General features: G+C 39.7%; 1 long non-coding RNA gene across 1 annotated transcript; it reads right to left on the reverse strand.

The window, feature by feature from the left end:
- Positions 1–25,700: 25,700 nt before the first annotated feature.
- Positions 25,701–38,044, reverse strand: LOC109251367 (uncharacterized). Its single transcript, XR_002073489.2, has 4 exons — positions 37,645–38,044; positions 34,143–34,298; positions 26,739–29,678; positions 25,701–26,195 (listed from the first exon to the last, which is right to left on the reverse strand). It is a non-coding gene; the product is annotated as an uncharacterized LOC109251367 (long non-coding RNA).
- Positions 38,045–72,089: the final 34,045 nt, after the last annotated feature.

Here is a 72,089-nt window from a genome sequence, read left to right on the forward strand (position 1 = left end):
ACACATGTACACATAATTCTAAGGAGTTCCGTTCTATATAGGAATATCTATTATTTCCAGCTAATGTTAAGAATTCTATGTCCTTACTGAAATAAGAGATTCTTTAAAAAAATAAATAAATAAATAAATGTTTAATTGTTTTTGAGAGAGTAAGAGAGCACAAGCAGAGGAGGGACAGAGAGAGAGGGAGACACAGAATCTGAAGCTGGCTCCAGGCTCCGAGCTGTCAGCACAGAGCCCGATGCAGGGCTCAAGCTCGCAAACTCCCAAACTGTGAGATCATGACCTGAGCCAAAGTCGGACGCTCAACCAAAGGAGACACCCAGACGCCCTCCAATTAAGAGATTCTTAATAAGACAATGCCAAATTAAGAAGGAAATGTAAATCTAAGGAGTCAATGGGGTAAACACTGAGCAGAGGTTTTGAGTACTGTGGCTCAGGTTCTAATACCACCCTTAAGAAACGTTCTCATATTTACAGAAATCATCATATTTATATATAAGAAGTTTCATTTAGTGTAACATGAAAATATTAGCATCCCTCTCCACTCGTGTGAACAATAGCTAAAGTCTAATCTAAATAACAAAACTGTTTTTTATTGATTTTGTTCTAAGTGTGAGGCATTGCACTAAGAACTTCATAGATGTTTATCTTATATATTCTCTTAACCTACAAATTAGTAGTTAATCCCAATCCCCTTTTTCAAATGAGGATACCAAGGATCAGAGAGGATAAGTAACCTGTCCAAGTTTGTACAGCGAGAATTTGGAAGATCATTTTTGAAACTATTTCTGCCTAAATGAAAAATGTGTTACCAGCTTTGTGAGTCTTCTAGTTCCCTTAATATCTCTTTCTTAGGATATCTCATTAAAGACAGAGAGAGATGAAACCAACACTTCTAGAGTCTCCATTGGATGCTTTAGATTCTTTTTCTGTTTTTTTTAATTTAATCCCCACAATAATTTTGTGAGAAAATTGTATTATTTCTGATTTACAGCTGAAAAAAATAATAAATCTGTTAGGCTTAGGTGCTGACTAAACGCACTTTGTCCGAGATAATTTTCCATGTGGTTTGAATGGGACCTTGCTTGACTCCAAATCTCTCGTTTATTCTATTAAATATTGTTTCATTATGTTAAGAAGGGTGTCACAAAATTTTAAGGACATGTAATTTCCCAGGCCAAGGTGCTAACATGGGACTTTACTGAATGAATAATTTATTTTCTCGCTGTACCACAACACACACTTTTCCCCTCCTGCCTCTAAAATCTGGGGACAAATGAACAATCTTAATAGAAAATGCCCTCAGGAATCAGCACAAAAACTCCTATTTAAGAACTGTCCGAGTTTGAAGATGGTGGCAGGCTGGCAGAATGCGATTCTTTGAAAAATCTCATCTCAGAGTCTCAGAAATTCTTCCCAACTTTGAAACCTTCAAGAGAAGGCGCTCTGAAGCAGAGCTTTTCAATTGTGGCAGGATGGTTACTTCCCCGTCATCAGACCCCTTCCAAAATGAAGGGCTTTACAGGTGTAATGAAGTTTTCTCTCAGTCTTGCCGCTGTAGACTTCAGCACAGACTTGAAGATAATTAGTGGACCACCCTAGCAGTGATGTGCTCCTTTCTGCCAGCAAAGCTCTTCAGAGGCAATCATTTGCCTCTCCTCAGGAACATCAGACTCTTCAACTGAATAATGACATGGCTGGAAATACATGGGTCTGAGGTAGGTCAGTAAGAACGGGATCCTTGAAACCTGTAATCCCATTTTACTGCTTAGAAAGCAAAAGGTCCGGAAGAGTGATGACACCATGAGCACCGAGAGCCTCTCCTCACAACAAAAGCACAGGGGTGGAAACGCAGGTCTCATTCGACAAGATCCCTCTGGCTGTGAACCCTCTTCTGCTCCCTTTACCCCATTGGCAAATATATCCTACTGTCCTATGCTCCTCCTTGCTAGCGGCCCGTGCTTTGGAATTCTGGAAATCACTTTCCTCCTTAATATGAGACACCTAGACTGTTAGATAAAGCTATCCTTTTATCCACTTTGCTCTATGTAGTAATTATTAAAACAACCCACGTTTACTGTAGAAAATCCTGAAAATATTACCACAAGTATATAGACGATAAAAATTGCCTTACATGGTAAAAGTCAGAGAGTAACTCTCTCAGAAAGGGTATAGAGGAATGCAGGGGGTTATATTGACTAAAAGAGACACAATGGAGACTTCCAGGTAGCTCAACCTGTAGGTTGTCGTCCCTATGACGACATAGGGAACACATGTTTAAAAAATTAATTAAATTATATAGTTTAAACACTTTACACTGTACCTCAATAAATACTGAGCTTTTAAAATCATTCATCACCTCAAAACTCAGTGCTACCTTTACATTTTGGAATATTTCCTTCATATCTGTCTGTGTGTGTGTGTGTGTGTGTGTGTGTGTGTATGACATATAGCATGCACTCATGCACTTGGTCTGGAATTCTTCTATTTTTACCTAAAATATATCTGTATACTCAATAACTTTCAACTTGCAAATATTCATAGATAAAACAAAGCTCTGTGCAGAATGAATGGATACCACCTCTGCTCTCACTGAGAGCTATTAGCTCTCTTGCGTCATGATTCTATTCAAGAAGGCCTTTTTTTTTGTTTTCTTTTCCTTTTCCTTTTTCTTTTCTTTCTTTTTTTCTATTCCTTTCCTTTCTCTCTTTTTCTTTTTCTATTTCGTTGTCTCCCTTTCTTTCTTTCTTTCTTTCCTTCCATTTTCCTTCCTTCCTTCCTTCCTTCCTTCCTTCCTTCCTTCCTTCCTCCTTTCCTTTCCTTTCCTTTCCTTTCCTTTCCTTTCCTTTCCTTTCCTTTCCTTTCTTTTCCTTTCTTTCTTTTCCTTTCCTTCTTTTTTTTTAGCCTGCAGGAGTTCTGCTACGGTTGTGTTTCTTTCTGAGGTATTCTACAAAGCTTATGATTCCATTTTCTCCAATAATTCAAAAGCCACTGAGAGTGTTGAAATTATCAGCAGGATGAGGCAAATGATGTGGGTGGAAGGAAAAGAAGAGAAGCCCATGGAAGCGGAGCCTGACTCACGCAGAGATGGTTGGCTGGACTTCACTTTCTCAGGACTCAGACTTGGGGTTCAGCCAAGTTGAACCTAATTTCCCTGCACAGCAGGGCTCCAGGTGACATCTGGACTGCATGAGCAATTAACTTTTCTCCTTAGCCTATAACTTTATATAGAAATCCCCAAACCAGTAACCTAAAAAAGAATCTGATTTTGCAAGAGCATCCAGATTTTGTGGCAGAATGGACTTTATTTTGAAATTGACATTGATTTATCCAGTGATCTCCAACACTGGATTCTTAGCAAGTGGGAACATTCCATAGTCATCGCATCACCCACATGTCCATTCTAATCATGCCTCTCCCTAGTGGATATTTGTGTCCAGTCCAGTTCTCTAGATGCAGCCTTGGAGACATGAGCTCGTGTGCTAGCAGTTTATCAAGGAAGCTTCCAGGAGAATCCTGTAATGGCATGGGGAAACAGGACAGGGAAAGGAAGAGTCTAAAAGAGAGTGTGACTTCAGGCAAAGTCCCAGTCAAACTGAGACTATAGGAACTCTGGAGACCAACTTACGTCTCACCATTGTCTGGCCTCAAGGCACAAGAGTTAGGCTTTTGCACAACTGCGGGAGTCAGTCCTAGCGTGGGGGTCTTCCCTAGAGATTATCCTCTCCCAAGCACCTCCAGATTTCCATGCAAAGTGGAAAAGTGGCACCATTAGCCTAAGGCACAAACTCTGAAGGGAGCTGTAGGAGCCCCTCCTCCCCCATACTGGAAGCAAAGGCACACAGAAGCTGGAGGAAGGATGCTGAGTAAAAGGGATCCTGGGGATATGGGTGAGCATGAAGGGTCTGCTACAGTGACCACGATACTTCCTTGTTTTAACTCTGTGTCACAACTCGCCCCAGAGGACGAAGGACCTAACCTCACTTCAGTGACCACAAATGTCTCTTTTGTTTTCTCATTTTCAGTGACCAAGTAACATCATTTCTGTGAATGATTTTGCCTCTACATTGAAGATGTTTGCTGTTCTTAAAAGCCTTAATCTCTACAGAGCAACCTGGAGGAGTCTTGAGCAGTTAAGTTTTATTATTCTCCTTTTACCACTGAAAGAAGTCAAGTCTCACATATGAAAACCTGCTACAAAGTCCATCCTTGTTCCTTCCTTGTGTTCTCAGTCTGTGTGTTGAAAAGAGACATCTAAGGTGCCTGGGGATGCCCCCTACACAGTGCCAGCTGGGTTCTGTACCCTTCCTGGAGGCACCATTCATTCACCCAGACTACGCGGTGCGTGGCCCTCCCTCAAGGTGTCTAACTCCACACATTTACCCCCCATTCCGAAAGTGCCAGCGTCAATATTGAAGTTTCTTTGGGAAGAAGAAAGGTGAACTTTCGGTTCTTTGGTGTTACTTAGATCTTTCAAGCCATGCAACATCTTGATCGAAACTTCAATTGTTTTCGCCTATTTCCCTAATCTGAAAACCTCAGACCTCCCTCTTCAAATATTACGGTTTGGCCTCCTAAAGGGACTATATTCTTGTTACAAAATCATCGTATCTTCTCTGACTCTCCATTAAGAAGGTACAGTAAAACTTTGCATTGTGAGTAACTTGTTCTGCGAGTATTCCCCAAGATGAGCAAACATTTCTAATAAATTGTAACTTGATAAACAAGCAATGTCTTGCAATATGACTAGTAGGTGATGCCGAACATCGCATGATCCCAACTGAGCCAATGGTTCTCTGTTTCTCACTGTGGGATTGTGGGTGATCCTCAATCCAATGTCACATTTCTGCAAAATCCTCGAAAGGAGGCAAAGGCAAGTATCATTGGATAGTTTCCTGTTTGCATGAAAAGAAAAAGATTCCATTGAGCCAATAGACAGTGGTGATTCCCTTGGTGATAGTGAAAGCCGTCCTACTCAAATAACCCTCCTCGTCTTGCCCTCTCACACTAGCCATAAAGGTTTTGAAAGGTAAGTGCAGGTTAATTTGTTTGTCTTTATATTTTGTATTTTCTTTATTATTTTGTATTATATTTCAGTATTGTAATCATTTTTATATGAATACTTTTAGGCTGTGGAATGAATTGTCTGAATTTCCATTATTTCGTGTGGGGAAACTCACTTTGACATACGAGTGCTTTGGATTACAAGCATGTTTCTGGAACAAGCTATGCTCGCAAACCAAGGTTTTATGTTATTTTGAGTTTCATATCATAAAAACATTTTGGATGTTTTTTCACATATTTTGTATATTCTAAAACTACAAACTTTTACCCCTGAAATACGTATATGTATCCTCTCCTAATATTTCTGAGACTTGATGGAGTAGACAGATCCTGTTTTCTATCCCAGGATATACTCTAAGAGTTCTTTTAGTAACTGTCTTTTGTGAGTCATAATGAGAGAAAATTAGGCAGTATGATGATCCATGTGTATATACAAAATCCAAAATTTGATGATTTTGGAGATGTCTTCAAAAACCATGCTATGTGCTGCAAAATACTCAGGGCTTTATTCTCTTAACATCGGAGAGCCCCTTGCAAGGCCAGGTCTGCCACAGTGTGTGATGGCCTTTCGCAGCGACTTAAGTTTTTGTATCTCAGTTTCCTTATCTGTAGAATAGGAAAAGAATTTCTACTTCTCAGAACCCATGTGACCATGTTTGTAAAAGCACTCCATTAAGAAGGTACAGTAAAACTTTGCATTGTGAGTAACTTGTTCTGCGAATGCTGTAATGCACTGCCCGTATATAAAAATCATCGGCCACCACGTATATGTACACAGAAACATTTGTACGTATGTTCACATGGACTAGTGCTCTAGAAGGCACGTTGCACTAGGAAGCAGGGATGCTGCGCTCTGGTGCCAGCTCTGCTCCTTATAAGCAGCTTGCCATGAACACACATAAGCCCTTTTCCATCTGTGGATTGCAATTTCCTCACCTATACTGTAACATGGTTGGATGAGCTTACCACGAGGTTTCTTCGTGACCTAAAAACTTTTTCTAAGGTTTCCATAAATCCAAGTGTCCATTCTCTCCCAAGTATATCCTTCAACCTCAAACAAACAACGGATGATAAGTACACCTAAATAAAGGCTCTGTTTCCTTGTTCTATGGCGACTGATCATAAAATATAGATCTATTTCCTCATAGATGACCAGGAGCAATCCAGAGTATGTGATTCCAGAGTCTTGTAATCTTTGCAATGTTGCTAAGGTGCAGATACCACATAAAAACGTTAAAGCAATTCAATAGAGACAGATTTAACTAAGATGCATCATTGCTACTGGCAATATCTTATTATTAATTCGAGGAAGGACGCTTACCTAGACACAGATATGTTTGGCATCAGCGACAACATTGAACTATTATAAATTTTAGTAGGTCACTAGATATGCATTTACATTTACATGTCCAGGGCAAGAAATAGTTCACAGCATGCCAGATAAACATTTATTGTAAATTTTTATTTACTTTATTGTCCACCCTCTGTTTTGAGCTCCTTGAGGGCCAGTACCATGTCTCTCGTGTCTGTAAGACATTTATTTACCGCTTACTAAGGCTATATACATATAGTAACTTATTTTACCTGTGCAACACAGAAAAGAAGTACAAAGAAGGCAATTAGGCTTGTACGGATGCTCCACTGTGCGGATGCCAGGATCTGGGAGCATTCTATCTTTCTACTTTACCATCCTGGTGTGTGACTTCCAGCCTCCAGACCATCCCAGGGTTCAGTATGGCTGCTGGAGCTCCAGCTATTACGTTCTTGTTCCAGAACGAAAGAGAAAAGAAGAAGGGAAAGGGGATACAACTCTCAACTGTGTCAGAAACTTTAAAGAACCTTTTTCAGAAGTTAGGAAGGAACACTTAGGCTAACATCTTATTGGTGAGAACTTAGTTACAAGGACACTGAGAAACACATGTATTCCTGGAGACCGTGTGCTGGCTTAAAAAAATTGAGAGCCTGTAGCCAAAGAAGAGAAGAATGATATTTAATAGGCAACTGATGTCAATGTCGTCTCCATGTTACAGATGCAGACATTAAGGTTTGTTGTGGTTAAAAAGTTGTGCATAATCATAAGATGTTACAGCCAGTGATCCAGTTATTCCTAAGCCAAAGCACTTTTCACATTGTAACACACTGTCATCAACGTTACCTTGCAAACAGTTGCCAGGTAGTAGATATTCAATACCCATTTGTGCAGTGAGGTAGCAATGAGCGCCTTGGACCACCAGCAGCAAAATGGTGAAAAGCACCGTCTCGTGAGCTGTTCTTGTCAAACTCCAATGTGCACATGACCTCCGCATCTCTTTAAAATGAAGATTCCGATTCAGTAGAAATGGGGTAAGTCTGAGAGCCTGTATTTCTAACAAGCTTGTAGGTAATAGCTAAGCTGCTGGTCCATGGAACACTCTGAGAAACAACTTGCACTATCCAGTATACTTGAAATGTGGCTACTCTGAATTGACCCATACTGTGCAGTAAATGTACAATCCACAGGGGATTTCAAATAGTATGAAAAAAAGAATACAAAATATCTCATTAATATTTTTATAGCATTTTGGTTATACTGGATTAAATAAGATATGCTATTAAAATTAAATTAATTTCACTTATTTCTTTTTTACTTTTTTAAATTTATTTTTTATATTTTATTTATTTTTGATAGAGAGAGACCGAGCACAAGTGGGGGAGGGGCAGAGAGGGAGACACAGAATCCGCAGCAGGCTCCAGGCTCCCAGCTGTCAGCACAGAGCCCCACGCGGGGCTCAAACACACAAACTGCGAGATCATGACCTGAGCCGAAGTCGGACGCCTAACTGACTGAGCCACCCAGGCGCCCCTCTTTTTACTTTTTAAATGTAAAATTACATATGTGGCTCGTATTCTATTTTTATTGGAGAGTGCTGGTCTAGGTTGAGTAATGCTACTTTGTTCAGATTCTGAATCCCTATTTACTGGCAAAAAGATTGTGATCAGATCAAATTCGCCGAGTTCAGTTTTCCCTTGCAAACGGGGAATAATAAAAGTTTTTTCTTCCTAGAGTTACCATGATGACTCTTGGAAGTTGAGCTATAGCATTGGCATTTCAACAAGGACCACCAAACAAAAATCATTTGAAGCTTCGTATTTTTAAATTATGCCAAATAAAGTAATTAGGCACTTTAGTAATCTTTGTTGCCATTTTTTTAAACAGTTTATTTATTTATGAAGAGAGTAGGAGTGCAAGTGTGAGCCGTAGAGGGGCAGGGGGAGGAGAGAGAGAATCCCAAGCACTGTCGGCAGAGAGCTGGACTTGGAGCTTGATCCCATGAACCAGGAGATCATGACCTGAGCTGAAAACAAGAGTCGGACACTTAACCAACTAAGCCACCCAGGTGCCCCGTGTTGCCAATTATTTTTAAAGTAGTTTTGGTTATACACATCACAGAAACTTTGCCGTGCTCATTCTCCTTATTTCCTGAATTCGATAAAATTGATGAGGTTCCCAGTGAACACAGAGATACTAAGTCACGTTCAATCATCAGCGCTGGACATGACTAGAGCACCTACATATCCAGGCCGGGGATCAGCTGAGCCATGCCACTATTGCTTAGACAGAACTACATTTTACTGTACGTTCCCACGGCAATTTATGTTAAAAAAAAAAAAAAAAACAAAACTGATCTCTTCCAAGCTCCATGTGTTCACCAGGCGACCTCTTTTCACAAAACCCAGCATCTGGATGAAGTCAGTAGAAGTCCATTTGCTGAGTGGACAATTCGCCTAAAGCCAGTTAGTAGAAAAGAGAATTCGCCAAATGGCTGATACATCGAATTTACTTAGACTTTTCAACTATTTAGCCGTGGCTCATGGGTTTTGTTTTTGTCCTCGTTACAGCATTTTAAGGAATGCTTAACTTGTTTTTGTCACAGTCACCACTGCTCTCGCTGGAGCCAAAGGGCAAAGAGAGGAAGAACCCAAAGAAACAGGGGAGGAATGAGAACTGGGAAAAGGAAGGCACGGGGCAGAAGAGAAACACTGCAGACGTAAGAGGGACATATTATCAGACTATATTCTCAAATATGAAGCATTCCTATGAATATATTTTTCAAGAATATATCCTTACTCATACAAGCAGACAATGGTAATCGTTCCTGATATTCAAGAAAATATTCCAGAATGTGTATCTTTTTTGAGTATGTGAAGAATCCCTACCAATATAATCTCCTCGTGCATAATGATATATGCGTAGCCATTTTCATATTCAATAATTACCCAGGTGAAATATCTTCCTTATGTCTCCCGTCTCCATGTCTCTGTCTCTGTCTCTCTCATTCTCCAGCTAGTAGCAGCAGAAAGCAGGGCAGAAACATATTGAAGATGTCTTAGCCCACCGTTACGAAGGCAAAAATGAAAAGTAGTCCATCAAAAATAGCTTTAGAAAATGGAAGTTTTGTGGATCGGTCACACTGAATGCATTTGACTTGGGCATTCAGTGAATCGGCTTCTGGAAGTTGGCTGGCATCTGGAAGTACGAAGAAAGTTGACAAGGGGTAAGCCGAGAGGGAAGATGGACTCCCCAAAAATGAAAGATGATAGTGCATATTCTGCCTCCCACTTTCATAAGAAAAGGGTTTAGGCAAATAATTATCAGACATGCAAAAGGCCCAGGCTGTAGTGTAGGATCTAAAGCAGTGCCAACAAATGTTCTGCATTCAGCCATCACCCTGAACCCTGCCCGGCCCTTCACCCACCCATCACTTATCAGCCATGCTCCTCCCTTCCCACTTAAGTGGATGTGATGTGAGAACCTTCTCACACCCTCCTTAGTCACTGCACTTTTTCTTATTATTCAATAAGAAACCTAATTGCCATCTTGAGTCTCCCAACTATTAAGCACGTAAGTGTAAAGAGAGGTGTACTTTCCCAAAATAGATCAGAAAAGGAATGTAGCACTATTTTAGTGAGAGAGCTTATCAAAGACCAGCAGAGTGTGCCTAGACCTAGACTGAAGGTCTTCACGAATGCAAGAATGTGTCCTGGCACAGGGGTGCAGAGAGATCGGAAAGGAAACGCTGTCAATGCTCATTTAAATCAAGAATGCCCCTTCTCTGTGTCTCCACCTGTGTGGTCCTGGATGCAGATACACTCATCCTGTGAGATGGGAACCTTGGGTCATCATAACCTGCCTCATGTAAAAGTTACATACTGGATTTGATTGCCTCTACCCTTTAATGTTTGCACAACAAAGCTTCTAAATAAAATTGAACTCACGTGAGTTACAAGTTATAAATTTCTCAGCCTCTTAGCAGATATGTTTTTTTTTTCCTATAAATTCTGCCTTATGATCATTATCAGGATAATCAGAGCCACCAATTTTACTCCATTTTATCTGCTGTATGCATGTGTGTATACATTAGGCTATTAGGTCTTTACAACTATGTTGTGAGATGGATTTTGGATCCTCGTTTACAAGAGAAATAACCAAATCTCCAACATGTAAGGAATACGCTCAGGATATCACAGCTGGACGAAAAACTTGGGTGAATACGTTTGACTCCAAAGTCCCTGGGGTCCAACTTTTCCATGCTAGTGTCTTCTAAGAGTCACTAACAAGTCACTCTTGGGAGGGACAGATCAGTTATCTAAGCCTGATTCCACATTAGGGAAAATCCACACTTTGTCAGGCAATCTTGTCCGAATAATAATATCTCCATCACATTACCTACTTGCAATGTCCTGGTTTTCTTATCATTTTGAAAGGTAAATTATTGTGAGTAATAACAGCTATTTATGTGTGCTCTCTTTTTCTCATAGTTGATATATATTTAGATTATTAAAGCAAAAAACAGCTGGCATCGTTTTTGTTTGTTTGTTTACAAAACACCCATTAACTTCTCACAAAGTAAGAGCACTCTTTTGTTTTATTATTCCTTTAATGTTTATTTTTATTTCAAACACAGAGAGACAGAGAGAGCACAAGCAGGGGAGTGGCAGAGAGGGCTGGAGACAGAATCTGAAGCAGGCTGCAGGCTCTGAGCATGGAGCCCGACACGGGGCTCGAACCCACGAACCATGAGATCATGACCTGAGCTGAAGTCGGACACTTAACTGACTAAGCCACCCAGGCGCCCCTAAAGTAAGAGCACTCTTAAGTAAATGCATGAGATATGATAACAAAGTGACCTAGACTCCAGTGATCAATCCTTTGGGTCAGGATCAGCTTTTGGCTGAGGTAAGGAGTTATGCCTTGCCAACCACCAAAAGAAGTAACAAAAATAAAAGCAACCAAAAACTGACTAGCACAGGAGTCCAGCCAACAGTGAAAAACAGAAATTCTAGAGCTGACAAAAATAAACATCAAGATGAAAGTCAAAAGCAAAAAAAAAAAAAAAACCCTCAAAACCAAACAAAATAAAATTAGAGTCAAAGCAAAAATAGTACCAGGATTAATATATCGGGATAACCTTAAAAATGCTCAATCATCAAAGCTTCCTTCTTTTCCCTTGTGATATAAATATTTGTCTCTCATAATTTGTGAACCCTTGAGTTAAAACTTGGATCCCTTGGAAGGTAGTGAGGACGGACCAAGGGTTTACCCCTTTCTCAGCGAAGAGAGTAGAAGGTTTCACAATGGGAACCTTGATAGGTACATATGATAATTCTCAGAATATTGAATTTATCAGGACATCCTGTTCTTTGGTAAAATAAGGCTTTCCTGACACAAATATTCTTGACCTTGGGAAAGTATTTATGATTGTTATGTGCAAAAGGATGTGTTTTTGTGTTTGCATCTGTGAAATGAGAGCAACGAATGATGCTAGGAAATTGTGGGAACATAATTCATTGGTGGGAGTGCTTCCAATATTTTTAAAGGCTCAAATTGGCATTAGAGGATAACATGAGAATTTACCTTAACACCACTTAAGTCTTAACAAAGGAAGAATGACAACTCACTTAGGAAAAAGGAGTTTCTTTCAGAACACAGGAAACTGAGTCAGAGAAAAATCTGTGCCTCAGATTCCAAGTTTCAGTTTTTTGTTTTTTTTGTGGGTTTTTTTTTTTTTTTTTTTTTTTTGCGAATGAGATCATTAGGAAGTAAGAGCATGTGAATGGCAAACTTTCATTTGAAGGAAAGGTAATGATAAGATGGGTAAAGGCATATAATTCAACCAACAGTCCCATTTGGTATTGAAGTATCAAAAAAAAAAAAAAAAAAGGAGGGCAAAACAAATAAAAATAAGCAAGCAAAATATCCAGCAAACAGACAGACAAAAACCAGAACACCGTAGAAAGGAATGGTTCTAAACATAATAGTAGGATCAAAATAATCCCCAAGACAGTCCTTGGCAGGCAATGAAGAAACAGGACCACGGTGGTAGGTGAGGAATCTGAGGCCTAAAAGGTCATATCTACAAGGGCATCAGCCAAATGTGAGCCTCCCTTGGTCCACATTGACCATAACTTCTTTTGACTTGGAAATGGGAAATTAATGTCTAAGGTGCATTAGTTTGTATAAACTCTAAACTCTTGCTAAACAAAAACCCTCACCTGGTGCCATTGGAAAGATGGTTAGTTCAGTGAAAAACAAAATGGCATTTGCTTTATAATGATTCTGTTTTACAGTTAAATTTCCTAAAATATATTGTTTTGTATTAAGCCATTCAAAACCATCATGCTTTTTGGGGGGCAGTATCAGGAACTTCCAATTGTTGGTGACACAGGAGGGCCATTGGCCTCTTTCCCAACTATCATGACCAGGTTGCAATGGAAACAAGTCTAAGAACCAATTCTTTCACACATATAAACATTTATTATCAAACAGGTGTAACAGTTTATAAACTAATGAGTAAACTCAAAAAGCGTCAGCTCGCTGTCCTAAGTGGTCTGACAGCAAGATCCCCTTAGGATAAATGTAACAATATTTCACTGGCAAGAGTCAGGCAAACAAAAAACCTAGGAATCTACAACTGTAAATGGGCTATTTTGGAATCTATCTACACCTCTGTCTATCTATCTATCTATCTATCTATCTATCTATCATCTATCTTTCCTTTAGAATCTAAAGTTCCATTCTGAAGCATACAATCTAGGTTTAATGGATTCTTATACCCTATTCATTTAAGCTTGGAAAGGCCTATAAAATGTGACATATCCTAAGATGTAGAATAAAGTCATCTAATGCAAAAGTATATATACCATGCCATTTCAACTGAAGCACTTCAAATTACAAACAACACTGGAAATAACGCAAATGCCCATGAACAAGAGACAACGTGTTATATTCACACAATGGAATAGTCCAGGAATGAAAAAAAACAGATGACTAATGTCTGCAACAACATGGACGAATCTCAAAAACACTACATAGAACTAAAAGAGCCAAAAGCAAAAAGTGTTTTCTGTATGAGTCCATCTCTATGGAAGTTCAAGAACAGACAAACTGGTTCACAGGGATAAAAGTCAGAATAGGGTTTGACTCCAGAGGAGAGGATGACAGACTGGAAAGAAATACACAGGGACATTTTGGGGTGATGGCAATATTCCATATTTTGATCGGAGTGTTAGTTACGTGGATATCTATCTACCTGTCTGACTAGCTAGCTAGCTAGCTACCTAAGTACCTATCCGCATATGCATATATGTGAGTCCATTCAGGCTGCTATAGAAATATGCGATGTATATAACAATACCACAGACCGGGCAGCTTATAAACAACAACTGTATTGCTCACAGTTTTGGAGGCTGGAAGTCGGAGGTCAAAAAGCCGGCTTCTGTGTTGTAGACTTCTTGTAGTATCCTGGAAGATTCAAGAGGCTAGGGAACTCTGTGGGGTCTCTTTAGCACTAATCCCATTTGTGAGGGTTCTCCACTCATGACCTAATCACCCAACAGGCTTTGCCTACAAATATCATCATCATTGGGGTTAGGATTTCCCCAAAGAATTGAATTTGGGGTTGGCGGGTACAAGCATTGCAGCAATAACAATACACACACATACATATACAGGTGCACATAAGTATACATATACATACACATATTATATGCTGAATAAATAGACAGGTAATGACATTGTGATAAAAAATTACAAATGACATAACACATATCTCTTCCCTGACTAAAACCTCTGGATAGCTTAGAGGTTACCATTTTATTAAGGAAGAAAATATTCATTTGGTCTCTTGAAAGTAGTAACAGTAATTCTTGTCCCGTACTAAGCAGTTCCAATGGGGCAGGTGTTACAGTAGCTAATTGCCCTATATAATTCGAATCACGGAATTCTCCCAACAACTTCATGACATTAGATTGATCATTATTCCCATTTTATCATGATGAAATCGACACCAGAGAGGTTGAGTATTTTTCCCAATGTCACAGCCTAGCAGGTGGCAGTGTAGTTCATTAGATCCAGGTGAGTTTTTTTAACTCCGGATTTTTCTTAGTGCCATCATCACAGCTCCACGTGACTCCCATGCTACTGAAAGCAAGAGGAGGAAACTGTTAGAGAAAGTTTTTAAAAGGTAGACAAAGAGATGAAGTCAAGGGTAAAGGGAGAAAAGATTGGCACTGAAACAGGCTCTCTCTTTTCTCCTGCAATGTAATAAATGACCTCTCCTGCCGATTTCGAATTGCTAGACAATATTTTTTTTATTATTTAGAAGGACATCAATTCCGACAGGAGATGAGTTTCCATCCTAGTGTTACAGACCACTTCTAACACGTTCAGCTGATTGAGTCACCACGATTTTACCCTTGTTCAACTTAATTCCGGTTTTGATCTTTCCCAAGATGTTTTACCAAAACTCATACTAAAATCTCTGGTTAGTATTACAATCCAGTCTATAAAAATAAAGTCAAGTTTGCTGTTTTTTTTTTTTTTAAATTGGGGCAAATTCCTTTTAAATGGTAGAGCACAGGAAAATACCCAAATAAAGGAAAGATCTCACCATTTTCTTTATTTATTCTCACATTATATTTACTAAACGAGCTTCATTTTGAAAGACTTCCCAAGAAACTAAGCAGGCGGGCACATGGCCTAGACCAGTCCCCAGAAGTCCAGTTCTATATGGGTCAATGGCAATCCTTGGGTAAATAACTTGGTTCCGAACTTCTCTAAGGAAGAGATGGTCCCTGGAGTGGTCATCAGTGATTCCTCAGTGGAAGCAAACATTTGTGATGTTTTTAAAGAGGTATTTTCAAAAGGCTTGGATTTTTTGAGTAGGTTAAATTCTACATCAAAGACAATTGCCTTTCTCCGCTGTTCTTTGCCTACTCCTCCACACGCCCCTTCTTGCACATACAAATCGAATGCTCACACACACCCCTACACACATTCAGCATTCTGAACCAAACTGCGTGTCCATAGGGACAACTGAACAGCATTGGAAGCACCATGTGCAGCTCTGAACTGACAATTTATGCCTGCAGGTGGCTGCTTGCAAATGCAATTAGGCCCTGCTCCCACTGGGAGGGCTCAAGTACACCTCATTAACTGGGCCAAGACTGTATTAATACTAGTAATTTTCCACCTGCAAGAAAAATGGACAGCTTACGCCAAAGGAAGTGAAATATATGGCCAGGTGTCTAGGCCATGTAGCCAGGGCTATTTTGTAAAGACAAGTATTCAAGCCTCAGTCCCTTACGTTTACATGGAGTTGGATCATCTGAGGCTCATCAACAGAGGTCTTTCTCAACAGAAAAAGAAACTCCTGTTCCTGCCTGGAATTTTGAAAAGTACAGTGTGTGGTCCTCTCAAAGTAAGATGTTTACAGTTTGGGGGGGGGGGGGGACACAGGCTTTGTTTGTAGTAAGACTGACCTATGTTCTGATCATATCTTGAAGATGTTAGCTTAATGATGAGCAGAAGAATCAGATTGCTTTATGCTAGTCTCATACTTTTTTCTTAATGTACCCAGGATCCAGGGCATAAAATCAAATGAATGAATGTCACGTCCTAGGAAATTAATAATTAAGGCCTTGGCCAGTTTCATTTAACCCTTTAAAAACACAGGTTTATAAAGGCAGGTTATGTTATTTTGAAAAAACATCTTAGAAGATCTTTCTGGGATTACAGTGTATCCTGAAGACATCATTCTCAGATACAACATAAAGAATGTTTATTATGATGAGGATTTCTGGCTCGTTGAAGTTGTATGTTTCTATTCTATGTCTATTAGCTGGAAAATAAAACTTGAAATAAAAATCACTGAGATATTAATCTCAAGTGATTCCTAATGTGAGTCAGAAAAAAAAAAGCAGGTGGCTTTGAGGGTAAGAGCTGGGACAAGAATCAAGTTCTTACTGCATGGTAGCAAGAGGGGGAGAAAAGGGCTCCAGGGATAATGTGGAGCATGGAAGGAGAGAGGATGGTGACTCACTCTAGTACACAGCCACACCCAGGACATGAGTCTGCTAGGTGACAAAAATGAGCAGTCAAGGCTGGGCCAGTGCAAATTTCAGATCCACCTGCGTTAGAATCGTAGGCCATCAAGTTCTCTGTTAAGGCAGCATTTTAGCATATTGAAGAGTTCAGTCTCCAGATTTAGACGGCCAGGATTTGAATCCTTGTCCCATCACCTGTTGACCATGTCTTTTGAAAGTTACCTGATCCATCAAAGCCTCAAATGGCCTCACTTGCAGGTTGATGGCAGGGGTTAAAAAGTCCGTGCCAAGTGCTTGGCAAAGAGTAGGTAGGTACTCAATGTTCGTTAGCTCTCAATATTACATCCTGCTCATTACCTGAATCTTTGCTCTGAACTATAGCTTGGCTTAAAAAAACACCCCTAAGCAGTGTTCCAACATGTTCCAAAACAAGAAAAAGATGATGAAGAAATATCTATAAGAAAATGAAACAAGAGGTCTTGGTCCAGCCAATGCTATGCGTTCCTTTAAATCAGTTTATCCATCTCCTATCTCCTCTACTTATTTTCAAGGCTGAGCTCAATTCACCTTGACCTTAATAAAGCTCCAGCACCTAAAATCAGAGAAATCATTCCTCCTTTCTCTCAATTCCCAAAACGCATTGTTTCTGTCCCTACTTGCATCACTTAGTTCTTTCTGCTTGGTACTGTGGTTAATTGCATTGACCATCTCCCCAGCTAATTTAGGGAATTCTTGAGGACTCATCTCTGATTCCAAATAGAGCCTAATGCTTTCAGCACAACAAATAATGTTAACTGTGCCTATTTAATTAATATTGAGACCAGAAAATATTTTTTTTTCTTGGACAATGAGACACTGAACACACACACACACACACACACACACGCAGGTAACTTATTGTAGTTCAGCAAACTTGTCTCAAAAGTGAAAATGTACACATAGCTTCACTGGACAATGCAATATTTTGAAGGGAACAATGTATTATTCTAATCAATGAAAGACACAGAGGCAACTCCACCCTCTTCCCAAATTTGTAGCCTTAATTAACCTCACAGAAAACATCAAGGAAGGAAAACAGACCAATAGTCCTGTACATAGAATCCTATTGCGGAGAGGAAATTCCTGTAGCTCTCTGTAATAAATGAAAGATGGGAATCCACCTGAAAAAAAAAAAAAACAGTTGAAACACAAAGGTAGTGATGAATTTTCTTGTAATTGCAAATGTACATATTTTAACATATGTTTATATTAAATATATTTTTTAAACTTCTGTCTCACAAAGGTTATCGTTACAAACACCTCAACAAACACCTACAAATTCCCAGTTTATTTAAACCAAAAACTGTAGGTCTTGTGTTTGAAAAATATTTCAGATTCTCTCTCTCTCTCTCTCTCTCTCTCTCTCTCTCTCTCTCTCTCTCACACACACACACACACACACACACACACACACACACACACACAGTATAATTTAAGTGCACAGAATGATCCAAAATGTACCACCAGTCACCACTAGTACAAATTTTTCTCTTGCTCTGTAAGTGGAATTTAGGTTATCTTTTTAAGTCAGTGTTTGGATCCAGAAAGGCTTTTCTTTTTAGTCTTAAGAAACAATAATCAATTCCTTTAAGAGAGAAAAATGTGTTTTTCCCAAATATGTTGCACAGAAAAGATAAGGCAGCTTCTCCCTGGGGAGACGGGAAGAACAAACAGTGTTGTCAACACAGGAAGGCTGCTACAGAGGTGGACACATCCCCCTGCCACCCTGAGTAGAGAAAGCCAGGAAGTAAGGGCTGTTTACTTGGGAACTGCCATGAGAACCAGGCGGCAGCCCCAACCGCAAGGGGGGCAGAAACAACCCAATCTGGGAAAGGCTGTGATCCCGCCAGGGCTTTCTCCCATCCTCCGCAACATGATCTCTTTCTGAACTTGGGACTGCGGTGCTCAGGAAGAAGCCACCATGCCTGTCCTCCCCAGGACACAGCTGGGAATTGGGCCAGAAGAACCTGACAAGGATTTAGGATAGGGAAAAAATAAATAAATAAGACAAAACTCTAAGACTCTTAATTCAGACTGTCTCTAGGGAGAAATGGGCTTGGGTGGATAATCTATGTGGCACATTGATGCTGTGTCAATTGAACTGAGCAGGAACTGTGTTTATCAGGATTCTTTCCATTGCATAATTCCATGTTAGCATGGGCCACAAGAAATACATATAGTGGCATTTGGAAATTAAGCATAAACCATATTCTTTTAAAGCTCTGAAGGTCAGCACATACACAAGTGGGTTTGGGCAGAAGCCAGTCACACGGGCCCTTCAGGTCCCCAAACACAGCCCCTTTTAGCTTCCCAGCTCCCAAGCCAATGCGTGCTTAGCACCGCGAGGAAGCGCAGGTTTCTCCCGTGGGTTGTTCACATCATTGAAGCTGGAGGCTCGAGACACAGGCTGCTGGGCCCTTCAGTTTGTCGTTGGGGATTCCAACTCATCCTCTTGCATTTGTTTGTCTTTTTTCCCCCTCTCCTGCTTCATGTCTGTCTTTCCTTCTTGACTGCCCGCCTCGCTGGCTTCAGACTCCAGCCACAGTGTTAGAAACAACAGCTTCCCGTAAACCTCTTAACCTCCTCCCGTAACTGTGAATGGTTAAATTTCTGTAAAAAGACAGTTTATTCTATATCACTCCTAGTGGTTCTTCTTCTCTGGTCAGACTCTGCCCGACACCATCTAAATTCCAGAAGAGAATTTACCAGTGTTCTTGGTGCTGGGCTTGACCTGGTTATTTACCAGATGATTTGATATAAGGCAAAATGGAGCCCTTGAGCTTTCGGATAAAATTAACTCATGAAAACATAATTACAGAGTTGAAGAATGGGACAGGAGCAGATGGCAATAAACTCTATTCTAAAGCAATGAAACTGACAGCTGAAAACCTTGAGAATTCTGGATTAGATAATGTTGCAAGGAATGCATGTTCATTTAATATGTATAGACCTCTATATATTTATAAACACACATATGAGTGTATATACACACACAGAAAGTTAGAAAAACAACATGTTCACTAGCAAACATCTCCATGGGACTCATTGCTGTAAATAAATATGAATTGATAGGCTGCTACAGGAATACTGAAATGTGAACCTTTAATCCAGGCTGGCTTGAAGAAAATAACATTGCTCTCTGTAACTTTGAGAAATAAGAATGATTGGCTACAGTGTTTCATATATTACTTGTTTATACTCCATTTCATTTCCAAAAGTCTTTGAGGGAGCTTGCAAAATAAGTACAATAAAATAAAATAACATAACAAAATAAAATAAAACAAAACAAAACAAAACAAAATAAAATAAAATAAAATAAAATAAAATAAAATAAAATAAAATAAAAACAGATGATGAAAGCAGAACAGAGGAAAAATATGACTCAAAATATAAAACAGAGCTAGTCTGAAGCAAAATTTAAAAAATGTACAAATTTAAAACAATACAAGCAATTAATTCCTGTGCTATTGGGTATAACAGGTAACAGCAGCATGAAGGCCTGAAAAACAAATGTAGGGTTAGACTAAATTAATAAAGATTTAGTATCTTGTATGTGGAAATTGATCATTTAATTTTACTGTAAATTAATCAGGTCCTTTCTATAATATTTATTCCATTTATGGTTCTAGGTCCTAAAAGATTCAGGCAATCAGGAAAATGTTCAGTGAAGATTACCAAAATAGTGAAAAGACTTAAAATAGTGCCTTGGGAAGAATGGCTGAAAAAGCTGAGTGGTTTCAACCTAAAGAAGAGAGATTTTATGAGACAGAATAACTGTTTTCAATATAAAGAGCTCCTACATAGAATAGGGCAAATTTGAAATGAATTGCCTGGGGATGAATCATAAAGTGAAAGAGTTAAAGGTAGAGGAAATAAGTGTATTCTGAATATAGTATTGATATCCCAAAAAATGTAAACATGAAATAAAATGTTTTGAGAGGTTTTGAGCAGCGGTCTTGAAGGAAGTCAGGCTCCTCCTTTCTGGGGATGTCACCAAGAAGAGGCAAACACTGGGCATGAGGCTGAAAAGAGATGATGTCAACAGTCATTTCCTATCTTAATCCATATCATAAACACCATCCCAGGACTGGTAGTACATGCTCTTTCCAAAAATCAGAGGTCAAGTCCTTACGGCTCAAGAAACAGGACAGAGCCCCAAAATGTGAATACTTGGGCGCTTTGTTCATTTGTCTGGGGAGCTGACAAGCAAAAAGTCACCTACTGGGACACACCTTTTACTCAGTGACACCCTCCCAATTCTCCTTGATGGCTGCTTCTACATTTTATAATCTTTCCAATCTCCCTCCCTACATTATCCACTAGAGGTTACCCAAACCAGTTCCAACCCACAGATAGATATGCTTAACCCTACCTGGAACTAATAGTTTTAAAATCAGTTTCCAACATTTAAAAATAAGAAAAAATGGGGCACCTGGGTGGCTCAGTCAGTTTAGTACTCAACTCTTGGTTTCAGCTCAGGTCAGGATCTCATGGTTCATGAGTTCCAGCCCTGCATCAGGCTCTGTGCTGACAGCAAGGAGCCTACTTGGGATTCTCTCTCTCTTTCTCTCTCTCTGCCCCTCCCTCTCTCACATTCTCTCCTCCCCCTCTCTCAAAATAAATAAATTAACTTAAAACAATAAAATAAAAATAAGGAAAATTCACACAAAAATGCCTGACAGTTAGTCTTGAAAAATAGAAAGATCTGAGACTACTGAGCCCTCTTTCCTGTGTGGCATTGTCATGACCAAAGCCAAATTTTATTTCCCCTCTTTATATGAAACTTGGGTCTCCAGTTTACCACCACCCCTGACTGTCTAGTGCATTTATGTTAGCTACCTGGCCCTTGCTTAATTTGCAATCCTTGCCATGTATTTTGAACACACTGGTAGACATTTTTCTTTTTGACTGGGAAACTTTCAGTAAATGTTTATATATATTCTTAAGAATGTCTTAGCTGTGTTCCCTAGAGATTAGAGACTGAGGCAAGGATTAAGTGCTGATGCTTTATTTGAGAGGTGCAAACCTAGGGCAACAGGAGTACAGAAAGAGGAAAGTGAGAGAGGAAATCACAGGAATCAGCTGCTAGGAGATGTATCATGTCGCTGGGCATAGCACTGACCTTGGCAGGTGCAAACCCTCAGCCCTGTGAGATGTCACAGGTCAATTTGTATAAGAAACTGTGTTATCACAGGTGGAAGAAAGAGAGGGATTGGCTCTTTCCCACCTACTGGGTCCCACTGGTCCAAGTTTGTCCCATTGGAAGTTAACCTCTCTATGCTTCTGAGTTATATGATCTGGTCCCTTCCATGGCTTCTATCATGCCAGATTTATTCTCTGAAGTGCAGGTTTTTTAACCCTATTCTAAAAATGGGAGGAGGAGACAAGAGTTCCAGGTGTGTGACTGGTGAGGCTAGCTCTACAGTAGTAGCCAAGGGCAGTGCAAGTAGGTGCTTGGCCCCAGGTGGTAGAACTCACCATGGACAGATCTGAATGGAATCAGCCAGCCACTGAGGAAAAGCGAGTGAATGAGAGGCATTGGATAGTGATGTTGAGAGAGTCTAAGGCGGGCGTCAACCAACTATGGCCAATAGGCCCAATGTGCCCTGCCATTTGTTTGTGTATAGTCCATGAGCTAAAAATGACTTGACAGCTTTTAAATGGTTAAAAAAAAAAGTCAAAGGAAGAATGATATTTCATGACACATGCAAATTATATGAAATCCCAATATCAGTGACCATAAATAAAGTTTTATTGGAACACAGCCACAGCTATTCATTATGGATTATCTACGTCTGCTCTCAAGCAACAGAGACCACATGGCCTGCAAACCATAAAATATTTACCACCAGGCCTTTCAGAAACGGTTTGCCAATCTCTGGTCTAAGGAAGCCCATTTAGTGTATCTGAATCAAGAAGCAAAATGCAACATTCTCAGCAAAATGCAATAGGGCTGTAATTGCTCAAAAATTATGGTAAAAGCTACTACAATTTACACACGCCTACTTATGTTCTCATAATTGTGAATGTAATTGCACTCCCATGTGCAATCCAAAGAGCTCTCCATGGTTAATGTCCCATGATCTATTTATTGAATCACCTACAAAAAGGACAAAATAACTTATATGGGTTTAACCCAAATAGCAATACGGTAACTATTCCAGAAGAAAATAATCTCAGGGCATTATTCTTACAGATGACCGAGAAAGAAAGAGAAGTAATGTTATTTATTAAGTTTCTAATTCAAGTCATATGTTTTGAATTTAAAAATCCTACTTGGAAAAAAAAAAGCGCACAAATGGAGAAGCCACCGCCCTGAGCACGTCCTTCCGTACACATTAGCAGGCACACTGCTTCCTGCAGTTATTATCTGAGCTGAATTAAAGGTCCACAGTGTGCCAGCTCTGTGCCAGGTGAAATGATACACAGCCACAGTAATAATAGGACCAATTTTGCTGACAGCTAGAACAGAGAAGCGGTCTCTGTGACTGACTATATTAAGAACTCCAGACAAAGAAAGATTTTGAGCATTTAGAGGATATCTGGTATTCGGGGATTAGCTAAAATGCTGTTTATTTACTCAGAAGGCATCCACTGCAAGCCTACTGTGGACTAGATGCTGGAGGAGACGCTAAGGGTAGTTGAACACACAGGACGCAGCCCCGCCCTGGCACCGGGGGTATGATCAACTAGAGCTCCAGCCCCCATGACCTGGATGCTGTAAACTATGCATTCCCTCCCAGAATAGCCCTCTCTGGGGACCTGGGCTCCCAGTGGAACGGCATCTAACTATTCTTGGCTCCCCTTCCCGAGACGAGCCTGACCTCTCATGGCAGCTGGAGAGCATGAGCGGCTGGAGTCATGCAAGCCTCTCCCAGGGTATGTGCCCCCAAGCCAAGCCTCTGCAGGGCCTGGGCTCCGGGAGGCCTCCTCTGCACAGTCTGCCTCTCAGAAGCTAGTTTGGGACAACCACGTGTTCTTGCGATCTGTCTAAATGTGCATATTCCTCAGGAGTCTTAGAGGACCTTGGACTAAGAAGCTGGGGCTTGATTTATTTATGCGCTTTAAGAGCGTTGGGCTTCTTCCTTTCTGATAGGACTGACTGGGCACGGTCAGGGGTCTCTTTGAAACAGCCACTTGACCACACTCTGTGTATATGATAAAATGTTCTCAATACTGGCTCTAAGAAACAGTGTTTTTAAAAGTACTTCGGTATGAGGCAGCATGGAATAGAGCACACATACATGCTCTGTGATTACTCTGCCGTTTTTGGCCACGACACGCACATCATTATTTATTCAGTTCTGCTCTAAAGATGCACGAAAGCCGTATTCCTGTGTGAACTGGAGGAGGAATTCTGTCACTTGAATACACTGAAAGCAGCTTATCTTATTATTTCATAATTTAAAGAAAATTATAGTCATGACATTCTGGAAAAGGCAAAACTCCGGAGACAAGAAAAAGACCGGTGGTTGGAGCACACGAGTGGCTCAGTCGGTTAAGCGTCTGCCTCTGGGTTTCGGCTCAGGTCATGATCTCACGGTCATCAGATCGAACCCTGAGTCGGGCTCTGCACTGACATCGTGGAGCCTGCTTAGGATTCTCTCTCCCTTGTTCTCTGCCTCCTCCCACCCCTTCTCTCTCTTAAAAAGAGGGAGAGAGAGAGAGAGAGAAGATCAGTGGTTTCCAGGGGTTAAGGAGGAGGGAGCGATGAATAGGCAGAGCACAGAGGAGTTTTAAGGTAGTGAAAAAAATTTGCACGACAGTATAATGGTGGATAGATGCCATTGTACATTTGTCCAAACCCATAGAATGTACAACACCAAGAGGGAATCTCCATGTAAACTCTGGACTTTGGGTGATAATGATGTGTCAATGGAGGTCCATCAATTATAACAAAAGTGCCACTGTGGTGGGGGAGGTAGAGGAGGCTGTGCCTGTGGGTGGGGAGGGAGTAGATAGGAACTCTCTATGCTTTCCTCCCCATTATGCTGTGAACCCAAAACTGCTCTAAAAAAATAACAGTAAAGAAGTCTTTAAAAAAAAAAATGGTGGTAACAGAGAACACTGGATGAAAACGAACTGAAGAAATGTAAAAAGAGGTTTCCATGTAGAAATAAAACAACATCTTTGTTTAAAAAACAAAAAGCTTTTAAAATGTGTATTTATTTTTGAGAGAGAGAGAGAGAGACAGAGCATGAGCAGGGAAGGGGGAGAGAGAGAGGGAGACACAGAATCCGAAGCAGGCTCCAGGTTCCAAGATGTCCGCACAGAACTGACATGGGGCTTCAACTCACAAACTGCGAGATCGTGACCTGGGCTGAAGTTGGATGCTTAAACGATGGAGCCACCCACATCCCCCAAAATAAAATCTTTCTAGGAAACAAAGCCTTTGCCTTCAATTATACATTGGTGTCTCATGTGTAACTGAATAAGTTTTGGCCACCTTGGGCTTTAGTGTCCTTATTTCTAAAATGACAAGGTAGGATGAGGCTGCTTGTCTATGAATTTTTGAAGGCTAGACGAGTGCTTGGTATACAGAAGGTACTCGATTATTAAACTTAATTTATTGTTAATTTGATTCACTGAACTTAATCCAGCTCTAATCTTCTATGGTTGGTCTTTTATTTGAGTCCAGAGTACTTTAGGCTAAGCTCGATTTTTCTTTCAGTTGACTGTTGTGCATGGCTTGCCTGCTGGACTCAACTCTTGTCTTTCTGCTTCTGTGTCTTAATTGCCCCTCTGTGGTTTACTGCAGTCCCAGCTCACCAGGCTTCTGACCCATTCCAGCTGCAGGATTTCAGACAAGGCCACAATCTTGAGCCCAAATAAAGCGTTTTGAGGAAAACATTTCCTGGTGTTTTACAAGGATTCTATACACATTCTGCATCCTGCTGAGTGAAGCTTTATCGCACAAACCACTGGGGACAGGAGGACCCTGATTGGAGAATGGGAGAAGCATCATTCTTTCCCACATCATGCCAAGAGTGTCAGAGGCGAGGCTTTCATATGAGCTTTTGGGAGAATACGTAAGTAAAAACCTAAAAATATTTGCAACAGATTCATATTTTATACTGCAGCGTAGGCTCTAAGCAATAAGGCAAAAATCATGGATAGTCAAAATAACATTAGAGAATATCCAAGACTTCCCATAGCTTCTAGTATAGTATAAATTCAACAGATGTGTCTACGGCCATACCACCCTGAACGCGCCCGATCTCGTCTAAATTCAACAGATGCCTTCCACCCCCAGCCCTTTAATTCTAAGCACTGAAAAAAAAAAATCATTCTTTAGTTGAATTCCAGAGTGGACAATTGGCTTGCATTTAGGGGATGGGTTATGTAAAAATATGCATATTATTTAAAAAAGCACAATTAGGGGCATCTGGGTGTTTCAGTTGGTTAAGTGTCCGACTCTTGATTTCCTCTCAGGTCATGATCTCAGCATGGTCGTGAGATTGAGCCTTGCGTCCGGCTCAGCGCAGATCCTGCTTGAGATTCTTTCTCCCTCTTTCTCTCTGCCCCTTCCCCTTTCATGTGCGTTCTCTCTCTCAAAATAAATAAACTTTAAAAACGTAAAAAATGAAAAGCAGAATCATACTCAGTTAAACAATATATTCTCACTATGGGATGTATGCTTACCCTGGGTCTTATACTCATTCCGTGAAATGACAAGTGAAAAATGAGCTGTTTTCCTCATTTTCTTTTTCTTTTTCTTTGCTGACCTGTAAGAGTTGGGGTTTATGTTAAACGTATACATTATGGCACTCCCCTGTACCTATAGGAAACCTAACATCCAGCCTAAATGGGGTCAGTACACAGAATCAACTGGAAACGTGTCCGGGGGACTTTGAGACTAGGCAGAACCTTTACAGTCTGATAGGTTCCAAAAGCAGGAGAAGCAGGGTGCTGAGGACAGGAGATAACCAGTGATGGGTGCTGGGCTCACGCTACGAGGGATGATGTAGGTCATCAGTTCAGAAGGTCCAGCACTGGGTATGAGAATCTGTGAAGCTGGGCCTGGTGTAGAGCCGGAGAGTCCCTAACCCCAGAGAACAAGTATGAGAGATGGGTAGACCCTGTGGATTCAGAGCATCCTTAAGTGAATTCGAATAAGGTACTACTTTGGCAGACAGCTCTGCCCCAAGGCACACAGCTCGGCACCAGCCTGTGGACCAGACTCCTGCCCCATCCCCAGACCCCTGCCCAGCACTCTTGTATAGTGCTCAGACTGGGCCACGCAGTGGCCCAGATGATGAAAGCCTCACCAAAGGGGGAGCGATGGCCAAGATCTGTCTTAATCCTCCCACTTAGTGAAACCAAGTTGGTCTCAGGGCTTGGGGCGTCTCAGCAGGTGGGGGCTGCAGAGCTCTGAGGCAGGCCGCCAGGTCTCTCATTCTGTGCACTGGGCTCCAGAACAATCCTTTAATCCCACCAACAATCCCTGCAACAAGAAACTCAGATTCTCCTTTTATTTAATTAGAGGACCGTTTTCTCACGAGCATTCGGCCTGATTTGTTAATACCTATTGTTTAGCATGTAATTGCGTATTCAGCACTGCTCAATGGTGGCAGCGTCATTTAGGCTTGTACTGCTTGCTTTACATTTTTTAAATCCTTTCCTTAAGCGCATATGATTCATTTTATTACGATGCATGAAATCAAGGCATTCCAGGAGGCACTCTTGTGGTTATGCGTTATTTCTGATAGTTGTTAAGACACATAGAGAAGACCTTGCCAAACCAGTTAGAATACCACCAGGCTGACTCAAAAGTCTTGCAGTTTTTTTGTTTGTTTATATTTTAACGTTTATTCATTTTTGAGAGAGAAAGACAGAGACAGAGCGTAGGCGAGGGAGGGTCAAAGAGAGAGAGGGAGACACAGAATCAGAAGCAGGCTCCAGGCTGAGCTGTCAGCACAGAGCCTGACACGGGGCTCGAACCTACGAGCCATGAGATCATGACCTGAGCCGAAGTTTGATGCTTAACCAACTGAGCCACCCAGGTGCCCCAAAAGTCTTGTGGTTTTGAGCGATGGCCAGAGCTAAGACTGAGTCTTGGAGATGCCTGCAACCTTCAGACATTTACTCATTGAAAAGTAGACCCATTTTGAATGAATGAAAGAGTGAATCGAGCATTTAGTACCACACAGCAGCAGTCAGATCCTTTTTCTCCCAGTTATCTTGATGTTCTCTAGACACCCAGATACATTCTAGAAAAAGCTTTGCAGGTTTCAGGAAAATTGAACATAAACTACCATGGGGCCCGTTCATCTCATCGGCCTTCACTGTGGCATTAGGGGCCGGAATGATGGCATGCAGGCATGTGTGAGCTCAAATGAAAAGGGCGGAGCTATCATTTGATGTTGAATGTCACACAGTGGCCTTATCCTAACTTTATGATTTCTACCATTTTCCATCCTTAACTCCCTCCCTTCCCCCCAGCCCTTACCCTTCAGCCAAAAGGAATTCCTTACTCACTCTTCCCCACACAGAGCCAGGCTGTTCCACACCCTTGCCTTTGGCCAGTGTTGTTTTCTTCTGCCTCATCTCTGTTCCCAAGGCAACGAGAATGACAAAAATGTCCAGTAGGCTAAGACTTATTTACAATTGCAACACTGCATTTAATAGACATGAAGTAAGATTGTCAGCCACACCCTAGTACGGTCACCATCTTCTCTCAGAGAGCAAAATACTCAAATACACATTTACTCTTTTTCAACAGCTATTTACCTGGCACCTATTATGTCGTAAACATTGTTCTGAGAACTGGAGATATAGAACTGAACACAAAGTAAAACCCCTTCATTCACCAAGGGTCCCGAATGAATCTTTCAGTGTTTTACTCTCTGAAACACATTTAGTTCCCCATTATAACACTAAAAAAACACACTAAGTTATACAGTTAACCTGAAGTCGTTCCATTAATAGCCAGAAACTACTTATAGTTGACATTCTATTCATTGTATACATATATATTTAGGTGAAGGGAGTGTTTGCAGAACGTTCTCCAAAATTCTAGTTAAATAGTTAACATTGCTTTCCATTGTCTGTAGGATAATTGTATACACTTTTAATTTTAAAAATAAACCTGTTTTGATTTTAAAAACTGAGCTTTAAAATATTTTTCACTCTTCAAAATTCTAAATAAAGTTTTCTTGCTGATTTTTTAATAAAACACACATATAGAAAAGTACACAGAACGTAATTGTCAAGTTCAATGAATCACACAGTGAATTTCTCAGAGCAAATGCCAGTGTTACCATCACTAAAATGTAGAGAGAGGATATTACTGACACCCCCAGAAATATTGCTTATGTCTTTTATCAGTCAAAACACCCACCCTTCTCCCCAAAGTTAACCATGATCCTAGTTTCTAATACTCTTGTTAAGTTTTACTTAGTTTGGAACTCCATATAAACGGAATTCACAAATCTATAGTCCTTTATATCTGGCTTCTTTCTTGGTCTCAACATGTTTGTGAGATTAACTCATATTATGGCACGTGGCTGTATGCCATTGTATGAATATGCCACAATTGATTCCCCTATTCTACTCTTGACCTTGTTGACTCTAGTATGTCAATTATGCCCCTGTGCCTAGGCTGAATTCATCAAAGCATGGTGTGTGTACGTATTTTAACTACCCTAGATAAGATACTTTACCAATCATTTGCCTTCCCTAAGCACAGTAAATTTTCTTCATCACCTCATCCCATACTTCTCAAAAGTCTATTCCCATGCAACAGCACATAGTTCAGATTGATTGGAAATATGCTTCCACCTGAAGAGGGGTCCCATTTGTGGTTTCTAAACATCACGTATTCTCACCCTGTCTTTTAGAAATCTCCAGCTCTTGTTGAGTGGCCGCTAACATTCTACACGTGTTCTCTTCTCATAATGTTATCATCTGTTTGTTACATGGATCGCTGCCTGGTCAGAACTCAGCAGAAAGCAAACAAATAAAATAAAAAATACAAGATACAAATTAAATCACCTCAGCAGGCTGGTGATTAAACACAGGCTGGTCACTGGGCAGCCATGCCTGCTAAGGCCACAGGAGTGGATTTAGGATACCTGCTGCCAATGAAGTTGAGCACGACCTCCCAGTGTCTTCTTTATGAAGCACCCTGAGGAAAAGTCCCCGTCAGAGCCTTGTTCCAAAATCAGCTATCCTTTCCCTGGGCAGTTGTCTGTCTTTACCCTAAGGAGCTAAAAAAAAAAAAAAGTTTAAATGTGGTTTTCAGAATACGCAAAGCCAGATTTATGACCCCAGAGTGCATTTTTCGTCTTATCTCCACCTACATCTTAATGCCAATTTTATGTTCTACCTCTCTCCTTTTGCCCTAATTTTAACTTGCAATGATGTGTGGCATTGCCACACATTGAACTTCTGAAATATATATCTGGAAGAAAGTAGAGTATACAGTTACTAGGGCGTGAATCGCCTCTATTACTGGTTTGGTTACCGAATGTTCTTATGATTCAGAAGCACCACCATCTTGACCAGGACACAGGTGTGAGGAATGGAGAAGCCATATTCTATTTGCAAATTTATCATAGTCTTTTGGGTTTAAAAGATGTTATTTTCTTGGGGCGCCTGGGTGGCTCAGTCGGTTAAGCGTCCGACTTCAGCTCAGGTCACGATCTCACAGTCCGTGAGTTTGAGCCCCGCGTTGGGCTCTGGGCTGATGGCTCAGAGCCTGGAGCCTGCTTCCGATTCTGTGTCTCCCTCTCTCTCTGCCCCTCCCCCATTCATGCTCTGTCTCTCTCTGTCTCAAAAATAAATAAACATTAAAAAAAATAATAAAATAAAAGATGTTATTTTCTCAATCTATGACAATCTTTCAAGTTTTAAAATTCCATTTTTTTCCCCATTTAGGGATTACTTGATAACTTAGGAGAAAAATTACTAAAAAGTAGGTTTTTCTGAACATTTTAATGCTTCTGCCTCTCATTCCATATTATTGTCTGTTACAGAAAGATCTTTAAGATATTCTATTTAAACAAGAAAAATAGGGGACACCTGGGTGGCTCAGTTGGTTGAGCGCCCAACTTCAGCTCAGGCCACGATCTCATAGTTCATAAGTTCAAGCCCCGTGTTGGGCTCTGTGCTGACAGCTCGGAGCCTGGAGCCTGCTTCAGATTCTGTGTCTCCCTCTCTCTACCCCTCCCCTGCTTGTGCTCTGTCTTTGTGTCTCTCCCTCAAAAATACATAAACATAAAATTCTTTTAATTTTTAAAAAAAATTTAAAAAAGAAAAGAAAAATATGACCCTATATTTGTATTGCCTTGAATAAGCAAAAAGTATTTCTAAGAAGATACACTAGTAACTAATAAGAATAGTTACCTGTTTGGGGGTTGGTGACTGAGTAAATGAAAGAACAGATAAAGGTGAAAGTTTTCACTGACCTTTTCTTCATATTTATTGGGTTTTGGCATAGGTTGGCATGTTTGGCGGGTTTGCTAAATTCAAAAACTTAAATAAACAACAACAACAAAATCATACACAAAATGAAAGCACCTCTACCCCAATAAAACCAAAACAATTGTCACAAAACAGCGTATTTTTATGAAGCAGTGTTTTTATATAGTAACAATCATGAGAGTTGAGAAGTAGATCAGGGATAATTATGTCAACATGCCAAGTAATAGAGTAAAATTATACACACACACACACACACACACACACACACACACACCTATATATATCTTCAAAGGGAAGGGAACGAACTTGCTGCCAGCCCTTATGGAGCAAGTAGAACCAGACTACCACCATAAAAACTAGAAAACTGGAAAAAATACATGTAACATCTTTTAAACATTGGGCTACAGGAAAAAGCAGGACATTCTCCTTGAGACAAAGAAACTAATGATGGGAGCCCTAGAATTACCACAGCTCTCTGCCTCGTAGCATATTCCAGACCACCGTGCAGGGAGGGCAATCCAAGTATATTACAGCATTTGGACTGAGCTAAGGAAACGCAGATGAGAGGGGGGAGGCTGGGGCAGCTGGAATCTGCAGAGCAGAATGGAAAGGAGGAAGCCATGCAGCCAAATAGCTCCAGAGGTCTACATAAGGGTCTTGAATGCGTTGCTGAGTTCTAAGCCACATAATATATAGGGTGAAAATCTATGAGGCTGGGCAAAAATGATTGGAGATCTGGAAACTGATGCTTCTCTGGAGATCTCACAGAGCTGGCAGAAGTCTGCAATTCTGGGAAACCAGTGGGGAGGGTCCTTAGCGAAGCCGTGAAGCCGGGACATTCCGTGGAGACCGAAGAAGAGTAAACAGTATAGTAATAGGACTAAACCAGTCCTAGAGTGAAGGCTACTTGAGGCCAGCTCTGTCCTGTAGAACTTGCTACATTTATGGAAATGGGTTGCATTTGTGTTGCTCAAAGCACTTGCCAAAAGACATCGGTGGCTCCTTGAATACTCAAAATGTGGCTCGTGTGACTAAGGAAATTAACTTCTAATATTTAGTATTAACAAATTTATTTATTTATTTATTTATTTTATTTATTTTTTTAACGTTTATTTTTGAGAGAGAGAGAGAGACAGAATGCAAGTGGGTTGGGGCAGAGAGAGAGAGGGAGACACAGAATCCGAAGCAGGCTCCAGGCTCCGAGCTGTCAGCACAGAGCCCAGCTTGGGGCTTGAACTCACGAGCTGTGAGATCACGACCTGAGCTGCAGTTGGATGCTTAACCGACTGAGCCACCCAGGTGCCCCGTATTAACAAATTTAAATAGCCGCATGTGGCTCATAGCTACTGCCCGTTAGCCACAACCTTAGACTCACTATAGCAACATTACAAAACTTGAAAACAAGCTTCAGAAGGATCAAACTGATTCTGAAGTCACTTAACTTCCTTTGAGAACAAAGTCTAACACTCTTTTGGAAAAGACAACAAAATAGTCGATCACGGCTCACCTGTGTGACAACTAGCAGGCTGTGGAGGTAACAGGGTTTGACCTCTAAGGCTAGATCAGGAAAGCTTTGGAGCCTCCACCTTAGTCTCTTAGACCTCATTAAGAAAAGCCTGCCGTGTTGGGGAAACTGAGACCTCCCCCACCCTTGGGCCACCAAAACCCAGCACCAACTTGCGGGTCATGTGGTTGGGCTATGTTGAAAGAGATCCGCTGACCCCAGTCATACTCTCGGTTAACTGCAGCATGAGGGACTTCTAACCACAAGCTGATGAAAAACTCTGAACCAGGACCGATCAAGCCACTCCTGAATTCCTGGATCACAGACACTGTTAGCAGTATAAAAATATATTTTTTGCTGCTTTCAGCCCCTAAGTTTGAGGACATTTTAAGAAACACAACATCAAATAACTAAGGCAATTGGGAATTATTCAGTGACAATATATTTGGCAACCTAAATGAAAAAAATTACAAATTCCTCCAGCCGTACAAATAATCACAACTGTCACAAGAAAAAATAGAATATGTAAATAGCTTGATATCTATTAAAGAAATGGAATTTGTAATTAAAGTGTTCCCACAAAGAAATTCCAGGATCTGATGATTTACTTCACTGGTGAATTCTATCAAAGTGTTAAGAGAAAATTATATAAATTCCATACAAACTCCCCCAGAAAATAGAGGAGGAAAAAACATATCCAAACTCATTTTACAGGGTCAGAATAGCTCAGATAACATATCCAGGAAACACATTAAAAGAAAAGAAAGCCAGACTAATGTCCCTCAAGAACATAAATTCAAATATCCCTAAGAAAATATTAACAAATTGAATCCATTTATAAATAGGATAATGCATCATGGCCAAGTGAATTTTTGTCAGGAATGCAAAATTGGATTAACATTCAAAAATCAATTAATAGAAAATGTTCTGAAATTAGATATTGGTAATGGTTGCAAAACCTAATGAATACACTAAAAATCACTGAATTGTATACTTAAAAATGATGAACTTTAATGGCGTGTGAATTATATCTCAATAAAGCTATTATAAAACTTTCAATTAGTGTAAATCACCAAATTAACAGAAAAAGAAAGAAGACTCATGATTATCTTCATAGAGGACTAAGAAGTATTTAGCAAAATTCATCCCCCATTCATGATAAAAACTCAGAAAAAAAAACACTACAATTAGAAGCTCAACCTGATAAGATCTAACAAAGAAACTACAAATAGCATCATCCTTGAAGGTGAAATCCTGAATGCTTTATTCCTAAGATCAAGAACAAGGCAAGGATATCCACTTTCCATTTCTATTCATCATTGTGCTACAGGTCATGGATAAGGCGACAAAAATAAATAAAAGGCTGAAGTAAAACTGTCTTTATTCACTGACAACATGATCATAGAAAAAGCCCGAATATGATCTACCAAAAGGAAGCTACTATAACTATTTCGCTATTTTGCAAAATAGTCAACTCACAAAAACCTACTGTGCTTTTATACATTAGCAGTGAACAAGTGGAGATTGAAATTGAGAAATAAATTTTATTTACAACAGCAAAGACATCCACTTTTAGCAGAATGAGACACACCAGATTTACCCTTCCTCCCGAAACAATTTTTTTTTTTTAAAGGACAAAGTACATAAAACAAAAGTGTTCAAGATATTTGAAATCAGATAAAGAAGGGCGGTGATCCCCGAGAGACAGAAGAAAATGAGATGAGTCATAATGGCTTCATCTTACTGTCGTCAGAAGAGCATTTCCAGGCTGTACTGAAGAGACAGGGCAGGTTGCAGGGAACCCAGAGAAAGGACTCCCTGAGTTAAGGAGATGGAGTTAGACATCCAGAAGAACCATGGCAGACAGAATTTACTGGACAGCCTACTGGAGTGGAGACAACTGCATAAAGAGAGAACATAGGATTTATGCAGGGTATATAATAGAATACTGCTCAGTGCATGCGAGGAAACTACCAGAAGCCAGGAAAGAGTCACACAAAGAATTAGAGGTAGTAGTTCCCAGCACTCACACAGGTCTAGAAACTATGCCATTTCCCACCCGCCAGAGTAGAAACGTTCCTGATTCCTGGGGCTTTGGGTAGATGGCCAATGGGTCTTGCCCCACTAGTGCCTTTCATCTTCCTGCCCAACAAAACTTGAGAGCCAGACTCTAAAAGATCAGACTGTTTCCAAGGAACTTCACTGCAATCTCAGTACAAAGCTTACAGATATATATATATAGGAATACAAAAGTATCCAGCTCTAATAACATAAGTTTTACAGCAGCTCAAGGTCAATAAAAAATTCCAGGCATAACCTGATGGAACATTATGCGGGTATGAAAAAAATTTAAAGACGAGGGAAATCTCTTTGAACTAATAGCGAGGGATTTCCAAGACATAGATTCAAGAGAAAAAAATGCTAAACCTTCAAAAATTGTCTGCAGTATGTTAACACTTCATGTAAGAAAGGCATGTAAGATAATACACCCGTATCTCCTCATTTGTCTAGCAGTGATTTTCTGTTTGCTACATTTCTGAAGGAATTTTGGGAAGATAAACTGGAGTCTAAGAAAATGGTTAGCGAGAGGAGTTTGTGTGAAAAGTTTGGGAATAAAGAGATGACGGAATAGGGTATCAGGGTTGAAGAAGGAGTTACGCTTCCTTGAACATAACTTTTGGTAGAACTTAGACTCTTAGAACCATAGTAATGTTTCATATATCCTTTACATACCCCCAAATTAAACAAATAATTAAAAGCAATCAGGACATGTGGGTAACTCAGAGTGGAGTGCAAACACTAGCAAATGAACCTGACTATATTACAAACAAATAACATACCCACACCTAAGGGCATGGGAAGAAAAGAACCATCCAAAGTAGCTATGGAAACCTATACCTTGATGATACTGTAAGGCTAAAGACAAAAATAACTGTACATAAAAATTATAACCTAGTCAGGAACTAAGTTTTTGCTTTTGTTTTTAAACAGCGGTAATGTCTAGCAATTCTGAAATTACTTCGTGATTATAGTGGGAAAAAAAAGTGAATAGATCATACATAATGAGAGCCAGGGTTTCTTAATGTCAGAAAGAGAATTTATAAATAAGGAAAAAGAGGAGCTAAAATAAACCCTACGGGGGGTGCATGGGTGGCTCAAGTCAGTTAAGCATCCGACTTTGGCTCAGGTCATGATCTCACGGTTTGTGAGTTCGAGCCCTGCATTGGGCTCTGTGCTGACAGCTCAGAGCCTGGAACTTGCTTTGGATTCTGTGTCTCCCTTTCTCTCTGTTCCTCCCCTGTTTGTGCTCTATCTCTCAAAAATAAATAAATTTAAAAAAAAAATAAAAAAAATAAACCTCATGGTATAAACTTAGAATCAGAGATAGCAGTATTAATGTATGTCCATATAGATTTTTAATGTATGTTCATATAGATTCATAATATATAATATGTACATATGGATTAGGTATACATACATAAAAAATCTAGCTCTGTCTGCCTGAAGGTCAGAGCAATGACTCCCCAGTAACAATGAGAGTACCTAACACCCAGATACTGGCTCTAAACACTACATTCAAATAAAAAGAACCAGAGCTCCTTCAAGAGTGATTAATCCTAGGGGTGGAGCCTCGTAAGTATCAAGTGACCCAGTGACATCGTGTGGTGCCAATATGCTCAGAAAGTCGGTGGGTTCTTGATAATAGCACCCAGGAGCCCACTTGAAGGAGGCCTTAATGGCCCCAACTGGGAAAATATTGACAACAAAATTTTAGGAACAAATCTGGATTTTAATCCGTGAATAAACATCCACGAGTCCGTAATGGTAGACAGATAATGAAACAAATAAGTAAATATGGGAGAAGACACAGCTCTTCCTCACAGGAGTGTCCAAATTAATAATAAATGGAGAAAGGACCGTAGAAATAAATGATGCAGACAAGATTTGGGGAATATTGGTTGCTACTCGCCCCAGTATAATTTGCACACAATAAAATGCCCCATTCTATGTGTACAGCTTGATGAATTTTGACTAATATACACACCTATGGAGCCATCACAAAAATCATGATTTGGAATATCTCTATCGTGCGAAGAAGTTCCCAGCCTGCACGTTGCAGTTCATCTGTCCTATCCCTGGGTCACAACAACCACTGATCTATTTTCTGTCACTGTGCATTAGTTTGGCTTTCTCTAGAATTTTAATTTATGTTACTCTAAAAAGTAGAGTATTCTGACCTATTAGCATTCTGACCTAAATTGTAAACTCAATGAATAAACTCCAAGAGATAATACAAAGGTTTTCTTGGGGCCCCTGGGTGGCTCAATTGGTTAAGCAAGAGGCTTTTGATTTAGGCTCAGGTCGTGATCTCACAGTTCATGGGATGGAGACCCAAGTCAGGCTCCACACTGAGCCACTGAGTGAGGAGCCCTCTTGGGATTCTCTCTCTCCCTCTCCCTCTCTCTGCTCCTCCCCTGCGCAAGCTCTCTCTCCTTCTCTCTCTCAAAGTAAATAAAGTTTTAAAAACCCACAAAGCTTTTCTTGTTTTTTTTTTTACATTCTCTTAAAACACAACATATAATATCTACGTCTCAAGCCGGACTTCATTTGGAATGAGATTCTCCCGGTATTAGTGAGCCCGGGGAGAAAAACACAGAACCTATGCCATGTTGTCCTGCAGATGAAATTTAATACTGGACCTATCAGCTACTCCCTGCCCCAGGCCTGGAAGGACAGTCAGAGGAGATGTTGTAGCAGAGCTAGATTAAAACCTCTTCCAAGACTAGAGTTGTCTGGAGAGATTGGGACCATGCGGGGATGGCTGTGTCTCCCTTCTCCCCCCACCTCAGTCCTTCCCGTGTCTCCTGGTGGCTGAGTGGAGTGGAAGCAGGTGGCAGAGGAGTCCAGGAGAGGCGGCGTGGTGGGTACAGCCCCTACAGCAGCAGGGAAAGCAGGGGAAAGCAAGGAAAAGGGTTTGAGGGCAAACGGGCAAATGACCAGTCCACTCCCAATATGAATTGCTTCTTCACCTTCAGTGTTGAAAAAAACGGAAGGGAAAATGGGCTAGTATGGAAGGTTTGAGGTTCTAGATATTTTATCTTGACCTTCTCGAGCAAGGAGAAAGGGGACAAATCATTTCGTTTCAAAACACCTCCCAGGGGTGTTTTGTAAAATAGTGAAAATATGCCAGGAACCTATCACAGCGCCAGATGAACACGAAGTAATCTCTGTGCTTGAAATCTTACCTCGGAGGATCATTCCATTTTGAGTAGAAAATGAAGCAAATCCTAAGTGAAAAGAGAACAAATATTTTAACATCTGAGCATTCCTCTTTGTAAAATTAAATAAAGCAGAGAGACTGATAGAACAACAGCCAAGGCATTTATCTTTTAGAAACGCTGAAGTATCACTAAGCAAATAATAAGCCAGAGAAAGCAAACATTCATTTTCCTGCTATTTCAGGGTGTGATCCTGATTCTTTCAATTCAGCATATTTGTGAACCGCCTTGCCCTCTTTCCTGCATTCTCTCGAGTCTTCCGTCCTTGCAGGATGCTGTTCTTTCACACATGTTGTTCTTTCTTAATAAAGTAATAGCCGACACAATCTGCCCTCTACAGTGTAATTATGTTAGCCTGTTGTTATTGATTTTGTTGCTAAGGTCTGAGAATCTGCTAATGCTCCACTGAGGGAGTAGTAGGAAGTGGGGGAGGGGAGAACATGTTCTTATGATTTTCCCATAAACCAGATGTTTTCTTTAACTCTTACATCTTTAAAATATTTTCTCTTGAGAGAGGGAAAAAAGGGGAATAGAACAAGTTTCGGATGCCAATTCTTATTTTCTCAGCATACCACAAGTACACACCCACATAACCGAGGGCTCAGAATCCGAGTCTGTGGGTACTTGTGTATCTGTTCCTCATTTGATAAGCTACACATGTGATACAAGTCAAATCTGGCTCTGCAGTTGACAATGTGTTCTTCTCCTTTTCCCCATAACTCTCTTTCAATTGCCATTGCTGTATTAATGCACTGTCCTTCCCATAGTGGGGTAAAACAACAATTTCGTCATTTCGCAGGTTTTGTGGGTTACCAGTTTGGCCAGGACTCAGGGGAGACTACCACCTGGGCGCAGCTGGAATGGTCCCCCAGAATATTGCCTCTCCAGCATGGCAGTTTCAGGGCAGTTAGGTTTCCATAGCAATTGGTTTCTCCCAGAACAAGTGTCCCAAGGGAACCAGAATGCCGAGTGGCCTTTTACGATCTATCTTTAGACATCCTGTAACCTCATTTCCACTATACCCTATTGCAGTGGCTCTCAGTCAGGGGCAATTTTGCCCCCCACAGGACGTTTTGGTTTGTACAAGTTGGGAGTGGTAGGGGACAAGACCAGAGGCATCTGGTGCCTCAAGCCCCAGCTGCCGCCAAACATTCTGCAGTGCACGATTCTGTCTGTTACGATAGCCCCCAAGAGTAAAGAAGCTCTCACCCCAAATGCCAATGGTGTCAAGGTTGAGAAACCCTGCTTCATTGGCGGGGGCAGCCACAGCCTGCCAGAGTGAAGGAGAGGGAACACAGATACCGATTCTCAATGAGACAAGAGTCAAAATACTCTGTGGACAGTTTTAAAAACTGCCACAGAGCCAACAATTTACATTTTTTCTCTAACAGAGAGACCAAGTTTTCTAGTCACCTAATTCACTGGCGGTAGATTCTAAAAAGAGAGAAGAAAGCTGTAATGGTTTCAACACCCTGTAAAACTAAATGTGAATGTCAATTCCTAGATAAAGTCACACGGCCAAACAGGAAAGCCGAGGCCCAGATACCAGTTCTATAATTTGATGTCCTCAAGACATTATTTGCTCTTGACTTTCATGTTTCTACTTCTTTTCACTCATTCCAATATTGTCCAGCTTTAGATGAATGCTATTTTTAGACATTAGTGTGGATATATTTAAACGTAACTTCAAGCCAACCTGCCTGAAATGTAGAACACATTTTTAAACCCCAGAGCTCCAGGAGGGGAATAGCATTGCTGGATGGCAACCTGTGTCTCAGATGTCAGCAGCCTGAGGAGCCCTGGAAAGTTTCTCTCACAGCCCCTTCTTGTCGAAGAACGGCTGGCTCAGTGAGGACAGAGCCTCCCTGGAGACTGTTCCCTAGAGCCAGGGTAACATGTGGGGTGGCAGGACTGGAGGCAGAGAATGCCAGTGAGTACACTGGCCAGTTTCATAGAATGGGCAATAGAAGTTGGAGAGAGTTAATTGCACCAACACCTTTTCTTTCGAGTCGTTCCTCTTTTACTCTTTCCTAAGAATGTCTATGTACATCCTTTATTTTTTCTGTCTTTCCTACTGTCTTCAGACAAAGCACCTGACTTCTTAATCGTATTTTCTTCTGTTGATAAAAGAGGGAGATAATCTGGTTTCATTCTGGTATTCGCCAGATATTCTGGAACATCTCTTAAGTTCTGGGTTCTGTACAGGGTATTAAAAAGTGTAAGAGTCAACAAACAGACCCAAACTCACTGACAGAACCCCAGAGGCCACCTGGCCCCACATAGTCTAGTGGGAGATAAGCCCAACTGATACTTACATAAAATAATAGTATATAATAATGCATATTCTGTAATACGTATACTCAAACATACATTCATATTTCTATGAATTATAAATGAGGAAAGAACCTATCTATGCTAAAAGTGTCCAGAAGCCTTCCTGGAGTCAAAGAAATCTAAATCAAGAGTCAGTGAGATGCAAAACAGTTGGGGAGAAGTTGGGGGGGGGGGCGTGGAGAGAGAACAAAATAGATGAATTCCCCTTTTTAAGTTCAATGTTGTTGTTGTGGTCGTTGTGGTTGTTGTTGATCCATTATTGGATTTTCTACCTGTTTGCATACAAATTTAAGATAGTGGGGACAAATTCCTAACTCTTTATACAAAAGTGGCAAGTAATTTAGAATGGGTTATTGGGTATTTGCTCCATACATCTTTATTTTTCTTCACGTGGATATGTGCCTTCACAATATTACATCCTTTTTGCCTGTTTTGACCTATTTATACAACCCAGGAAAAACTAATTTTATCCCTCTTCATTTCAGGTAATTTTTTTTCTTTTCAGATCAACCTGACGCTCGCCAATGATCTAAGGTGTGCCTTGAACCAAGCTCTTGAAGCAGACTCCATGCCCAGAACAGTTAGCTCTCACTTCTAACAGCTTAGCATTTTCCCTGAAAAAGCCACAAAGCTATTTTAACTTTCATCTCTGGATAGTGTCCTGAATAACAAACACATTTGTTAGTAGTGTGAACAATGGCCAGTTTGCTAATTGCCTTCACTTTTCAAACACTGCCTGATTGAACTGGGCTCTGTTTTCCCGCACAGTTCAATCACTTCTGTACAGAAAAATAGCTTCTCCACCTTCATGCTATACTTAATAAAAATGCTCCAAACTGGCTTGTTCCTAATACCAGTTATACAGACAGCCCTCCAAACTGCAGACATCAATGCTTTGTGGATCATCATAAAAGAAGGAAGGTTTTCAATGAGAAGGAAAGATACAGTTTAAGTCTAAAGATAATCATCAGGGTTTTCAAAATCTCTCTCTTTTCCCATCCCCACCCAGGCAAGCAGAGTGAGAATCAGTAACCACCCGGATGGAAACATCCTCCTGTAATAACTCTGAAGTTCAAGATTTCCCAGTTGGGGGGGCGCAGGGAAGGGCACACAGTCTAGCCCAGTGCGAGTCCTCTACATTCTCTTCCATGGTTGCTCCCAGACCACAGTCTTTGACCTGAGTCCTGAGCTCCAACCCAGTCCTCACCTTTTACTCCCTCTCTGATATTTATTTTTATCCTTCTGACATCTGTTCTCATTTTTTGCTGTTTTTTCACCCTTTCCCCAAGATTTCAACTTGATTGATTACAATGTAATCATAGCTATAGATTTGGCCTTATGACTATCAAATATGTGGTTCTAGGTTCCAAAGTTCGTGGCCTCAGGCTGCTTAGAGTACTCGTTGTTTGACCCCCAGGACTCTGTTCCTAAGACTGCCTCAGTCAAGGAGAGAGCCTTAGTATGTCTCAGGCAATCCCTAAAGTGGAAATTTATCTGGAAATAATATAACACCCTGGTTAAGATTGTGGAATCTAGAATTAGACATACTTGGATTTAAATATCAGCTCCATGAAAACATAAATTAAAATATAAAAAATAAAAATAAATAAATACCAGCTCCATGAATTACCACTTATGTGACATTTACAAGTTTAGTTACAATCTTTTAGATTTAATTTCTTCATTAAGTGTTGATGTTGATAGTACCTACCTTTGGGTTTGTAAGAACTAAGTAAGACAAAGATAGCAAATGATTAGCCCACAGGCAAATAGATATCATTATTAATATCATTATTAGCATTGTTGGTAGTACTGTATTAGCAATAATGAATTACAACAAAGGGCATTTAAAATTATCTTTTTTTATAATTCCCACAGTAGTTATCACATACCTCCTATAGGGTGCACATTCAGTAGACACAAGCAGATTGACTTGATATGTTCATAATTAGTGAGGCCATTTCAAAGTGGGAAAGCAATTTTTGGTGCTGACACAAATTGTGGCCATTGAAGATTTTGTCTAACATGGAAACAATACCATTACTTAACGATTGTGTTTGCCGTAGGAGTGTCACAAATATTTCATTGAAACTACAAATGAGGAAATTGTCATTTAATTTTAAAAAATTCAAACTCACTTCTCTACCTTTACAATCCTATACCTTTCCCTAAATCAGGAAGTGTCAAACGTCAATTTATATCAGGACAACTGAGGATTCCCCAAACCTGCCTCCAGATGTATATGTGTGTCATGAGCCAGGAATCTGCATTTTTAACAAGTATCCCATATCATTCTTCTTACAGTACTGCCCAGACCTCAAACCTGAGGACAATTTTTTTGAATAGAAAAGGTCAGAAAAAAAATCAAAACCTCCTTTGCTATTATTTTTAATTGAGATATAATTGACATATTAATTTCAGGTGTCCAACATAGATCAATATTTACATATGCTGTGAAATAATCAGCACAGGAAGTCTGATTAATATCCATGACCACATACAGTTACAAACTATTTTTCTTGTGTTGATAACTTTTAGTTATCTGCTCTTAGTAACTTTCAAACATACGCAGCAGTTTTGCTAACTAAAGTCACCATGCTGTACGTTTCATCCCATCATTTGTGTTACACCTGGAAGTTTATACCTTTTGACCCCCTTCACTCACCCCATACCCCACCTCTGGCAGCCACCAAATATATTCTATGTATCTGTAAGTTCGATTCTTTAAAACATGTTTGATTATCAAGTTTTGCAACTGAATTATCTTAGTAATTGTTAAAGTCTCTATTTAGCTCTTTGCACTTGGATGAGAGAAAAGGATTGGTGCAAAGAGGTATTTTGCTGCTTCCCTTCATGTGTTAGTTTTAAATGCCTTCAAAAAAATTTTTTTTAATGTTTATTTATCTCTGAGAGAGAGACAGAATGCAAGCGGGGGAGGGGCAGAGAGAGAGGGATCATCTCTCTCCAAAGCAGGCTGCAGGCTCTGAGCTGTCAGCCCAGAGTCTGATCGGGACTCAAACCCACAAATGGCGAGATCATGACCTGAGCTGAAGTCAGATGCTTAACTGAGCCACCCAGATGCCCCTAAAAAGTCATTTTTGACTTCAAAAAATTGTTGCTATGACCTCCTTGGACTTGCTTCACATGTAAATCATGGGTCAGAATGGCAGTCCCTGTCATGAACAAGGCCCACGCCTTTCCCAATACATCCATTTCCTGCTATTCTATTCTATCCTAAATGCATGTCTAAACCCCATGCTCAGAACCAGTTTATTATCCAAAATGTCGCATCATACTCCATGCAATTGGCTTCCATATATATAAGAACGTGAAATAAAAAAAAAAAAAAAATGTGTCTCCACAAATTCAGAAAAAAGTTTTCTTTTGGGCAACAAATAGGCCCCAAAGAGGATAAATGAGCAAGAGGCGATTCTGTGTCCACAGTCTATATTTTAATAACTTGTTAGACCCTTTATGTATGATACTAAATTCTCTGAAGGCCACCAGATATACACCTAGTGCTGGGTCAGATCAATGCTCTAAGGAATCTTCTGGAGCTTTACTGAATAGTAGGAATGAAGCAGAAGCTTAGTCTTAGCTGAAGCAGAGATAAATTTAGGAAGGAGTTAATTATATTTCTCTTTTTTGATACCTCAGCCAAAAGATGCTCTAAAATATAAAGATGAATATATGTCACAAATGGGAAATGTGTGGAGATTATCCCATTCTGGGTCTCCTAGGGCAGTCACATTTCCTAAAAAATGTTCCTAAGAGGTAGGACTATATATAGTAAATAGGTTAAAGCAAAAAGACACAGGCCCATCTCATTTAGCCCTGAGGATTTGTTTGAGCTAAATGAATAAAGGCTATTAGAGCCACTGTGATGTAATCCTTATGTAGAGGAATTTCCGCATGCTGAATTTATTATATATGTAATTACATGCTCATTGATTGATGTCTTTATTGTCTGGAGATTAGGTGGTATTATTCAAGTGTAGGCACAGCCAGACACAGAGCATAACCCACATTCTCCTGATATTTACCTGCCAGAGTATAACAAAGTTAAATTTTAATATCTAGCAAGCACATTAGTCACTGGGATAATACTCTGTTTTTTGTTTTTCATTCCTTTGGAAAGCAAATCATTTTCTGTGAATGTAAGGCTTCCCTGAGGGAAAGAAAGTAACAAAAACTACCTTAGGTAGTTGAAACAAATGGTTTGACCATTGTGGTATACTGAATAATGGCCTCCCAAAGATGTCCACATCCTAGAGCCCCACACCTATGTTAACCCGTGTGGCAAAAAGGACCTTGTGGATGTGACTAAATTAAGGATTTTAAGATGGGAAATTACCCTGGATTATCCAGATGGGCCTATCTAATCAGGGGGTCTGTCTAAGAGGGAGTCAAGAAGATTAAGATCAAAGAGAGGACAGAAGTAGAGGTTGGGGTGATGAGCTTTGAAGGTGGATGATGGGGCCACAAGCCAAGAAATTCAGGATGCCTCTAGAATCTGAAAAAGACAAGGAAACAGATTCTTTCCAAGAGTTTCCAGATCGAATGCTGACCCCTTGATTTTAGGTCCACAAGACTATTTTGTACTTCTTACCTCCAGAACTGTAGGACAATACACTTATGTAGTTTTAAGCCATTGCATGTGAGGCAATTGGTCAGAGCAACAACAGGAAAGGAATGCAGCCATTGTGCCTTAGACTGAGACCTGCGCGGTCTGGTTCATAAGACAGATGTGGTTCTGGTTAACAAGCTTTATAAAGATTAATCACTATGCAAGATAATGCTAATTGAGATATGCATGTAAAGAGAAATGAGGTGAACACAGGACTGGGTAAGCAAAATACACAAAGAGTTATTAACATGAAACCACCAGAAACACAAGATAGGGCCAAGAAGAATAAAAGTAGTTTAGAAAAAAAGAGAGAGAGAGAGAGAGAGAGATAAGTTTATTACAAGCATCATTGGATAGAAGTTCTCAAACTATAACAATATGAAAAGTGAGGCACTGAGCAAACTTCCCCACTATTCCACAGCTGGTAAATGGTAACCAGAATTTTCCCCCCAGAAAGTCTGGCTTCAGGGCCTGTGCTCTTCATTTCTCTGCTCTACAATCTTCCTACTTATTTTAATGGGCAAGTGTTTTTTTAACATGGCAAAGTCTAAAGAACTATGTTAGGATCATTGGCTGCACAGGAGTGCTTCAGACCAAGATGGCAAACAAGGACAGGAAAGACAAGAAGGGAAGGGAAAAACAGGAGGGATCGGACCCAAGAAATGTCATCGGAACAACAGAACCAGCAAACAGTCAGATGAGAGAGTAGTCAGATGACAGAGAGGAGGACAATGAAGATGCTCCAGGAAGGCAGGGGGTCAGAAAAGCAGCAATTTAAGAACACTTGAAACCCAGAGGAGCCTCTACCTCAGAGAGGATAATGAGGACAGCCCTTGTGATGGCATCCAGGAGTTCTGCTGAACTCTGCATATGGCGAATCTCTTAGAGTGGATGGTAGGAATAATTGGGAAAGCTCAGCGGATACGCATTCATGTGTGCGCCAAAAACGATGTACAATAATATTCCTAGACACACTACTGATAACAGCTCTTATACTGGAAACTACCCAAATGGCCACGAACAGTAGATGCATAAATAAATTGTGGCAGTTTTACACAATGAAATCCTAGTCAGCGATGTGAATAGAGGGTTCACAGCTATACTTGAAAATATGGTTGAATCTTATAAATATGATGATATGTGCGAGAAAGTAGAGATTGAAAAGATCTGATGATTCTATTTAAATGAGGCTCAAAAGCAAGCAAAAGTATTTAAAGTCATGAGAGCTGTCACCCTTGCAATGGGTGGGCAGGTAGTGTCCAGAGGGAACACAGAGGTAGCAGACATTCAGGACAACTCTCCTGGCTTTTGATCATAGGTGTGTTCAATTTGTGAAAATTCAATGGATTGGACACTTACCTGTGCACTTTTCTGTATAATTTTATACTTTAATGAAAATATGAAAAAAAAAGAAATATAGATCTCTGGGGTGATAGAAGATGTTGAAAAATGCATTTATGTCTGAATTGAGAAGTAATCAAACTATGCTTACATATTTAATTCACAATGTGGAGAAAGTTTTCATAGCTGGTTGAGAAGAATCAGGATCCCATGTTTTTGTTAGCTGAATTGTACTTAACACTGTTTGCAGCATACATGCTCACTCACTGTATAAGGAATAAATCCTTGTTGCTTGCTATTACTAATTACTAGCCACAGATCAATTTACTTATTATGTCTGACACAGATTATTTTTTTCTGATGAACAGCTAATTCATGTCTGTGAATGGTTCAAATCACACATGTCCTAAAAATGTAATCCACACCAATTGTAAAAGAGATGGTTTTACAGCTCTATGAAATAAACCAGTATCTGTGTTTCACTGTCCAGTGACTTGTATGAACATTCTGTCATCTGGGTACACATCTCTTTCCTCTCCTGTTTTGGAATAGTCACTGCTTTCCTGTTGTGCTCCAGATCTCCTTGTCTGAAAAATTTTTCTTTAATAGGATGTCACTAGGGTAGCCAATAAATATATGTGTGTGTATGTGTGTGTGTATGCATGTGTATATATATATATAATATAATTATATTATTATAATATTGTATGATATATAATATATATATATAATAATAATGGGGAAACATCTATTAGGCACTATGGGTGAACACAAAAGATGGTGGTATGAATGTGTCTAAGCCAACACTCAGTTCCAGCCAGTTGTAAGTTTTGCAGTGTTTAGATTTAAAAACAAACTGGCAAAAATCTGAATTATCTAATTTTTAACTATTATCAACAAATTTAAAAAACTTTAAACTTTGTATAAGAGAGGCAAACCATATTGATGGGCAGGATTCAGCTCGCACATTAACAACTGGAGCCTTCTACAAGTGTGATTTTATTCACTCCTCACAATGCCCTAAGAGGTGGGCGTTGTACAGAAAAGGAAACTGAGGCACATAGAAGGGAAGTGTGATGGTCCAGTTCACACAGCTAATAAGGGACCAGGCCAGGGTAAAATTCAAGTCTAATTATCCAAGTTACTATTCTTTTCCCCAACGAGAAAAGTCTCATATCCTAGCACTGATATTTGACTTACCAAATTGCTTTTTTATTTATAGGGAATGAAAAGGTGGAACAAATATTTGCATTATTTGCTAAGAAATTTATTTTTAAAAAATTAATTTGAAGTGCCTTACTACTAATAGAAAAGTGTTACCCAGTAATGGATTCCTCATGATTATTGTGGCAACAATATTCATTATAAAGCCACAACAAATAAACCATTCACCTTATCTTAGACAACTCTGTGAACACAAAGACATGGTATAAAATTGTATCTGAATAACAAATGACAAATGTCCTCTAGTGGAACAGATTTGTGAGGAGTCAGAATCCCCTTGTTTGGGTTTGAATTGTATGAATCTTTCCAAATTCTCAGTGCAGTCTTCCAGACCAAAGTCTTAGATCGATGTCAATTGGACCATCCAAGTTTACACCCAGTTTTCCTGAAAACACTTCCTCTTTGACAAATAAAAGAATAGGAAAACATTTATTTGGTGAACAGAAAATATAGGATTGCTAAGATATGCTTCTTGCTTTGTTCATAATGTCTGAAACCGACATGAAATGCATCTTGTCTTTGAATAGAAGTGAACCCATTTGCAAACATAGTGAAACAGGGTAGATAAAATAAATGTGAGGAGAAAAGATGATCTATTTATTTTAAGCAATTTTTTTCATGTTTTGTTTAACATGGAAAGGAGTAAGCCACACCTGGGGCGGGTTCCAGCCCCTTCAGATTGCAGTGTTAGGACAGCTTTCATCCTTCCTAAAAATCACAAGTTTCTTTTAAAAATGGGATGCTTGTTTGCTTCACACATTGTTATGGCTTTAGTATTTCAGTTATAACTTTCCATTTTTTAGGTTATTTGGTTAACATATAGGGGAAAGTGGGATCTATGTTAATATCATTCTCCATATGTTTAGTATTGAGCAAGCCACGCGGGACTGTGCTGAATACAAATTTATTCTCAAAACCTGCTAACCAATGAAATGCTGCTTTTTCCTTCCTTTAGCTTTACTTGTTAGTCTTTTTGACTTTTCAAACATGCTTTCCTAAAGACATTGCCATATACACCACCTTCTTTCCCATGACTCAGGCCTCGACAGTAAACCAAGAATGTTAATTATGTTCCCTTCACATTGTTTACTACATGAATTGGCTTAGACTCAAACATAAAGATATTTCATTATGAGCATAGCATCACCTTTTACTGTAGACGTTCTATAGTTTCATGGATAGAGCATGTCAGGCACTAAAAAATGAAAACAGACTCTCAAAGCAGCTGATACTTGCTTAGTATTTTCCCCTGAGAGAAATCGTCAATATATTCACCATTTCAAAGCTAGTAACTATATTGGGAGCTGAAATGCTGAAAGGAAAAAAAAAAGTATATAGTTTAATGTTTCGTAAGATATTATTATACAATATTATAATTTATAATACATATTATATATGTACATATATATATAAATAAATCTATAAATAAACTGATGAAATAAAAAGACTATAAAACTGTTTTTTTTTTAATGTTTTATTTATTTTTGAGAGAGAGGAAGTGAATGGGGGAAGGGCAGGGAGAGAGGGAGACAGAGGATCAGAAGCAGGCTCTGAGCGGACAACACTGAGCCTGATGCAGGGCTCAAACTCCGGAGCCATGACATCATGACCTGAACTGAAGTCGGATGTTCAATTGACTGAGCCACCCAGGTGCCCTGTAAAACTCTTTTAAATGCATGTGTATCTTGCTTAGATTTCTGTTTAAAGTAGAAATTAACACACTCTTCTACAGCTTGGGAAACTGAATAAATATAAGGCAGGTAACAGATTATTTCTGAGAACGCGTTACATGCCTATTTCATATAGCTTTTAATCTGACATATGTCAATTTAAAAAAGCAATGAGATAGGGAATGTTCCTCTTTAAGGGCAAATTGTAAAAATATTTCTTTTATTAAAAGAGGTGTGCAACACTTGCAGAATCAAAGGCCATTCTAGAGGGCTCCTTTCGACCTTCATCCTTAGCCAATACTGAATTTTGTGGTGTTTCAAATGTTGATCATACACCCAAACAAGGTGCCAAATGCTATGCTGTGTCCATAGGGCAATTGTAATGGTAAGAGGTAGTCCCCACCCTTAATGAACTCCCTTATCCAAATGGGAAACACGATTGTAAATAAAAGAGAAGTAGACCCCTCATGGTGGGGGGAGGTGCTGAGTGCATCACCGTCCAATCTGTGAATTCCAAATTCGACCCTCCCATGTGGTAGGAGTTGCCTACAAATCCTATCACAGCAGCACATGCCACGGGAAGCAGCTGCAAACATTAATCATTTCAACATCGACATGCCAGCTCCATGTCAGAGTTTCAAGACAAATTAAGTTTGTGCTTCTAGCTCCTTTTATCCTTGGCTTTTGCTCCAAATGCAGTGCCCACTTCCAATATTGTATCCTTATTGACCCTTTGGGCGATTGCTGATTCTAATCTCTCCTACTAACCTTTGTCTTTTCGTCCTGTTGATTAGACTACTCCTGATATGTTCGGACTAACAACTGCCATTTTTTTGTTGTTGCAAATATCTTCCAGGATGACATCTGTCAGCTTTGGTCGGTGTGAGCTGCACTAAACACAAACTTGCTGTAGTAGTAATTTTGACTAGTCAAGTTCATTAATCTTTGCCTTATGATTCGTGAAAGAGGGCGTAGTGTTTATTTATAAAATCCTTTCCCACCACACGGCCTCAAAGACTTTGATCGCTGGAGCCCTTCTTCTCTGTTCTTATTTTTCAAATTGGCTAGACCTCCATTCTTCAATATGAATTTTAAAATAAGTTTGCCATTTTATTCACAAATGTCTTTCTGGAATTTTATTGAATGTATAAGCCAACGTTGGGAGAACTGACATCTTTATAGGTTGACATTATAGAATTGACATCTTTACAGGTCTTTGCAAATATAAACAATGTATAGCTCTCCATTTATTCAAACTTCTTACCAATGTCCTATAATAGAGCTTTAATATTTCCTTTCTATGGTTCTTTTGTTGTCTTTGTTAAGTTTATTGCTAAATATTGTAGCACATTGAGAATGTTATCTTATTTTTGCTTATAATTTCTCCTGGATTATTACTGTGAAAAGAACACTATCAATTTCTATCTATATTATCTTTGGCAACCCTGCTAACTCTCTTATTAATTCTAATAATTTGTGATTTTTAATGGCTCTATGCAGATGATTAAGTCATCTACAAATAATAACAGTTTTATCTTTTCTCTTCCTGGGTTTGAAACATTTAGTGCTTTAATTGGACAGACTCTTCAAAATCATGTTGAACAATAATGGCGATACAAGGTCCTTCACCTTTTTCTGGATTTTAAAAGAAAATGCATCTAAGGTTTCTCTCATATTTGATGTTTATCTAAGTTTTGGATGTCCAGCTTTTATGAATGAAAGTAGTTCCCTTTTCATAATCATTTTCTGAGAGTCTCTGATACAAATTGGTTGACGTTTAATGCTGTTTAATGCTGTTTATGTAGCCGATGTGAATTTTTTCTTCAATCCCTCCTATGGTCATCAGAGCCAGGACTAAAGAAGGCACACCAAGAGTGTAGGGCACAAAATGTAAGCAAGTTCTCAGGCTGGGAGTGCTCAAATAGTACACCGTAGATCCCCCACATACCTCACTTGGGCCCAATCCTGGAGGTGAGTAACATAAACAGATGTTCTAATGCTAAACTTTCTTTGCACTCCTTGAAGAAGCCCTAATTGATCATGATGTATTTTAATATTTTACTAAATTCAGTTAGTTAATATTTTAGTTAAAATGTTTACATCTATTATCATAAATGAAGTGACCTGATAATTACCTCTCTTTTATAGTCCTCATCCAGTTTTGGAATTCTAGCATCTTAAAAAGAAAGGGATAATTTCCTTTTTATTCATATTTTTTGGAAGACTTTGTACATGGCTAGTATCTGTGCTTCTAGTCCTTTCTAACTCTGGAAAATGCTGTGCAAGATGAGTTTGTACAAGTCATTTTCTCTCTCTAAACTTCAATTTTCATCATCTGTAAAATGAAGACCATGAAACCTGTCCAGTAGATTTGTGAAGAAGATAAAAGGGAATTTCTTAAAAGTGCAGAGCAGTGAGCCTGACACAAAACAGGTGCTTCTCTAGGTTTACATTATACTGTTGATTATTTTCTAGAATCTACTTTCATTTAATTTGTGCTATACCGCCTGTGTTCTCTTCCGTTTCCAATCACAGTCCAGCCTTAACTCTTTATGACTAATTCCTCCATGTTGGAATGTGGTCAAATAATATTTTTGAAAAATTAACCAATGTGCTTCCCATCTTATAGATTTCTTGTTACTTCGTGATCCTTCTTTTCACGCAGATGTTTAGAGAGGTCTATGGCCATTGCCTCAAGGAAAGGTGGAAATGCTAACAGATAAAATAAAGGAATATATTACATTTTTTTCTTTCAAAAATCTAGATTTTTCAAGATAAAAGAAGTATACGTGTAAAATATATAGAAGAATTGGGACAAAAGATGGATTTACTCTGAATAAGAATCGGGATACACTACCCTCCCCAAACGAAAACCACCCTGGTGAGGTAGAAGAAAGGATTGAAAGAGTTAACAAGGGGTGGAATGGTGGTATAAGCCATGGAGGTATGGGTTGGGCTGGATCCTGCCCCTTTCTGGCATCAGTTTGGGGTATACAGATATGCAAGTCACCTGAGATAATTTTGGAGATTCCAGTGCAGGGGAGACCTATGCTCCCTTTCACAGACCAAGCTCAGGGTAATAGCAAGATGTCTGAATAGAAATGGCTGTGTGGACTGTCCAGGCACGAGGCACTGACAGCTTCAAAATCTGCCCACTGCTCCATTGTGACACAGGCACAGTAGAAGTGTGCAAGCATCCAAAACAAACATGGAAATAACGGGAGAGCCATAGGTGGTCAAACCAAATTTCCTAATCCCAGGGTAGTCTGGATTTTGGAAATGACTCCAAATCCCAAGAAGGTTCTGAGAGTTAAAGGAGAGAGGGCTGGATCCAAAGGAACCTGGCTATGGGGATTGAGCCTGGTTATTAAGACCAACTCAGGAAGGACCTGCCTGGATCAGCACCCAAAGACAGGCCGAAATGAAGCCACCCTAGTGGATGCCAGCTTGGAGAGTTGATGGCCCACCCTCTGTGTTTCCTTTGAAGCACTGATATTGCGACACAAGCCCTCCAGGAATTAGTACTCCAAGAAATAGGCAAGAGAGAAAGAATTGACCAAAATGAATTTCTACCAAGGAAAGGGCAAAGAGGAGGAATCCAGAATTGATGGAGCTGAAGGTTCTATCAACTGGTCAGATGGAAGATTTATAGTGGAAATTGTGTTCTGTGTGGAAACCTGAAGTTATGTTTCTTGCCCACCTGAGTCTGGGAACTGAAGGTCCTACCCACTACACACCTGTATCTCCAAATTAAGGGAAAAAAGGCTTGTCAAAGATGTGGCAATGTGCTTCCTAGTTGTTATGATCTCTAACAAATTATTTAAACTTCCTTTGCCTCAGTCTCCACATCTGTAGATGAGAGTATGGGCTTTATTGTAGCTTGTTTAATAATGAAATGAAATAATACATGTTTCACAGTGACTAGTGAATAATTAGTATTCAGTGTTTATCATCTAGCTTCCTAACTCCAACTCCAGAGAGAAAACCCAGGGAAAAGAGCTATAGGAATTGAACAGAAAAACAAAGAGCTGGGTGAAGGTGTTTGTCGGAAGATTATTAATGCTGTTCCCACTCATTATGAGACGGGGTCTGTAGTTCCCAGACAGGCCCTGCAATCAGCAAAATTTGCATTTTGACGCTCACTACGATTAGCAAGGCCAGGCCTGTTGATTAGCCACAATTCCAAAATCTTACCAGCCTTTTTTGTCCTCATTTGTAGCATCTGAGGCATCAGCTGTTTAAAACCATGCCATTGCTATCTTCCCCAAAGGACACCCACCATACTGGTTGTTCATCTAAAGGAAAGAAGAAAACCTCCCAGATCTATCCTAGTGACAATAGGTATTTCCTATAATGTGCCATCACAAATTTAGACCATGAAAACCAGAACTGGGTTTGTGTGCTCACTTTTTTTGTCCCTCTGAGATTCTGAACAGAAAAATTATAGGAAGTTGGCCTGACTTTGTTTTCTTCTTTGTGCCATGTGGCATTTGTGGTTCATTATAATGCCTGTAATTAAATGTCATGTAATATTCACTCACTTGTGTTCAGAATTTTATCAGTGGAGATTTATTTATCTATATCCTCTATGGTATTCCAGTGTTAAGAGTTCCCTCTCGAAATGTGGTAGAAAAACTATTTGCTCTTACCTGCCTAATACCTTGTGAGAATTTGTGAATGGCAGTATGGAAGACTGTCCTGGAACCACTAAGCAGTGCAACCTTGGGCAGTGTCTGAGGGTTTTGGCTTTCTCATCCATAAAACAAGGTATGAAGCAAAGTCATTTCTGGTTATGATGCCAGCAGGCTGGGTCCAAGGACCCAGAGGGGGTCCTACAGGACCCTCCAAGAGGGTATGTGGCTTTCTTGCAGGATGGAAATCAAATGCAAGCCAGCAGGAGGTGAAAGCAGAGTTTATTGAAGATATATAAAATAGACACTCAGAGAATCTGGGAGATTTGGAAAAGGAAGGGATCTCATCTTTGTCTCGGGTCTGGGGTTTATGGTGACCTGGTGTATGCATCCTCTCAGGCATCCAGGAACCAGTTAGAACAAAGATGAGGACCCAGGTGCTATTTCCTGGAGCCAAGGGGGCCTTGGTGTAGAGATGTCTAGCTTAAGTGGTCTGGAATTTGCATATGATAGGTTCGTCCTATCATTCTCAACTGGTCCTTCCTTAGATGCTATTTATTTTAAAGAATCATTAGCTCCTTGTCCCTCACAAGGAGGACACATGCCATCTGTATTACAAGGCATATGTAAAGTGGGGTTGGGGTGCAGGTCCTAGTGAGAACAGAAACAAGAAAAGGAGCAAAAAGCAGATTTTTATGGAGTCCTTCAGTTTCCTTGTCCCAGTAACATGGGACATATATCATACATTTTCTGGAATAGACTCAATTTCAAACATCCTGTCCCTCTGTTCTCACCAGTGATTTCCTTTCTTTCAGACCAAGAGTTCAAAGAAGAAACTCAATTTACTCTAAAGATTATTGCTGATCAAAATTTCTGATACTGTGCAATTCCAGAAAATGATGTGCCTTGGGAAGAGAAAATATGAAAAGCATGTTGGGGGTAAAGGGAGAAAGTTAGAAGGAAAAACATTTCAGAAGAGAAAAATGAACAGTAGAAAGGAAACAAGGAAGATACCAAAGACAACTTCCTCACAATTTTGCGTAGACTTTTCCTGGTTACTCCGCAGCAGATATGAGCAGATAAATGCTTATTGACTTCAAGTGCAGGGCAACAAGATCCTTTCTATTTCCTTGTACATTAAAATCTAAACGCTTTGGTAACTACTTTAAATACAAACAGGAGTATTTAGTGGTCTCAGAATCAATGGTACATTCGAGATGCCCATGAAAAAGTATGGCCGCTATTAAATGAAACAGTCTATAAACAATCACTGTGTGTCTGGTTCTGTGCTTGTTGCTGGGACAACAGGGATGAGTGAAGCCGGGTCTCTGTTCTTAAAGATCTCATAGTCTAGGGAAAGAAACAGATTTACAAGTAAGTACAACAGAAATATAAATAAACATCCAAGCAGCTCATAGGAAGTGAGTAATTCTTAGAGGGAAATTTTACAAAGGGATTCCTAGATAAGGGGATATTTGAGCCTAATTCAGAAGATGAGTAATAGTCTCTCTGGAGAGATGAAACAGAATATTGGTAGAAATAACAGTCCGGGTAAGTGCACCTAAGACATGGTACGGAAATCACATTTAGGATACTACAAGAGGCTTGATATTTTAGAGCATAATGTGCAAGATGGGGCAGTGTGGTGGGAGGCCATAGGGAATGTAAGCTGGGTAGGTCATGAATGGGTAAGAGTTGAATGTCAGGAACCTCTTACCACATTTGAAGTAGACCTAAATGCCTATGAGGCATCAGTGAAGCATTTGAAGCAGAAGAAAATAGGACTGGTTTTGCCAACGGGGTTGTGAGTAGATGCAGAGATGAGTGGATGACAGGTAGAGGGAGATGTTTCTGGGTATATACATAAGCTGAGAGATAAGAGGATCTTATCGGAGGCAGTAGTAGTGGGAAGGAAAACAACAGCTTAATTTAAGAGATGGTCAAGAAATAATCAGCAGAATCTGGTGATGCCTAATGTGGGGCTCAGAAAGACTTCAGTTCTGTGGCCCATGTAAATGAAGGGATTTTGGTATCATCAGTTGAGAAGGGAAAATAAGGAGAGGGGGCATATTGAATTTGGAGGGCCAGTAGACATCCAGAGATAATTGGAGAATGGCCCTACAGAGATTAGGAGAAACAATTGGTATCAAGATATGGATAGCACCAAATTCTATCACTTTTTTACTTAATGCCTGCCACATAATGGTCACTAAACTAGACACCCAGTGGATAAGATCAAAAATGTCCCTACCCCCAAAGGTATTAGAATCTAGGGGATTTATGAGAAGGCAAATGTAGCAGAAGATACTCATGCTATTGGAGGAAATACAAGGTATGACGAGAACATAGAAAGGGTTCCTTACAGAGTTTGGTCTCCAGGTGGCATAGGTGGGGGGAGGGGAATGGGGCAGGCAGCCTAGGAAAAAAGAAAATGAAGACAAGACCTGAGGAGTTAGTAGAAATGGAAAAGTTAGTAAAGGAGGGAAGAAGAGAACTTTCTAAGCAGTGGAAGCTTTGTGTGCAATGACCAGAAAGCAGGAGTGAGCACGGCAGTCTTGAGGAAGACGAAGAAGTTCCATTGGCTGGAGTGTAAGGTCTAAGAGCAGAATGGCAGGAGCCGAGACTGGGAAAATTAGCTCAGGCACAATCATGGGGAAAACCTGCTTTATAGAGTTTAAACTTTATCCAGTGTGCAAAACTTTGTCCCTCGTGCAACTGACGGGATTTTTAGCAGGGTAGTGATATGATTAGATTTGTATTCTAAAAACCCACTCCAGCTACCATGTGGAAAAGGAGGTATTAATTAAAATAGTGAACCTGCATGTGATTACCTAGGGCAAAGACCACAATTCAATTCAACCTGCTAATGTGCTTTGGCCTGTGGAGTGCTTTTTTTCCCCTTTCCGAATTAGTTGGCAAGCATTTAAAAATTGGAAGATCTCACATGAAAGCAGCATAACAGGCTTCTTTTGAAAATCAAAAGACTTGGCAAGGCCAGGTCCACATTCCTGAGCTGTCAACAATTGGCTGAAGCTTGAGGTGTCTCGAAAGTGACTCTGTTGGACAAGGCGGGTGTTCTCCTGCATGCCACAGTCTAATGGAGGCATTTAATTTGATTTTACTGCTCCTGCTTTACCGAGAGAGAACATGTAGACAGAATGATGAAATGCTGTGTGTGCCTATCTAAAACCAAACTCATGTAGTGGATCCCTTACTCTTGGACTTTGTTCCAGCAATTCTGTCTTTTCTTATCTGATTTTCCCCCTTTTACTGGATCATTGCCATTGGAAAATCTTGTTATTTCTCCCATCTTAAAAATACATATTTTGGTCCAGTTTATTACAGTTAGAGAGATTGCACTCAAACTCAGCCTCCCATAAGTTTGTCAGGAGTTAGCAGTTGGCTTTTTTTTATGTTTATTCATTCATCTTGAGAGAGAGAGAGGGTGGAGGGTGGAGAGAGAGAGAGAGAGAGAGAGATCTGGGCAGGGGCAGAGAAAGAGGGAGAGAGAGACTCCCAAGCAGGCTCCACGCTGTCAGTGCAGAGCCCGACTCAGGGCTCCATCTCACGAAACATGAGATCACAACCTGAGCTGAAATCAAGAGTCAGGCGCTTAACCAACTGAGCCACCAGGCACCCCAGCAGTTGGCCTTTGTAGCAATTTTTTGTAAATACCTATGACCTAGACCTAGCCGGCTTGACACCTCAGAGATCTGTTTATCCTTACTGGTAAGACTGCTCTCTCCCTCCCCCTCCTGTAAGAGGGAGGACAAGAAGAGAGTAGGTCCCTTCCCTTTAAGCTAATCCATCTGCTTCTTGGCCCAAGAATATCCCTTCATAGACAACCTAGGAACAGAGAACCTGTTCACCTGACGACCTTCTGTCACTCATGTCACTTGAGCCCTTTGCACATCAGTCTTGGCCCATTTCTCTTTCTCATTTCCTACATCCTCCTGACTCTTCCTTCGAAGCCAAAGCTGACTGCTTCTCACCACTTCCACCGCTAGCACCCTATTCCAAACCATGATCCCCTCTTACTCGGAATACAGCAATAACAGCCATATGGTTATCTATTGCTGTATAACAAATTCCCCCCAAACCTTAGTGGCTTGAAACAGCAACACTGATTACCTCACGGTTCCCGTAGGTTAGGAATCCAGGAGTGGCTTGGCTGACACATCTACTCTGCAGTCTCTCACAGGCTCCAAGGTGTCCATTGGAGCTACCTAGCATGGCACAAACGTGGAAGGATCTACTTCTTAGCTCACGCATGAGGTTGCAGGCAGGATCCATTTCCTGTGGATTGACGATAGGACTGAGGGCCTCAGCTCCTCAGTGGCTCCTGAGCAGAGACCTCCTGCAGTTCTTTGTCATATGAACCTCTCTGTAGGGTGGCTCACAATACGCCAGCTTGCTTCATCGGGGCAAGTGAGAGGAATTTATTACCTAATCTGGGAAGTGACATCGTTATTTGCCATAGTCTGTTCATTACGTCCAGCCCACATTCAAGGGTAGGATATCCCATGAAAAATGTGAATTCCAGAATTGGGAATCACTGGGGGCTCTCTCAGTAGTCTGCCTACCACAGCTTCCTCTCTGGTTAACTTGCCGCTGCATGTGGTCCCTAGCAGCCTATTTGCAACACAGCAGCCAGATGATGTCTTTGTAAGTCAGGTCATGTCACTCCCTTTTAGAAAACCTTACAATGACTCCCATTTCACCCTAAGTAAAATCCAAAGTTCTTACAACTGCTTCCCATGCTCTACATTATCCAGTCCCTGTTACATTTCTGCTCTTGTCTCCTCCCACCTTCTCCACGCTCAGCATGACCAACTGCACTGGACTCCTCACTAGCCTTCAAACATGGTAGCTAGTCATGCTGCTGCCTCAGGGCCTTTGAACCAGCTCTTCCCTCTGTCAGGAAATCTCCTCCTCCAGATGTTCATATAGAGAATGCACTCACCTCCTTTAAGACTTTATTAAAATGTCACTTCCTTAATGTAGTCTCCCCTGGCAAACCCACCCCTGTTCCCAAAACTCCTGATTTCTCCAATCTTCTTTTATTTTTTTTTTGCATAATATTTCTAATATGCTAATTTACTTATTTATTATGTAATACCATAATGCTGAGCCCATAAATGCAGGTACCTTTATATGATGTCTATTAATGAGTCTCAACTGCCTAAAAAATAATAGGTTTGCAATATATATTTCCTGAATGAATGAAAGGATGAATGAATATGTAGCATTTGATTGAGGACTAGCCTTGAGGAACACCAATATGTAAGTGACTAGTAGGGTACAAGGATCCAGGAAAAAAATGAACATTTCTTGTGCCCTATTGATTTCCTTCCTTCCTTCCTTCCTTCCTTCCTTCCTTCCTTCCTTCCTTCCTTCCTTTTATAATTCTGCAGACATTTATTTTATTATTTCATTTTTTTTGTTTTTGTTTTTTTATTTTTCAAGTTTTCATTTAAATTCCAGTTAACACACAGTGTAATATTAGTTTCAGGTGTAGAATGTAGTGATTCATCATTTACATACAACACCCAGTGTTCATCACAAGTGCCCTCCTTAATCCCCATCACCTGCTTAACCCATCCCCCTGCCCACCTCCTCTCTAGCAACTCTCAGTTGTTTTCTATAGTTAAGAGTCTGTTTTCTGGTTTGCCTCTCTCTTTCTTTTCCCCTATGTTCATCTGTTTTGTTTCTTAAATTTCACATATGAGAGAAATCTTATGGTATTTGTCTTTCTCTGACTGACTTATTTTGCTTAGCAGAATACTCTCTAGCTCCATCCATGAGCTTGCAAATGGCAAGATTTCATTCTTTTTGATGGCTGAGTGATATTCTACTATATGTATATATAAACATACATCTTTATCCATTCATCAGTCGATGGACATTTGGGTTCTTTCTATAATTTGGCTACTGTTGATAATGCTGCTATTAACATCGGGGTGCATGTAGCCATTCAAATTAGGATTTTTGTGTCCTTAGGGTAAATACCTAGTAGTACAGTTGCTGTAGCATAGGGTAGTTCTATTTTTAACTTTTTGAGGAACTTCCATACTGTTCTCCAGAGTAGCTGAACAAGTTTGCATTCCCACCAACAGTGTAAGAGACTTCCCCTATCTTGGCATCCTCACCAACACCTGTCATTTCCTGTGTTGTTAATTTTAGCCATTCTGAGTGGTATGAGGTGCTATCTCATTGTAGTTTTGATTTGTATTTCCCTGATGATGAGTGATGTTGAGCATCTTTTCATGTGTCTGTTAGCCATCTGGATGTCTTCTTTGGAAAAATGTCCATTCATGTCTTCTGCCCATTTTTAACTGGATTATTTGTTTTGGGGATGTTAGCTTGATAAGTTCTTTATAGATTTTGGATACTAACCCTTTATCTGATATATCATTTGAAAATATCTTCTCCCATTATGTAGGCTGTCTTTTAGGTTGGTTGATTGTATCCTTTATTGCGCAAAAGCTTTTTATAGTGATGAAGTCCCAACAGTTTTTTTGTATTTTGTTTGTTTGTTGTTTTTTGTTTTTTGCTTTTGTTTCCCAATAGTTTATTTATGCTTTGATTCCTAGATGTGTCAGAAGACATATCTAGTAAGAATTTGCTATGGCTGATGTCAAAGAGGTTACTGCCCGTGTTCTTTAAGATTTTTATGGGGTCCTGTCTCACATTAGGTCTTTCACCCATTTTGAATTTATTTTTGTGTATGGTGTAAGAAAGTGGTCCAATTTCATTCTTTTACATGTTGATGTCCAGTTTTCTCAACACCATTTTTTGAAGGGACTATCTTTTTTCCATGGGATATTCTTTCCTGCTTTGTCAAAGATTAGTTTACATATATTTGCAGATCCATTTCTGGGTTTTCTATTCTGTTCCATTGATCTATGTGTCTGTTTTTGTCCCAGTACCATACTGTCTTGGTAATTACAACTTTGTAATAAAACTTGAAGTCCAGGATTGCGATGCACCCCGCTTTGCTTTTCTTTTTCAAGACTGCCTTGGCTATTTGGGGTCTTCTGTGATTCCATACACAGATTATTTGTTCTAGTTTTGTGAAAAATGCTGGTGGTATTTTGATAGAGATTGCAGTAAATGTGTAGATTACTGAGACATTTTACCAATATTTGTTCTTTCTATCTATGAGCATGGAACATTTTTCCATTTCTTTGTGTCATCTTCAGTTCCTTTCATCAGTATTTTATAGTTTTAAGAGTACAGATCTTTTACCTCTTTGGTTAGTTTTATTCCTAGGTATCTTATAGTTTTTGGTGCAATTGTAAATGGGATTGATTCCTTGATTTCTCTCTCTGCTGCTTCATTATTTGTGTATAGCAATGCAACAGATTTCTGTATGTTGATTTTGTATCCTGTGACTTTACTGAATTCATGTATCAGTTTTAGCAATTTTTTGGTGGAGTCTTTTAGGTTTTCTATATAGAGTATCCTGACATCCGCAAACAGTGAAAGTTTTTCTATATAGAGTATCTTGTCATCCGCAAAGAGTGAGAGTTTGACTTCTTCCTTTGTTGATTTGGATGCCTTTTATTTCTTCTTGTTGTCTGATTGCTGAGGCTAGGACTTCCACTCTTAACCTTGTCATTTTTGGAGCAACCAGCTGAGCTCAAATGTAATCTGAAAGTATCTTGTCACAGCTATAACAAGTAACTGGAAATTTTTGCTGTGGGGATTTGCTGCCATCAGCAAGAAGGGCACCTGCAAGGATCCACTCAACAAGTCTTCCCCTCATGGAAGCATAGAAGCACAAGGTTGTTAACAGCCGATGGAGCAACCCTTGACCAGTGGGGATGGAAAATGGTGAGTAAATATGACTTTCTTATGAACCTCAGGATGAACATTCTCAAGTGCATCCTCATAGCTCATTACACAGTTGTTAGCAAGATGAAGTCCTATGGCCCATAATTGTGATTTCCTTAGTCAAGGTTGGAACTGTTAATCAGTTCACTGAAGAGGTGGGTGGGGAAGCAATAATGAAATAGAGTGTGGAGTAAAGTAAGGAGAGGTAAGAAAATGGAGACTCCTCTCTTCTGAAGGAAATGGACAGACTGAGGTGACAGGATGGAAGCATATACAGGGCACACCAGGAAAAGACAGATGTTCCAAGAAATAGATACTGTCTAATGGCGTAAGTGCTTTAAAAATGTGGGAACACAAGGACTTATGTGCCACATCTGCTGAGGAAAGAACATAGGAAGGCAATTTTTGAGCTGAGTCTTACAGGATAGTTTTGTCAGGGTTAGGGGGTTTCAGGCAAACTCCTGGGAATGGCTTTTGCAAAGATACTGAATTCTGGAAAAGGAGAGTGTGTTTGAGTAATTTCAAGGATAGCAGCCTGGCTGGAACACATATCGTTATGATGGTTACAGATGGTGCTGGAGAAGTGGCAGGGCCAGGCTGTGACAGGTTGTCCACAGTAGCCAAATCCTCTGCCTCCCACTCAACAAATTTTATTTTATTAGAAACTCGTAAGTTTGGAAGGAAGAATCAGTGCTGTGATTATCACCCTAACAAAATCAACAATAATTCTTTGGCATCATATAAATCTTAGCCCATAACTAGTTTGACCAACTCTCTCAAAAACCTTTTTTTTTATAGCTGGTTTGTTTGAATCTGAATCTAAACAAATCAATGCTTTATATTTGCTGAAGTCTAGTGACTTGTGAGTCTAGTGAAGTAACGTTCTCACTTTTTTTTCCATGACAACACACACACACACACACACACACACACACACACATTTGGAATTTATTGAGGTTTTCTTTACTAACCAGACATGGTAATTCTTTGCAAATAATTAATGGACCCTGGAAAAAGAAGGCCTATTTTATGTTTCAATGGTTTTGTTAATGCTTTCACAGTCCTGTGAGGCCAGTAGCTACAGGATGTGTTCACTAAGGGGAAGGTGAACTTCAGTATTGATAAAGGAATCCATACTTGCCCTAAATCGGCCCCATCTCTGTGCTGAACAAGCACTCCTTTGTTTGTCAAAAACATAAAGCTAATTATCACCAAGTTCTCCATGTCATGGAATTGCATGCTTTTCATCAGAATTCTGTAGAATGTGCTCAAGATGACTCCATAAGTACAGTAAAATACCAAGAGGAAGAGGTAGATAAGGAAGAGTCCTTATCTCACATTTTGCCACAAATAATTACAAGAGGAATTACTATACAAATAATGAGAAGAATAACCCCTTCGTCCTGAAGGATCACTCATAGTGATTGGCAGACAATACAAACTCCTACCAGAGGTGTACCGTGTGACATTCCTAGGCAAGCCTAAGGAGAACTAACGGCTGATGTTTCAGGCCACCATCAGCTAAGCCAGCCGCTTACTGTCCCGGCCCTTCCTGCTAGCCTATCCACAAACCACTGTGCAGCATCCCCTGGCATGGAGGTACATACTCCTCATCTCAACCTGGTGCCTCAATCTTGGCCTTCCCAGAGGAATGCACACCGATCAAACTCTGCCCATGCTCACCAAAGTCTTGGACATTTTCTAGAGCCAACCCTCCTCTGAGTCTTATGACTACATTAAATCAGCTTCAATTCGCATTCAGATATTAGTAATAGAAATAAAAAATTCCAGTGGCCTTAAAAAGATTAAAGTTTGTGTTTCTTTTCCATATAAAATAATTCTGAATTAAGTAGTCAGGAGGGTAAAGTGGATACAGTGAGCCCGCCATGAATATTTGCTTAGTGCTTGCTATTTCAGTACAAATCAGCCTTACATCCAGTTGCTAGCATGGATTCTTCCTTGTCCCTGTCTAGAACAGGCCCATAATGCTGAGCAATTAAAGCCTCCTCCCACCGCTCCCATGGGCAACCTCATCCAGTAAACATCCCAGGTCTCTCATCCCTCAGGGCAACTCTGAAGTTCATGGTCTCTACTGGGATAAAATCAAGCTCCGGTTGCTCTCAGCGGTAACTTGCTTCATAACATGCCCTTTGTTTGGCGTCTGTCCATTTTTTGTCTTGATTTTCATTTCCATGTTAGTATTTCCTATGATCACTTCCCAAATAAACTACTTGCACTTGAGTTTTTGCTTCAGGGTCTCCTTCTGGGAATCCAAACTGAGATGGAGGGACGGAAAGTATTTAGAGCAATGATACAATCTGCCACAGAGAAGAATGCCTTTGGGCGCTAATTAGTAGTCTCTGCCAAAAATTCCAACACAAGAACGGATCCGCCCATCTTCTCTATGCTTCTGTCCTCAAAGCTGTTCATCTCTTGATCGCACCGGAAACACTGTTTCCCAGAGGGGATGAGGACACTTGTAAAGGATTATTTTCTTCCACTTCTGGACCACAGGAAGCAGGAGCAATCATTTACTCTAAACAGACTCTACCACCCTGCCTTTCACAGGGCCTCAGGATGTTTATGCATGGATTCCCTTTATAGGCACGTAAGCTCCCTTCTCCCAGCAGTGAGGCCATCACGTGGGGATGGCGAGTGCAGGTACATACAAGCCCTTTCTGTGACACTTTCTCCTACTTTCCTTCCATCCACCAAGTGCACCCTGCCTACAAAAACCACCTTGTTAGTGTTATCCTGCATGAAACAAGCCTGACACATATGTACAATGCTTTATGTATACATGCATACATACAAACTAAGCAGAGACATAATAATTTAGGTGTGGGTTTTTTGGACCAAAAAAAAAAAAAGGGGGGGGAATCCAGAAAATGACTAAAGAATTATCTCCCTAGATTCTCTCTTCCTCTCTCTTTCCCTCTCCCCCACAAACATCCGAAGATGCCAATATGATACTCATCATTCCGCCATTTTGAAATACTTTGAGATTAGTGAGTGTGATACTCATAATTCAGTACCGTTATCTTTTATGACAATGAAAAATAAAATTTAACTTGCTCTTTATGGCATAACTTGATTTCTTACCTTTAGGAAGAAAGTGAATATAAATAGATTTAAAAAGGAAAACAAGTACAAGAGTAAAGACTTCTTATTCCATACTATCCAGAAACCAGGACTTAGTTATCAAATATTTTAAAACCCAGTAATTAAAAAGGGTGGATGTGGCCTATTATTGCAAAGTTAGAAATCAAATAACTCCTTAAGATAAGAAGAATATCATGGGAGTTATGAGTGGAGACCAGAAACCTGGATCACTGCCATCACTGCATATATGCCCAAGATGCTGCAGCTGTCATAAAATAGGAGAGAGAGTAATCTTACTTTCTAATGGAAAGATACATGCTTTTACATCTAAAGAAAAAAATTTTCTCAGATATTTTGTGTAATATTTCAATTGTCTTGTATTTTTACAAGCTGTATCCTAAGTATTTTCCCTTCCCTCTGACCTCTTGTCATTGATGCAAGTGCTGGTCCTAGGTCAATTTCTCAGGCACATGGAAGGGGGGCAGCACAAGGATTCATGGCCCTCCAGTCTAGAACAAGCTCAGAGGAGATGGGAGGAGCCTGTATTCCATTTGCATAGGACCTTTGATGAAGCCAGAGGCAGCTATCATTTCTTTGAAGAGATGTCGTCAGAGGGGAAAAATGGGTTCAATGACATGCAGGAGACATTTGCGGATGGATGACACAGAACAAGGGCTGACAAATCTGAACATTGAAAACCATCATGTCCCTTATACTAAGGCTACCAGGCTTTAGGAATGAAAGAGAGGTAAAACTAACAATTAAAAAATGGGTGACCCAACACAAGATTTGCAAACTTCTAATTTTACTGAGTAAAGACATTTAGAAAAAACAGCCTACAAACAAATAGCACTCATCAGTGCCACTGTTGTAAAAACAAGGGACATTTGTTGTTTTTTTTTTATTTTTTTTTTTAAATTTTTTTTTTTTAACGTTCATTTATTTTTGAGACAGAGAGAGACAGAGCATGAACGGGGGAGGGTCAGAGAGAGAGGGAGACACAGAATCTGAAACAGGCTCCAGGCTCCGAGCAGTCAGCCCAGAGCCCGACGCGGGGCTCGAACTCACGGACCGTGAGATCGTGACCTGAGCCGAAGTCGGGCGCTTAACCGACTGAGCCACCCAGGCGTCCCAAAACAAGGGACATTTGAATTCTTCCCTCCTTTAAAAAAATTTATTTATTTATTTTGAGAGAGACAGAGACAGCACAAGTGGAGGAGGGGCAGAGAAAGAGGGAGAGAGAGAGAGAATCCCAAGCAGTCTCCATAGCACTGTCTGTGCAGAGCCCCACGCAGGGCTCAAACCCACGAAACCGCGAGATCATGACCCAAGCTGAAACCACGAGTCCGATGCTCAACCAACTGAGCCACCCAGGCTCCCCTAAATTCCTCCCTTCTAATAAATATATATTAGTTTATACGAACTTATCAGTGTGGTCCTTATTTTCCTCCATGCTAACATCCCTAGGCTAGTGAAAACTCGGTGCTGGTCCCACTCCATTCTGAGGGTTGACCTCAGGAAGACACTCCAGGGTCCCTCTTAAAGAGCTCTTGTCTCCTTGGCAGTGTTTGTGCCAGGCCTCAAATATCTTACAGTTCAGCACTGAAGCCTCCAGTTCACAACTGAACTGCACAATATTTTTCAGTAGCCATATAATTTGGCAAAGGACTCTCCTGATTGATTTTAAAGAATTCATGTTCTAATGCCAATTCACGTAATTCTTGAATTACCTGTTGATAGGTGTCTGCACATGGGTGCACAAGAATGAATTAAAACAAATACCCTGGGCAAAGTGTTTTACTACAAACAATTATAATTCAGATGAACGTTGGAGTCATATTTCTGAAAGTGTTTCTCTCTCTCTCTCTCTCTCTCTCTCTCTCTGATAAGATGTTGGTGCAAATCCTTTGAAGAATCTTGGGACCTTGGACAACCATGTGAAGAACCATCTTACTGGCTATGGACCATCTTGGAACTCTTAATATGTGGAAGAGAAGTAAGCTTCTACCTTTTATTTTTAAGTTTAAAGACCACTAAAACCCAATTTAGACACTTCAAGCTTCCTGAACTCTAATTCAGAGAACAACTGCAAGATTTTAAGAGGATAAAAAATTAGATAACTCATATAAGAACACACGGCATGTTCTCAGAGTTATTTCATTGTTATAAATGCTTTCATTATTAAACAAGAAAAATAACACAAATGAGTAAAGAATTTAACTCAAGAAATTATATGAAGAACAATAAAATAAACTTAATAAAATGGAGGGAATTAATAATGAAGAACAATAAAATAAACTTAATAAAGTGGAAGGAATTAATAAAGCCAAAAGCAGAAAATAAATAATTACACTGAAAGAAATAGATTGCATAATCAAAGAACAAGTTCTCGAGAAAAACAATGAATTTTTCTGGCAAATGTAATCTCAAAAAGAAATTGAAAAGCATAAATTCACAAAATCAACTTTAAAAATATAACCAGAGAAATGGATATTGCTTTCAAAGAATAAGAAAATAAAATATATTAACAATTCCTACACAAAATAGTATAAAATTGTACACAGATGAAATATGGAACAATAGCTATGGAAGAAATGGAAAATGTTCCAAAGAATAAGCTTCATAAAAAAAGATGTAGGCTCAGACTGGTTTTATAGATTAGTTATTTCAAAGTATTAGGCAACAGAAAATTTTCATATCATACAAACTTTTTCCATCACTGAAAATGATGGAAAGCTTCACAGCTCATTTTATATAATGAGCCTAATCCAGAGACTATAATCTAACAGACAAGACCAACACATAACATTTTAAAATAAAGTAAACCATAAAATAAAAACAAATTTCATGTGATTGTTTCACAATAAATATATGCGTGAATTTTTTCATATAAATGCTACATTTCAATAAAGTTAGAATATAAAAATATAAAACTTATTGATATCATTTCTAAGCTCTTGAATAATAGACAAATTCAGTCGTTTATTAAAAAGTGATATGTCAAGAGCAAGTAGGACATAAAGTAAAAATCTTGTATTGTGATCTCTCAGTAAAAAATATAATGATATAATTTATCACATCAAATGAAAAACTATGTAATAAGTTGAAAAGGCATTCAGTGACTATGAATACATTATACGGAAAATCTTGAACTACAAACAGAAGGAACATTTACACAGTTAAAAGATAATCTAAGGCTAGTTTACAGTATAAGAATAAAATGCAAGAGGGGGGCACCTGAGTGGCTCAGTCAAGTTAAGTAACCAACTGCTGATTTTGGCTCAGGTCATGATCTCATTGTTCATTAGTTCGAGCCCGCATCGAGCTCCATGCTGGTGGTGCAGAGCCTGCTTGGGATTGTCTCCCTCTCTCTCTGCTCTTCTCCTGTTCTCTCTCTCTCTCAAAATAAATAAATAAACTTAGACAAAGAGAATAAAATGCAAGAAACATTTCCATTAAAATAAGGAAAGAGACAAAAATTTGGACTATTGCCACTAACTTTTCTTTCTTTCCTTTTTTTTTAAAAAATATTTATTTATTTTTTGGTAGAGTGCAAGTGGGGGAGGAGCAGAAAGAGGGGGACAGCGGATCTGAAGCAGACTCTGCACTAACAGGCTGTCAGCACAGAGCCTGATGCGGGGCTCAAACTCACGAACTGTGAGATCATGACCTGAGGCCAAGTTGGATGCTCAACCGACAGAGCCACCCAGGTGCCCCGCCACTAACTTTTCTTAAACCTTGTTTTGAAAGATTTAATCAGTAACATAAAACAAGAAGTATAAATAAGATGTTCAACAATTGCAAAAGAGGTTACAATTATTATTTGTAGGTACTATCATTTGACTAGAAAAATGAAGAGAAATCAGCTAGAAAATCATACAGAACTAATGTCCAGAGACAAAGTAAATATGTAAAAACCAATAGCCATGGTGGAAAAATGAATACTTTCACAACAGAAAACAAGACATTTAATATCTAGAGCTATGCCCAATAGAAAAAAATATGTACAAAATAATTTTATAAGAAAAAATAGGTTGTTATGCACATGGAATGAAAATAAATTCTTGCCAAGTAAATGTAAAAATTAATACAAAGTTTGTAAAAAAAACTCAAGGTGTTTGCTTATTAAAAATGTGGCAGATTAATGATAAAAATTCATTTTTAAAAATATAGGGATGATACTTGCCAAGGATACTTTGAATAAACAAGGAATACTGAAAAGAAACTTCCCAGCTAAATATGAAACGTATATGAGACAATAATTGAAGGTGTGGTATTAAAGTGGAAATACGCATGTCAAAGGAAAGTAATTTAAATCACAAAAATATACTTTCTATAGGAGAAGACTTTCAAAGTTGAAATTTTACGCTGATAATATTAATGGGAGCATTGGTTAACAAGTGGACAATTCACAGATATCCACATGGATGGGAAATGTGCCTGAGGACTGGACCAGTTATATCAGCAGTGAAGGCCAGCAAAGAAGCAATAATCCACTGATGTGGAAAATGTAGGGGTTCAGAGCCAACAGCCAGGAAAGAATTCTTTAGACATCTTTAGTGCAAAAAGGTGGTTTTGTTAAAGCAGGGGACAGGACCCATGGACAGAAAGAGCTGCACTGGGGCTGTGAGGAGTGACTAATGATATACTTGGGAGCTGGGGGAGGTGAAGGCAAGGGGAAGTTTCCAAAAGGACTTTTATATGCTAAAGAAGACTCACAGGACCCTGGAGGCCTAGCTATTGATTAAAAAAAAAATTATAATAATAAAAAAACACAAAAATCGCTTTTTTCTTATAAATCATCAAGACAGTTGCAAACTGGTAGAGTGAGGTCTTGCAGGACTGTGATCTCTATCAGTTAACCACTTGTTTTTCCTCTAGCAAAGCATTAACAATTGAGCCCCAGGAAGAATGTCACTTTCGGTCACAAGGACTTGTCAATGGGCTATAAATTGGAAGGAAATTTAATTTTCCAGTTGCCTTTGTTTCCCACATCACCACCACTATCACATGCCATCACACACACCCATGCATATGCACACGCTCGAGCACACAGCCACACACACACACACGCACACATGCGCGCGCGCACACACACACACACACACACACACATATATCTTAACACATGTCCATACCCTCTTCTTCCTAGAAAAAGGAGATGAAGGGTAGAATGTGATTATACTTGAGGATTTACTAGAAAATCACTGGATTGAACCGAGAGAAACCTGCAAATGGATAGATTTGATTGCTGCTGGGCAAGCTTGAGGCTAAAAGTCAGAAATTAAACTGGGTTAAGAAATAAATTCTTTTTTTACATGCCTGAGTCTGTGACTGAGAAATTCATGCCTATTAAACCTTCATCAAATCAGGGCTATCCTTGCTGGGCAATGTTGCATTGCTTCTCAGTTGTGCTTTGAATAAAATCCAAACTCTGGGGCTGCAAGACCCCATATGCTCTCCTCCTTGATTACAACTTTCAGCTCTCCTTTCCTCCCATGATTATTCCAGCAGCACAGACTTTCTTTTTGAGCAGAGCAAGATCTCTCCTGTCCAAAGTCTTTTTACTTGCTGGGCCCTGTGGACTGCTGTTCCTTTGCTTGAAATGTAATTTCTTAGTTTATTTTTTAAACTTCCTTTTTGTTCTTTAATTCTCAACTCCAATATCACAGCTTCACAAATGCTCTCTGATTTTCCTAACCAAAATAGTTATTTTTTATTATATTCTTATATGCATTTTCTTCATCATGCTTTGTAAATCACATTCTGTATTTGCCTTGTTTATTTGTTCATTGTTTATTATCTGCCTCCTCTTATTAACTTTCTGAGGTCCAGGATAACGTTTGCTTTATTCATTCACTCATTTATTGTGAATCCCTATTTCCTAGTATGGTTCCTGGGACATATAGGACATGTCCAATGAAGCCTTTTTTTTAATTGAATAAACTACTCAGTTATTTAAAATCATATTATAGAAGAGTATATGTAGACAAAGAAAAATGTTCATAATATATTAAGTGAAGAAAGCAGATTAAAAATAGATGACCTCGAGGTATATATAAACATATGGCAAATACCAAAGAAAATTTTAAGCCCTGGAAGGAAATGTACCAGAAATTAACAGTGTTTGTAGGTACTGAGATGAGAGATCATTTCTATTTCTTCTTTTATATCTTACAGGATTTTCCAATTTTTTGATCCTATACATACACACACATTTTTTAAAGTATTAAATATCTCAAATATAAGTAATTATCTGATAGCACTATATTGTTCTTCAGAGTCCTTTTTCTCCTTTATCTTTTCATCCTTTCTTCATTCTACCCAAAAAAGAGGAGATTGTCATGGAAACAGCAGACTCAGATTGAAATCCATCTACCACCTAATGAGCATGTGATTTGGGGCAAGTTACTCAATTCTTCTAAAGTTAACACTTCATCATATAATGGAAATAGTATTAAGTGGGAAAAATTAAAACTGCCTCCCAGCAGACGGTGTGAAAAAGACTTCTGGGGGAAAAAACTGGGAAAAGAAAAGTTGAATAGCTGTCCACCCGCTTTTTCCTTCCTCATTCGCTTTTACAAATTGTTCTTTTCCCTTTCTTCCTCCTATCTGATCCACATCTGTCAATGCTGGGACTGTATCAGAAGTGTCTTTTGGATAGGGAAGTCTGGCTCATTTCCTTGAAAAGATCTGTCTGCTCAATAAAAAAAGGGACTAGATTGGCAGGGCCAGGGAAACCCAGAGTCCTCGGGAGACTCTGGGTTCTATTTCTAAGCTTCCACCACCATTTTTCTTCATCTCACTGTTTCCTTTTGAGCTTTGAAATTCTTGGTATGGATTGGGGGGGAGGGGTGGGGAAGTGGAAGGGCAATCTTTAGGCTAGAGTTGGAAAAGCTTGGGGAAAGAAAAATTATCATATAAATAATCTTCTACATTGCCTTTTCCTAGACAAAGAAGAGGTCAGAAACTTTAAAATGCAAAATGCGGTGTATGTTCCCCTATCATGGGGTGGGGGGTGGGAGGACCAGATCCAATTCCAAACAGGAAAAAAAGAACTTTGAATTTATTCTCTAACCGACTCAGGAGAGATTTAAAAGTTGAAATGTTACAATTTGGTTGGCTTCTCTCAGCAGCACCAGGCATTTCCATTTCATGTGGGAAGAACAAAATGAGGCAAACAATCCAAGATTAAATGAAAACAGGTGGGATAGAGGATGCATTTACACTTTACCACCTGGAATAAGGGTATTTGCCTCTCGTGGTGTTATAGTCTTGGGGGCTATTGAAGCGCTCGCACCGCCTATAAATTGAATCAATGCTCATTAAACTCATTGGGAGAAACTCAGTTAGGAAAACAGCCTAGATGGGAAACAAGCCCTTTGTTTTTATTGGATTTTACAATAGGGAGCACTCTACAATAAGCTTTTAAACATGAAGGCGGGAAGGAGTTAACTATAGAAATTACTCCAGTGTGGGATGGAATTGGGGGGATGCCGTGCTTCTCTAGAGAGAACATACTTAGATCAGGGACTGAGGTGAGACAGGTATTTTATTTTCTTCTGACCCAAAATAATAACCTTAATGTGAATTTCTCACTATACCTCTTTATGTCTCTTCCCCACACCAGCAGCTGTAGATTCTTCT

Source organism: Panthera pardus, unplaced genomic scaffold, assembly GCF_024362965.1.
Source record: "Panthera pardus isolate Hobbes unplaced genomic scaffold, ASM2436296v1 HiC_scaffold_16, whole genome shotgun sequence".
Lineage (NCBI taxonomy): Eukaryota > Metazoa > Chordata > Mammalia > Carnivora > Felidae > Panthera > Panthera pardus.